A 72,089-nucleotide genomic window follows, 5' to 3' on the forward strand; every position below is an offset into this window, starting at 1 on the left:
TAGATTTAAGTATAACTGGATTCAGTTTTCTTAAGCAAAATTTTGAGTTTAAGTTTTATGGTAGAGAAAATGTGATTGAAAGGAAAAATCTTATTAAAGGTGATTAATTAGATTTTTTTTGTGAAAATTAATCATCAGTAAAATTGATAGTTACAATGTGTCAATATCATGGTGATCTAAAAAAAATATATATCTAGGCCTTGATTTTAAAGTTATACATTTATTTTATGAATTACTTTTTATAAAAAAAAAAGTGCACATTTTGTTTTGTTGGAGTTGCAAGCCAATTGGGTGTGATATTCAAATCAGTTGTTTTACCAAAAAAAAATGTTATTAATAATAATAAAAAAATTAAACTGTAAATTAAATTAAATTGACAATCTTAAAATCGTCAGAGAAAGTGTGTTAAATTTGGCTAGCGGATAGTAACGGATTCTAATGATAAATGCCATTTGTTGTTGTCTTGGGTCATAAAAAATCAAAGGAATGGCACTTGACTTTTTGTGTAGGTATTTGTAGTCGTTTGAGAGATTTCGTAAAATGTTGGGTGCTTACTTAAAAAAGGTTTTAGAAGGTTAAATAATGTTGAATTCTGCAATAAAAAATGTTGATTTCCAAATTTTTATGAAAACGTGTATTTGTTGTGAGAAATGTGAAACAAAATAGTGAACCTGATTTATCGTCGTGAAATGATCCATTTCTTTTGTCTTGCTTGAGCTTGACATTGACAGGAGTCCTCTTCTTGGCAAAAACGGATAGCGTTTATGTGAATGATATTTAACTTTCGTAACAAAATAAAGTTTTTTCTCTCTCACAATTTTGTTAAATTTAATGGAAATTGTGTTATTTCTGTTCTTTTATGTCTTTTTTTTAAAAATAATTTTTTCATGACAGATTACGAGTCTATAACATATAATACCAAACTTGTAATTTTTCATAATGAATATGTAAGCTAATTTTCTAAACAAAAGAATATAAATCTACAACTTGTAACGCTAGTCTATATACTTTTTATGAGCATAACTTCTCTCTGTGGGTACTTCTTTTGTCTCTCTTTTTCTGCTACTTTTATTTTCTTATCTCATTCTCTCACCTCCACCAACCAACCAATGATATTTTCTTTCATAGTGAATATGGTGTATTTTAAAGAATAAAGTATAGTTATACCAGCTAATTTTCTAATCACTAGTTCAGATTTTAGTTAATTCGTAGTTTGTTATAGTTGTGCATATCTTTAATGATACTTTTAATTATTTTTTAGTTAAACATCATAGTTACATTTACATTCTAAAGTAAACATCATTACACTTAAAGGAAGTTAAACCACTTTCAATTATAATCCAGATGTGCTAACTCACTTTACCTGTATAAAATTTAAACTGAAAAAAATTACAAGATTTTGTTTAAAGTTATCTAATCACAAAAAGTCAGTTGTTAAATTTAAAAGTCGCATATTTAAGAAAAAAAATATAAAATTTCTATTAGAAATCACTACCCAAAAAATTAATTTTAGGGAAGAAATTTAATACGAAATTAACACGTATAATTTTTCACTCAACAATTTATATCGATTTAGAGAGAAATTTAATGAAAAGCAAACACGTATACTTTTCTTTTTACCTTTTTCACTTGATATAATGCTCTGCCTCTATTGTGCTTTCACAATATGAACATTTAAATAAATAGTAATAAAAAATGGACAAAGGAAAAATACTATGAAACATCAATGAATCTATTTTGAGAATATAGAAGAAAGTTTGATTAATAAATCAATTTCACAAGTACGCACCATAATAATTTCACTTTTTCTGAACGTATGAACAATCGCTTAGCCATGCACGTGAATTCCCCTTCCGAAGAAAGCGAACATCTGAGTGTGTTTTCTAAACAACGTTGGTTATGTCATATGTGACCGACCAACACGCCGGTGGTAGTTAATTTCATCACTTAAACAAGAACTTGCTTTTTTAATTTCTATTTTATTCTTAAATTGATTTTTATTTTTTGGTTTATGTGTGTTTGTTGCATCACCAGGAAGCATCTTATGCCTAGTTTGCGAAGCATGAATCTTATTCCATTATGTGTTGCCAAGAAACACTTTGTTTGGTCTTTCACAGATCCTTTAGAACGTGTCTCATATAAGTTAAGGTTCCTTTGAGCACTCTTTGATTCGTATTTCAATCTTCGGGACTAGTTTGGTGGGTTGAATACAAAAAATGTCCCATTCGGGTTTGGAAGAAATGGGCAACGAGAAGAAGAAGGAAGTGATTCGGATAGAGCGTGAATCGGTTATTCCAGTTTTGAAGCCTCAGCTCATCATGGCATTGGCCAACCTTATTAGTATGTTTTTCTGAAACTTTTTTTTCTCTCATGTCCATGTTGAAAAGTCTCTATCCTCTTATCTCAATTCTTTAGGTGTAATTTATATATTTATTGAATAATTTTACTTAATGTTAATTGATTTTAAGATAAAATATGATATGATATAAAAAAAATTTCATCTTTAGTTGGTCTCAAAATGACTTTCTTTTCATTTCTCATACTAAATTTTAATGAATGATAGGTTAAAAAAAATTAGATTTTAATTTTGAAATCAGTATAATTAAATGTGATCACCTAACTTTTTTATTTTGTGTGAATTAATTTTTTTTTCTCATTCAAAATTTGTTAGATAACTTTCCTTAATGTGAATTGATTTTAAAATGAAGTCTAATGCTCTCTACTTGCGACTTATTACAAAAGTTAACAACTGTATCAAAGACATGATTGGATAACAATATAAATCTTTAGGTGGAATCTAATTAAATTCTTATTTTTGATTTGGTGCAGTTATGGTGATAAAATTTTGTAGTTTTGATACAGATGAAATAACATAGAAACAGCTTTCTCCCCACACCCACACCCTCTTCCAAAAGCTGCTATTTTCTTTGTAGACTTGAGTCGTTTGGGTATTATGTGCAGAACATAGTGCTGACCGAGTTGAATTTTTGAAGCTCTGCAAGAGAATAGAGTATACCATTCGAGCTTGGTACCTTCTACAGTTTGAGGACATGATGGTATTCTTTTTTCTTCACCATTTTGTGATACAAATAGCTTAGTGATGTGGTTAGAGCCTGATTTTTTTTTCTTTCTTTTTTTGTGCCTTAAGCAACTCTATTCTCTCTTTGATCCTGTGTCCGGGGCTCAGAAGTTGGAACAGCAGAAGTTACCTCGTGAAGAAATTGATGTTCTTGAGCAAAATTTCTTGACTTACCTATTTGAGGTATTTTGGAGACTTCATGAATTTCCACTGTTTACAGTTATATTGGAACAAAATAACCTATAACAATGATGATTTAATAGAGAAATTAAATCAACTTATATAATTTATCTTGATAATGATTGTTGTATATAAAATGTGTTACTCGATAGATTTACAACTTTATTCTGTATATCATGCTATGACAGTCAAATAGAAGCTACCAAACTTTTCTTTTAATTTAATCATTTTAAAAATCCTTCATTTCTCGCCTCTGCCTCAAAGGATGAAACTTCCTTTAAATAAAAGGTTAATTGAATAATAATTTAGCCTTGTCCAAGAATTAAAGGGTGAGGAAGTATAGGGCTTCATTGATTTTAAGTGTTCTGTTATTGGAATGAAAAGGTTAATAGGCTTACTCTTTTATGTGACACAAGTAAAGTGGTTAAACGCTTTAGTTTGTGGAGTAAACATAAAATTTATAAGAAACAACATGGCTATAATAAAATATATATAATTAATCTAAAGTTTAATTTAAAATTAAAAATTTAAATTACAAGAAAGAATTCATGTTTCAAAAATGAGCACAAGTCATAATAAAAATAATAAAATACCAAAAAAAATCTAATTATTGTAATCACTATTTGTATAAAAGTTTAAAAATCAAAAGTACAAAAATTGTACAAATACAATTAAAAACATTTGAAGTGTCCAACATGGTACATAATTGAAATGGTTATGACACTACACAGCCACTATTTAGAAGTGTCCATGTTTCTTAGCCAAGATGTAAATGGCGAATAAGATTTAGAATAACAAAATATTCAGGTACTGGTTGAAAGAAGTAGCACTATAGCACTACAACATTTTAAATATTTGTATTTGTGTTTCTAATGGTATCTGAAGATGATTTGATTCTTTATGCAGGTCATGAAAAAAAGCAACTTCAAGATTGCAACTCAAGAAGAGATTGATATTGCACTTTCTGGACAGTATATTCTAAATCTTCCCATTACAGTAAATGAATCTAAGGTTAGCAACCATGTTTCTGTCTTGTAACTCATTATATACATGCATAATATATGTGCCTTTAATGGCATAGGTCACTTTAGATGCTTGATTGTGCTGTTATCAGTTGCTGATCTCTATGTTCTGCTGAATGTAGCTTGACAAGGTTCTTTTGAAAAACTATTTTGAAGCACATCCTCAAGATAACCTTCCAGATTCTTATGATAAGGTAAGCCTTTAAATTTTAGCACTAGGGGTACTGATCCACCAAGGAACTTATGATGCTGTAGTGTTCATAATTTTAGTTTTTGTTAGGAAGTTCTTGTGTTTGTTTGGCATTTTTATTTTGTTGGATCAGAATAACTTTTAATTAACTGAAACATGCAGGATGGACCTGCATAGATTGAGACAACAATCAGAATTATTTTTTTTTAAACTCGATTTTAGTCTGTTCGTGAAGTGGCAAGCTAACACATCCTGTTATTTTAGTATATTATTTTTCGGCGTGGCATTGGAATTGATCGAACAACTGATTACTTTGTCATGGAGAAAGTGGACATGCTCATAGCACGTTTTTGGTCATATATATTAAGAATAACCAGGTAAGGAACACTCACACTGGGAATTGATTTTTTTTTTAATTGATGTTAACGAAGAATCCACTATCACAAGTCATGATTTCTGTTAATGTTTGAATGGTATATTCAGTATCATCATTCCTGTCTTCACAGAGAAAGGCCTTACCAAAGAATCTATATAATGGCTACTTACTTGTGTAACATGTTTCGTAGGCTTTTCTGCAGAAAACTTTAACCCATGGTGCTTGTAGGTTGGAAAAGTTTTTATCCAGAAGGGCAAAAAGGCGTCGTAGGAAGGATCCCAAGAATGATGATGAAATTAACTTGGAGTTGGAAGATTTTCAGGATGATGTATATGAACGGATACGTCTTGAAAAAATGCCAATAAGGTCTTGTTGAATCAGTGTGTGTGTGTGTGTGTGGTGTTGTTGTAGCTTCAGCTGCTGTTGTTATTTTCTTTTCTTTCTGGAGTGAGACTTTTCATACTTCATTTACATAAACATTCTTCCAGAAATAGCATTCACCACTCACTTTGATACATCCTGCAAGACTTTGTAATGTAAATCCTGAATGTTAGCAGTTTCCCTTTAATCAAAGATTTAAATTATCACCATTTGACTAATGTGAAATAAAGGTTAATTACTCTGGAATCATCACAATTACAGCAGTATGACCCTGGAAAAAATTTTAAAAATGAACATTTGTAAACTAGTAGTCCACCTGTAGAAAGTTTGAATATAGATTTTTGCAGATTCAGAAAATGATTCTTATTTATTAAAGCTCAATGTTCCATCTAGAAATCCAACTGCTCATTCGTCTGATAAATGCATGCTGTTTTATCTCACCAAAACTGCTGATCTCATGCATGTAAACTGTATAAATATTGAATGTTTGAATATCTTGTCGCTCATGAAATTGTTTGCTAATTTCCAGTTTCGGTAGTTTGCTGAAAAAGACCACAATCCAAGAACCTACATTTGATAGGATTATTGTTGTGTACAGGTAGTGCTCCATTGTATGGCTAATCTCTACCATGCTAATTTGTTAGAATAAAATTCTTTCATTAAAGAATAGACTGATAATTATAAATATGTTTGTTTATCTTCTAAAGAAATACTGAAAAGGTTGTTCTGAAAAAATCTCTTTGTATATAATTATCAATCTTTTCTTGTATTTGATCTCTACGCATGCTAGTTTGTTAGAATAAAATTCTTCCATTTAAGAAAAGACTGATAATTATAAACTTGTTTATCTTCTAAAGAAATACTAAAATAGCTATTCTAGCAAATCTCATATAAGTCAAGAAAAACAAGGAATTTGAGTTATCTTCAGAGGGTTTCGGTTCGTGTAAGTAATGCTTGGATTGGGATTAAATAAGTATGCTGTAGAAAATCCGTGAGTAATTGTATTCTACTGAAGTCTAAGGAAATTGTTTCCTCAGGCCAGCTAGCTCCAATTCAAAAAAAGAAAGAGGAATTTTTGTGAAGCATTTCAAGAACATTCCAATGGCTGATATGGAAATAGTTCTTGTGAGTTACCTCATTTAGGAAAGATTCCAATGTCTGTGTTATTACCTAATTACCCTTTTCCCCCGATGACCATAAGTGACTACCTGGTCACAAATTTTTACTTGACAGCCAGAAAAGAAAAATCCTGGATTGACTCCAAAGGATTGGGTCAAGTTTCTTGCATCTGCAATGGTTGGGCTGGTTAGTTTTTCAATTACACAAGTTTGAGTTTTTCTACCATAGTGTTCTTGTTCTTTGCCATCTTGTACTAATGCATTTAATATGTTTTACTTCACAGGTTGCTGTAGCTAGTTCTCTTCATGTGGATTCAGCTGATTTGAGGGTCATTGGTGCCGTTCTCTCTACAGTACTTGGATATTTGGCCAAGACATACTTCACGTAAGCATGTTAACTGCTTCTTTTCCTTGGAAATATATGCTTTGCATCTATCAGTTTGAGTGTTTCACCTGCATTGCATTAACTATTTCTACAATTTGATCCTCTTTATGATGGCATTCAAAGATGGTGGTTAACATTGAAAAGTTAGCCAGATCATGTATTTTTTGGAACTTGAAAGATTCTTGGTAATATCAGATGTCAAATTTGATAAAATGAAACCTTCAATTACTTTTTACAGAAGTTAAATTTTATCAATCAACCTTTTGAATCATGTTATATTATCCTAATGATCATGCATACTGAATTTTTTATATATTTTGCTAAGTTTGACCCTGGTATCAACAATAGAAATAGTCCCGATATGTAAGGCCCAACATTCCACAAGTTTGTGTTTAATGAATCTATGTATCCAATGTGGATACTAATATTTAACTTCTCATAGGTTCCAACAAAACTTGGTCCAATACCAAAATTTGATTACAAGGTCAATGTATGACAAACAACTGGACAGTGGAAAGGGTACACTTCTCCATTTATGTGATGATGTCATTCAACAGGAAGTAAGTACTAGCTAGCCTGATATGCCTTGTGTCATTATAATTTTTTTTTAATTATTTCCAATGAATTAGTAGTGACAATTTTTGTTAACTTATTTTGTCATTATATGAAAACAAGATAGGGCTAGCCGGTTCTAATTGAATGAACTGCAAATGAAAAGTATTTGTATATTTACAAAATGTAATTGAAAACTTAATATATGTATCAACAATTATTTAGTGTTTATTCATATGCAATGATCTATATTGTTTGAAGATCAACTGCTACACGTTTTAAGTTTTAGGCCAGATTTTGTTGTATGTAGCTATGCACCAGCCAAAACATCTAAAAGTCACATTAATCTTAAATTCTTAATGTGCAGGTTAAAGAGGTAATAATATCATTTTTCATTCTGATGGAGCAGGGAAAAGCTAATAGACAAGTATGTACATCAATATCAATTTAGCAAATATTGTTTTCTTTATAATTTTGCAATTCTAACTTATGGTTAGGAAAAGTTTGTCACATCTACTCATTCATATAAGCTATATATGGATGTGAATCAGGAACTCGATCAATGGTGCGAGGAGCTAATCAGAGAAGAGTTTGGAGAGAGCTGTAATTTTGACGTGGATGATGCAGTTAAGAAATTAGAGAAGTTCGGAATTGTCACCAAGGTGAGATTCCCTTCTAAAGTGACCACGTCTTTGGTTAAGTATATAATATGGCAACGCTTCCATGACTTGTTTGATACTTTAAGTTGTCACTAAGTTCGTAACTTTGAAGGCCTGTTTTTTTTGCCAATTGGACCAATCATTTTATTTGTTCTGTTGCCAAGTTATGTCCTTTATAGATTTTATTGTAAAATTTAATTAGAATGCATATCCACCGTCATCCACTGTTAGTATGTATAATGAATTTATTAACCTTTAAAACTTTTATTTCAAAAATCACCTAAAATGATTGTTAATTACAAGTTAACAACTAATAAGTTATTGGTCCAACTAGTATTAGCTCAGTCTCCTTAAGTAAAATCTTGAAATTAAATCTTGTGATGAAAAAAAACGTGATTGAAAAAATAAGAACTTCACTAAAGGTGATCAGTCAGATTTCTTAACAAAGATTAGTCATTGACAAAATCAATAAATACTTCATATCAATAACATAGTTTAAAAAAAAAAAACAAGAAGTTGACAAGATAGTAGTAAAACTCCTATTTATATTTGCATGTGTGCATTAAATGATAAAAAGAACTTTGGACATCTTTTTCATTGTTGAGGTAGAATCTTCAGTAAATGTGCTGATACAACATGTAGGAGAGATCATTTTCATTGTTGTTTAGCTAAGAAAACATCATGCTCTGAATATTAAGAATTTTTAGTTGACCGGAAGCTTTCCTTGGAATTCAGGATATCATTGGCCGGTATCAATGCGTTGGGCTGAAAAGGGCTAACGAGATAATAGGCACCACCACTGAAGAACTTGTCCTTAAGGCAAGACAGGGGGGAAGCACCACTCCTTGATGGTGTCACATAATCTTATCCTCATAATTTCAGACTCACTGTCTCATTTTTTAATTCTTTTTAAAAATATTTGCAATGCTTGAACAACCTTTAGTAAAACACACTTGAAATTCTAGGCCAACTTCATTCATTATTTTCATGAATATAATGTATTGACATTATCAGTAGGGAAATAAGATTTACCTCAAATCCCTAATAAGATTTGCACTCGTTCACCTTGCCCCAGGCTCACATGTTTATGCTTCACAAACGAGACCACAGCAACCATTCCAAGATCTCAGGGTCACATTTCTTAATAATATCTGAAGAGTAGTTTAAAATAGATTTGGACACAGTCTAATTGCTTTTGAACACAATCTATTTATCTATTTAAAATCCAAGAATGCAGGCTGTAATGTCATTTCAACATTTACAATCTACTACTATTTTGTCACGTACATTTGAAACACAGTTCGATTTGGATATTTAAAACAGTATTAGTACAAGATGACCCTTATTATCATGAAAACTGTAACCCTAACAATATGAAATCTAGCATAGGAGGTACTTGAAATTTTAAGTGTTAAATAACAGTTTGGATTAAATTGCATCATGACTGGAATCTACACCTTTCCAAGGATCATTGGGCAGAACAAACTCTGAAATGAGAAATCAACAAAAGAAGAGTGCATAACATGACTATAATCACTCATTGGAACTCATAAAAGCTACCATAGTAGACAGAAATTTTAAGCAAAACAAAGTAAATAGCAATTGATAACATCACATGTCTACATTAACTTTAGGAAGTACATCATGATTCCACAATAATTAATAATTAATAATTAGACCTGCAAACATTAGTTATATAATAGAGCCCTAATTTCTTTCTCAGACATCAACACCTGAACAACCAAATTTACAAAATTTCAAGGCTACTAGGTAGCACTAGGTAGCAAGGTGCTTTCTAATATGAATGAATTGAACAGTGAACACAAGGTGGCAATGCCCAAAAATTGGTCAAGATCTTATATCCTTTTAACACTGATGGCTAGCTAGCCTAAACAGGTAGTATCATCATGAACTAGCAGTGATTCTATAACATAAAATTATTAGCTGTAATGATAAAAACAGAGGACTAAGTGTGTCACAATCCCCAAGGTTTCAAATTGCAGTTACAGTCACAGTGCTAAAACCTCAGAAACCTTTATATTGTGGACAAATGTGGCTGCAATTGCATCTGTTGATTGAAATTTAAACCCTGCAGACCAAGTTTTAGAAACCGGTCTACGAGTCTCTGCAACTGCAATTTGCAGCATCAGTCACATTTATCTGTACATTTCTGCAATATCAAAGATTGCAACAAAACCGCAACTATGGCTACAACCACAATGTAAAACCTTGATGCAGAGTGCATTGGCCACGACAACTGCAATGCAGATGCGACCGTACTCACAATTTAAAACCTTGACTAGTTGTTAGTAACAAGAACTAAGCCGGATTACTGGTAATCTCTTGGAGGACTAAAAATCTAGCCTTGTTAATATTGTAAAAGCAGAGGAATATATGCTCCTCAAGATCCTCAACCTGTTCCAAAAACCCCTTATGACTCTTCCACAGCTGCTTGATAACTTCCTCCACAAGGTACCTCTCATTCCCCCTCTCCAGCCCAAGCCTCACCAGCACCTTGTCCCCCTCCACGGCGGCGCGCAGCCGTGATGCCAGCGCGTCAATCGTCGCGAGATCGTTGCTCAACACGTAAGCACATTTTGCAGCAGCATCAAGCTGCCTCAGTTCTGCAAGTTCCTTCTTCTCAAAGGCACAGACCGGCACAGCACCGGCCGCAGCCAGAGCGGCCACGGCGTGCAGGGTGACCGCAACGGTGGCGGCCACCACGGCAACCGCGACGGCGACGAGGCAGAGGGAGGAGCCGCGGACGGCGCGCCGGACGATGCGGAGTCGCGACAGCGATTTTGCGACGCGGCGGTCGAGCTGCGTTTTGAGGGCGGAGAGGTCGGAGCGGATGGCGGAGAAGGTGAGGGAATCAGGGATGGGGTTTTGGAAGGCGTGGAAGGGGTGGAAGAGGCGGAGGGCGCGAACGCAGTCGTTTTGGGTGGGGTCGGTGGGGTTTAGGGTTTGGAAGAAATCGAGGAGGGGAGCGTGGAGGTCACGCGCGCGGAGGAGGCATTGGTGGAGGTGGAGGCAGAGGTCGGAGGCGGTTTCGGTGTGGTCAAAGAACGTTGAAATGAGGCGCGTGAGGCGCGTGGGGATTAGGGTTAGGGCATCTTGGACGCGGTCGCGGTTAGGGTTAAGGTGGTGGAGTTGGGCTTCGACGTTGGAGCGAATCTCGGTGTAGGAGGTGGTGTGAACGGCGAGGTTGTACTCGCGAGAGATGCTGGGAGTGCCCTCTGAAACGCAGCGTTTGTTAGTGATAGTAAAACAGTTTGAAGAAAGAAAAAGAAGAGAAAGAATGGCTAATGCGTGTGTTGAGTTAGTTACCTTGAGAGGGGTTTGGGATTGTTGAGGAAGAGGTGGAGGATTTGAAGGAGATGCATTTCAGCATTATGGTTTTACTACTTTGCCCAGAGATTTTTGGTCTTTGAGTGTTTGCAATCTAATGTAATGTGTGTCAGTGTTGCTCACCAATTTTACAGAGTGATGGTTTTTCTTCTTCTTCTTCTTCTTCTTCTTCTGCAAGAAAGAGGAGAGAGACTAAAGGTACAAAGGAACAAGAAGTGTGGGGCTTTATAAGCTAACAGGAACTCATGAACCATGGAATTTCTGGGTTACACTTCATGCAAAGTAATTTTCTCTGGGTTACACTTTCATGCTAAGTAATTTTCTATGTATTGCTAGTTAATGTAGTAACTTTTGACATGATAAAAGTTAATTTGCATCCTGCTTTATCCTTCTTTGTGGCTGGCTGCTCTCTCTCTCTCTCTCTCTTCTGGCTTTCTCCTATCATCACTTAAAGTTTACTTTATTTTAATTTTGAAGCAACTTTAAAAAATATGCTAAAAATCTAGATAATATTTATTGAATTGTATTTACATGTGTTTTCATTAAAATATATTTTTACACGGACTTTTAATAAAGAGTTATGATATCCATACATCTCATTTTGGGATGGAAATAAGAAAAAGATAGGAAGAAAAAAAAAAAGAAGATAAAAAGAGAATAATAAATATGATAGGTGATGTCATAAAAAAAATTAAAAAAAAGTAGAAGAATGAATATCATTTTCCTTTAATAAAAGCTCAACCAATCATCATATTATCTTATTTATTGATATGGTATGCATGATAATAAAGTGATTTTTTTTATTAAATGTTTGTATAAAAACTCGTACTTATTTATGTATGATCTACACTCTTATATCTTGTTAGACAAGTAAGAAAACAACTTATTAAATGTTTTTAACATTTATTTTATTTCATTTTCATGTCAAATGGAAGAAAAATACATAAGTTATTATTGAATTGATGCGTGTAGAATTAAATATGCATTATTTATTTTATTCGTAAAACAATTATCTAAAAAGTCACATATTCTATTAATTGAATTAGACATTTGGATGCATTAATTTAACTTACGTTTTATGAATTTGAAAGCGGCAAATTTCTCTAAGTTTTTGCCATACTTGCGTAATCAAATATTTGAAATAAGAGTATTTGAGTTCGATTACTTATAAAATAATCTAAATGAATTAAAACTTCGCAAATCATTGGAAAAGCAAGTTCTTGAAAAACATTTTACTGCCACTAATTTCTGTATAGAAGACGATATTATACTTAAACCTTAATTTATGATAGTATCTTATTTAATTTAAATATAATATAAAATGAGGGAAGTTATCCTATTCCAAGACATGTTGCCTACTATTTTCGATGCTTACCTGCTGCAAACCCCATTGGGAGAGTTTGTTTGATGTTTGCCTCATTGTAGTGGCAGTTTGGTGGATCCAAAGTAGTCGATTGGACAATGATTTTTCCCATACTTATTACCACTGTTTGGGTTAATGTACTCAAATGTCAATTCAAGATTAGAATCCTTGTTTGGATTTTCACTTTTGCTTAAATTCTAGTATTTTTATTATTATTGGGATTGACTCAGAAGAATTATAAGTTGAAGTTGCACCCTCCACAACTTCCATTAATATTGTCAAGAAAAATATACCCTACCCTCTAAAGAAAGTCGTGATCAAATTGATGATTGCTTTATGCAGAAAGAAAAAATTTAAGAAACTAAAGAAAAGGGTACGTAGTTTTAATTTGAGATCATGACTAAAATACTACTACTAAATGTAGGACATTAATGAAATCGAATCATGTGGACCAGAGGAACATGAAAAAACTCATTATTTTAACCATACCAACCCAATATCAACCATCATTAACAACAAACAATGTTTTAAAAAATTTCGCATACACTTATGAAGGTAAAAACCAAAAGAAAAAAAGAATATAACTATTGTAGCGGGCCCCAACATTCTCTTGTACCAATGAGTAAAAATAACCAAGACAGATTATATAGTGCTTTAGATATGACTGACATATTCAATCAAGGCAATTAGAGTAAAATCCCGTTTGAGTTTTTAATCACTTTTAAATAGATTGTTTAGTGACACGTCTGAGTTTTAAGAACTTTAATTCCCCCTCCATTGATAGATTTATTGAAAACCAAATCTGAGGTAAAAATCTCAACTCAAGATTTATTATTAAAGATGCTTTAATTTTAGGCAAAGTATGGTTTTATTGGCAATGAATATTTTTTTTAATATCAACTACTTATCATGGTTGCTCATGATTTGATTATTTAAATAACCATAATCATAACTAATAAAATAATTTATATAAAAAAAAACTAAAAATTAACTACATTATAAATTGTTATTATAACTTAACTAGTTATAATTTGATAGAACTACATGTAACCGGTTATGAATAAACTAATTATATAAAATCTTTTTTTACTGAATAGTTATATAATCCGTAATATCCAAAATCAGTTACATAAGTTGTTTAAAATAATTATTTCTATAAGATTCATTATAGTTTTATAGTTATAATTATTTTTTAAATAAACAATAAGTTATTTGAATAATTGTAACGCCAGTTATAATTTTATAACTAGTTATGATTATTTTTTAAAACTAATTTTTATAGCAACCCTAATTGATGATCAGGTAGCTCAATCCGTATTCTCAAATCTGATGCAAACCAAATCAACTGAACAGTTGGAACTTCAAAAGGGTATGTGTAAGTTTAACAGTTTCTTCATGTAATCCACACCACACATTGGACATGTGGGATCTAAATCGATTCTCTTCCTGCAGAGTGCAGAATATTGTGGCATGCTCTCCAAATTAAATTGGTACGCTTTAGAACAGCATGAATTTTCCAATTGCTGGACCAAGAATTCCCTTGAATAGCACTAGAAGTTGTTTGGAGTGTATGATTCATTGAGATTGCCAGCCACCATCAGATGTCATCTTCCAAATCAAATGGAAGATGTTAAAGTTGATGAAGTTTTGCAGATTTTTCAACGGAAGAAAAGGGAAAATTCTTGTCCCGGAAATATAAAAAAAAAAAGTACTAAGTGTTATTATGGGGTATTAATAACATACTCTTTAAGACATTTCTTCTAACACATCTTATATTTTTTGTCTTCATAAATATAAAAATACTCGAAACTTATTTCTGCAACAAAATTTGGTACATTTTTCATCTCACAGTTGAAATTATTCATTTTTTCTCAAATAAAAAGTTGGATAAATCCAACATACAATAATGATTTTTTTTCATTGATTTTATACATAGCTGATGTAAATTTGGCTTTTTTACATCAATTATCCATATAACCGATGTAAATGTGAGATTTTTCATCTCAATTATACATTAACCAATGTAAATGTAATATTTTTAAAATCGGTTATATATACATTAACCATTCATGAACACCGTACTCCTTAGGAATTAATTACCCTTAATAATGAGATTTTTTCTTGCTGAATAAAAAAAAAAAAAATCCCTCATATTATGAGAGATTTATTTACGGTCAAGAGAGAACTTTGCAATCATGTGGACATTTTTTTTAACATATCAAATTTCTGTGACTGTCATTCCTCTTTATGCTACAATATTTGTTTTCCTTTCTATTGGGGGAGGCGTGTATATGACTGGATAGTGAGGGACTAAGGGTAAAAATATACCATTTTACTCCGGTCAAGGAAATTACTTTTTGTACCATTTTCTTTAATCATACCACCATATTTTGCATCATTTCTGAAATATATTAAACATAATTCCAAAATTAACTTTTTAAGCAATGCAAAAAAAGAATGGTGGTGTGATTAAAAAAATAATGCAAAAAGTAATTTACTACTACCAAGTGCCTAAATTACTAACAAATTACGAAATGCAATATCATAATAGCTTGAAAAGCGTACTATATTGAAACAATAAGGAATTATCCATCATGGGAGAAAATTGTTAGAATTCTTTCAGCTAAAAGCAGGTCCACCAACTTCCTAGTGGCTCTATCAGACATGGCTAGCAAATAAAGTAAAATTCATAATATACCCCAGTTAGTTGAAGCGGGTAAAAAATCTGTCAGAAAATATAGCTAGCTTTCAAAGTTTCACTTGAAATAATTTGTCAGCACAAAATGCTACAATGATGGGACCGCCCAAATCACCAAGAGCACACCCTGAAAAGAGAGAAAAAGACACGATTAAGCCTATCAAAGTGAAACAAACAAGAATCACCTTAAGGTTTTGTTTAAATTAACTTTTCAATAAATACTTATAGAAGAAGAAAATGAAAAGGTAAAATAAACTTCTTGTATGCCCAAGTTGAAGTCAGTTTTCGAAGAAGCTAAAGGAGAGAGCTGTATATTAGCTTATGTATAAGCTAATTTTAACTTATGAGAGAAGTTTATTTCATTTTACCTTTTTAGTTTATTTTCTTCAAGTGCTATGAAAAAGTTCATTCACACAATACCTTAAATCACAAAATTCAAGTAATATGCAGCAATCTTGTAATTCTCTGAATGTGTTGTTTACAATCTTACCAACCCACTGGCCGAGCGATGGACGAATAAGGGTTGCACCAATTCCTGCTCCTATGGAGGCAAAAATTAAAGATGAAGTACATCTAACTGTAGCAATGAAAACCTTCTGTCCAAGAACTCCAACTTGATTGGTTTGATCAACATCATTATCCTCATGCTGACCCTGGAACGCAGAGGAAAAGAATCGATATAAATCAATGCCTACTTGGACAAGCCATGATGCTGCAACTCCAAGCATATGTCCTATACATAACAAAAAGAAAGTCAGCATAAGATAGTTGATGAAGTCAAAAGCTCAGGGAATCTCATAGTGAACAGATATTTCATGGATTGCTTTGACCTCTGAATGTTGTTCTGCTCACACAGTAGACGTAAACCAAAGTAGGCATGCTCCTTCCAGCCTTGCGAGTTGCTGATCTAGGGATATCTGTTCGAGAAAGCCCAAAAAACCACCTACTTGTAAGATCTCTTGGAGAGCTCAGAATATAAAACAACCATCTCATAAAATTTTAATTAATTTTGCTAGTAGTAAATAATAACTACTTTATGTAAGCAAGGGCATCTAATTAATTTTTCTTAATTCAAAAACAATTTCAGAGAAAACGTACCTTTAAGAAGCTTCCATGCCATTCTTTGTGAAACATAATGCACAGCAATTCTTTCTAAAATCCTTCTAGTGGTCACAACAGTTGTCTATGATGGCATCCAAGACACATTTACATAACAAGTTTTAAACATCATAAGAATACAGAGAAACACAATGAAATATGCATGATGTTGATCCAAATATTATAGAGCATAAGTTAAGGAATCAAAGTAGTTTACTAGGTAATTTTAGTAATTACTAAATAAAAGGGAAAACCTAAAGGAAGCATAGAGCCAATGTGCTTATTACTGAATCTACAAAAACAAGGTCCGGCAGAAATATAGAGCATCAAAGGTAAAAGATTGATGTGAAGGAAGATTTCATATGAAGATGGTCAATTCTGAAAAGTTAACAAATTCCTAGCAGCATGTAGATACTTCTCTCTCAATCATCAAATATCTGGGAGATTAATTAGATTAGTAGCATGGGCTTAGATAGATTGATAAGTGCAATTTTGTGTAATATAACAAATATGACAGTAAATTATTTCATCCCTTTATCACAGTTGAAGTTTGTGTAGCTTTTGGTAAGGGTACTCTTGACAATAGTAGATGTAAAATTGTTCCTACACATAACAGATGCAATATAACAGACAGGGACCTTTGAAGCATTCAGCAATTTTGACCACATTAATCCTGTCAAAATTTTATTCCCAGAGATTGTTAGATGCTCGTTTAATTAGATTAACTGATCAGTTTCAATTTGAATGTAGCTTAGAAATAAGGACATAGCAACATGCTAGACAGGTCTGCATATAATCAACAAGATTAATAGTATTGATGGAGGGCAAAGCGTACTATAGTTAAATGTTGAGATGCTTCTTCTGTTGTTATTAATGAGCACTGTTGACACAGTGGAAGTACTATATGCAACTGCAATTCAGGTTGTTCTTATTTCTCTTATTTTCTATTTGTTCAAATTACTTTGGATGGCTAGGATTAAACAAATTCTATGGGTTAGAATTGGTTTTTACTCAAATTCTATATATTAAGAGGTTTAACAGTTATAACAACAGAACTCTGTTTTCTAAAATATTAGGAGTTTCTTGTATATTCCCTGGTTGTTACTTAGACCAAGGTTGATATGAACCATAATAGTATCTTGCATGACCAAGACCAAGGACATGAAGACCCAAAATAAAGTGAAGCTAATGAATACTGCAAATAAAGTGCAAAGTCATTGATTTTGTTACTTAAGAATATTTTGGGTTATTATTTATGTATCTAATGATGATTTGAGATTGATTTCATTAGGATTTATGATTGATTTTATTAGGACTTATTTTAATTTGATTGCAGATTTTGTTTCCTCTGTTATGATGAGGATCTTATCATTTATTAGGATTTGTTTCCTATTATTATTAGAATTCCTTTCCTATTATTTGTTTTTTCTACCATGTTTCCCTATAAATAGGAAGCTACATAATTCAGAAACATCAAGTTGAATTTGAATAAAATGTGAGTTTTCTCTAATTGTGAGAGCTTCCCTTTGTTTCCAAGGCAAAGAACTAGATATAATTTTATCAATGCAATTTGTGGCAATCCAAATCTCAAGAGTAATCACTCATCTTTTCAACTAAGTCTTGAGTGTGGTGTCAATACCCTTTCCCTATAAAAGAAATTGAAAAAGAAAAATCCCTAAACCTTAATTTTTCAAGGTGATGTCCAATTCATATCAGTCATGGCAGCAGAAAGAGATAACCAAGGTATGACAAATGTTCATGTAACTTACGCAACACGTGAAAACCTATTACTAGGAACTGGATCAGAACATCGGAAAAAAAAAATATTGAATGAAAAGTCCCCCGCCCCTGCCCCCCCCCCCAAATCAGAACTAAGGTGATTGTTGAATCAAAAAGAAGATAATAAAAAATAGAAATCTCTCTCAACTGTGGGATGGTTGAGGTTCCGGCACTCCAATCTTGAACTCTACTCTAGAATATCCTTAACCTTTCAATTCCCCTTATCCTCTCATATGTTATGTCTTTTGCTCTCCCTTCTGCAGTTAGGACTCAGAATCTCCAACTGTCAGTGGCACACAGCAGAAACTGATCCAAGTTCCATTCCCCTTCACTCACCCTATTCCTTTGGATCTATAAGCCCAAATACTCCAAAAATGGTGAAGCATTGATATCGTACACATATCTGTTACTATTGTGCATGTACAATATGCCTAATCAGTAATCACGTATCCAAGGAGTATCCTCCAATTTTACTTTTTATTTTTAAAGTTTATTGACTGATAAGTTTGGAATGGACTCCAATACTTTGAATATGACTAAATTTACATATGATTCTGACACAGCTCTAACTTTTCCTCCATATCCTCAAAGCTATAGTAAATAGTAAGAAATTTTACAGAGACAATTCTTAAATTGAATAAAACTAATGATGCCTTCTGCACATTCTGAAATGGATTGGGGTAATATATGTTACTATGGATTTTTGTTATGATCAAAGGTAATATTTTGTAAATTGAAATCATTATGCATTGATATAGTTATTGTGTATTCATGAGAAACGATCAATATCCTTTTGCCAATATTGTGCATTTATGTAAAAAAAAAAATTAATTCATGCTAATTTATCTAGGTCATATAATATCTTGATTTTGAGGGCGAGCCCTGGTGCAGCGGTAAAGTTGTGCCTTGGTGACTTGTTGGTCATGGGTTCGAATCCGGAAACAGCCTCTTTGCATATGCAAGGGTAAGGCTGCGTACAATATCCCTCCCCCATACCTTCGCATAACGAAGAGCCTCTGGGCAATGGGGTACGAAGTTTAAGTTTATATAATATCTTGATTTTATATATATTAAGTATTTGGACTTCATTGCTTCTAATATACATCTTTCTAATTGCAGGTCTACTAACACTTATGTAGAGATCAAGTTGGATCTCCTTCACAGTCAAATCAATCAAGAGGACACTCTAGAAGGTTTCTAAAGTCTAGATGATGAATGTGAAGATGAAGAAAATGTATACTCCTTTCATAAAGGAAGAAGCTGAAGCTAGAGCCCCACTAATCAAATATGCAAGGTGGAATGAAGGCAACTATTTAAAAAAAAAATTAAAACATAGTAAAATGGCAATATGGGTCCTCGAAAATGTACATTGCTTGCACTTTTAGGCTTTAGTTTTTTTGTAACTATTACAACTTTCGGTTTCTACTTTCTAGGCTATATAAAAGAAGTTTAATGCCTGGTAGCCTGTACAGGAGTTTTCAGAATTTTCTATATAACACCAATTTCTTCAATGGTATCAGGCAGTTAACCAGAATCCAGAAGGCATGACATATTTATGCATAGATCACCATGCCCAATATTTTCTCTCCCTATTTTTCTCTTGAAAGAAACAATTTTGCTTCTATGGTCATCACCCTACATTAAGTATGACCTAAGAATATGACAAGTGTTATTGTTGAGGGTAGAGAAGGTTGTAGGTTCATTAAATTCCACGTCAAAACAAAAGCTTGGTTTAATAACCAAATAGAAACAGCTGTCCTCCTCAATTAACATGTTTATATATCTGTGTCTGAAATGAAGAGGAGCTATTTATGAATTAGACATGGGGTTGAAATACAAGATACATATAGCAGCTTAACAGCATTGTCACTAATACTAAATAACATCGCTCATAGCAATTTCACAAATTGTCGATATATTGCAGGATATAGATTTTACTCAACCAACAATAGAATAAATAAGATAAAAATCTCACCTCACGCATGATATGCTTCACTGATTTTCTGAAGGGAACAACCAGATCAACATGGTGCTCCTGATCGTCTTCCAGGAAATCCTCATCATCTTCCATTTCCGCACGGGGCTCCAAAAGTGGCAAATAGAACATCAAGAACGACCTTAAGGAAGTCAATGTAAATGCCCTCAATTCAAAAGCAGAGAAGAGAGGCTTAAGTTCCACATTATACTGCTTGGTACTATATCTTAAAGCATCATATTTATAATTCCTTTCAAAAGAACTTTGTATATTAGAAATGTAGTCTTCTGGTAATGCTGCACCAGCATCACAATATGCAACTGATGACCTGAAATTAAAGTCGCGTGAGAGTTAAAAGTAAATATATGCTCATTGCACATGGTTTAACCAAAGTAGGACAGTATACTACAACTCATAACACTTCCACAAACATCACAAATGTTCATAGGTTTTCCTTCTTTCATTCCTCCAAATTGCTACAATTAGGTCAATGGTAACTCCTTCAAATATGCTACTATTTTTATATCATGATATTGAGACGGAGTATCCACCAGTTTTACTAATAACTAATCTCCGCCAGGAAACCTAACTTGTCATCTTTAGTGGAGTCTCCCTTCTTAACCACATTATTTCCATCCACAAGACTCGAACCCTAGACCTTGCTTAAGGGGACCGAGTCCAGGATCACTCAAACCAATGATATGTTAGTCAAATATGCTACTAAATCCACTCATATATACATAAAAAATAAATAACAAACTGTTTTACCACAATAAGACATTATAACGACATTTTTTAAATCTTATAATTTTTAACTATTTCAAAAATAAACGTAAGTGAATGGATTTCAATTTATACCAATGTTGGCAATGAACCAAATTATGTCCTAATAAACAGCACACACCAAATTATGTTCTAAATTTTATCAACACCCCATTTATCCCAAAAAAAAAAGCAAATTTTCGCCATCCAGATAAACTTTAAAAGTAGAGTGTATAATAATCAAAAGCCATACCAAAATCTTCAAAACCAAATCAATCATATTTTGTCAATATGTATATCCTAGCCTAGATCAAAATCCTTCAACACAACAAATCAAGCACATCCCTAAAATACTAACAACAATGCATGTATAGAAAAATGGAGGCAGAGCATACCCAAACAATGCCCTTGAGGCAAAACCAGTCCCTGCAGCAAAAGACGCTGCAGCAGCAGTTGCAGCAGAGGCAGAAAAAAAGGCACTGGAAGACTGAAAAGCATGAGAGGAGTGCAATCCAGAGCTCAAGTTTTGATTTTTCCTCCATAGATCTAAAAGTATAGCTATGCCTGCCATTGTTGGAACTTCCAATGGTTGCAAAGCCTAACCCACCCCTTTTATGCTGAGTTGACAAATTACAAGTGAAAACGGACCTAAATTTCAATAAAATAAAAATTAAAAACACTGAGAATGTAATCAATTCATACTTTCACACACGAAAAAATGAGTGAGAATGATGCTTAATCCTACTACGCAGACAAATGTGAAGAAGAATACAAAATTGGCTATGAAATCAGTATTAGAAAATCTAATTAACTTACTCATAGCTCATAAGGGTATCAAAATTACTTAAGTTAGTCACATAAAATATAGAAATATCAATACACATAATTATAAACTCACCCTCCTATTTACAAAAAAAAATGAAAATTTTAAAAGGAAAAATAAAACATCTACGGAACCCGTATATATTTCACTAAAGTGATGCAACTCAAACTCCTCTCCAGGAACTCGGGAACACCAAAAATCCAACGTACAGAGAAATCAGCAAAACCATTTAATCAAACCCCCAAAAAGAAAAGGCAAAAACAATAAGTTGCTACCCAAAAAAATATATATGAGAGAAAATCCTCCGAAAAATTCTTTTTTTTTATGAAATTTTGGTTGCATCGACAACATAAGGGGGGGAATGCTCACAGTGGCTGCCGGAGACGGCGGCGTGGTCGAGGTGGTCGCGCGGTGGCTGAGAGTGAGAGGGTGAGCTAAAAGGGGTTGGTGAGGTCTGCGAAACAAAGAGAGGAAATTAACGATCGTACGATGCACCACTAATTAGGAAATTTCGTTTAAATCGAATCAAATCAAATTGATTTTACAAATCTACTTTAAAATTAAAATTTTAATTATAATAAAAAATTATATTATATTATGTTAAAAGAAGGTATATTGATAATTGATAATAAAAAGAAATTTGTCCAAAAAATACACATCCATGTGATTAAATGAGTATATTTTTATGATATTTTTCATTCTTCTCAATATAATTTTTAAAATTTATAATATTTAAAATTTAACATTTATTTGGTATTTTGGTTTTTGGTTTTTTATTTCAACTTCTAAGATAACATAAAAATAGTAGTGTAGCCCGATCATATTGGATCAGATTTTTAAATGTTTAAAAATCTAAACAAATTAATTAGTCAAATTGAGTTGCTTTATGTTTGATATTCCAGCTAAATCAATCTAATTTTTATGATATGTATTGTTGTATGAAATATGCTAGTGTGAATGAATGATTTTTTTTACTCGAATATTCTTTTTTTTTCTATCCAATTATTCTCCCTCCTAAATTATTAATAAAATTATCTCTCATTATTATTTACCATGTAAACTGGGGTTCTGAATCCCAAATTCACACCTAATTTTTTTTTACCTTTTACATATCTCATTTAAAATTAGGATCTCAAACCCAAATTTTGAATGGTTTTTCTTTTTTTTTTCTTTTTCTAGATCCAGTTTATTCCCTATTTATTATTATCACCAACTCACCTTATTATTTTTACTTTTTGCAAATTTCCGCTTAGAATTTGGTACCCCAAATCTAAATTCTACATGATTTTAAAATGCATAAAAAAAAGTGTCCAAAACAAGAAAAAATCATCTCAACAAGAATATTTATTTTCATGCACACGAGGTTATTATTCACCTATTAAGAATTCTCCAGAGTTTCATCTTTTATAGAGTGATCGAGATAACATTGACGCCAATCAATAGCCCAAAAGACATTGATGTCATTGAGGTACTCTTCGCCAATCATGAATCATGCACAACTTCATCTTTTGTGGTAGAAAAGTAGTGACGACAATCAATGGCTCATAATGCATTGATGTGAACGAGGTTACTATTCATCTATTAGGAATCTTGTAGGATTTCATCTTTTTGTATAAATATGAGTAATGTATGGATGTAAACTTCAATATCTCATCATCTTCAAATAATTTATTTTTCTCACAAAGTCTCATTCATCATAAACAATAATTCGTGGAAATTTATTGATATTAATGACTCAAACATTCCATTCTTTGTTCGCCTTTTTAACCCAAATTTGTCATCTTTCATATCAAAAGCACTTATTTTTGGTTCCACAAGGGTTGTACAGGCTGTCATGATGAATTGACAATCTAAGGAATCATTCACAACTCAAGAATTCATAGTGTCTACCCACCAAGAAACTTAACGTAAACTTAACAGGAATCAATGGTTAAGTGTTTTAAATTTCGTTTGATCACAAGATCAATTGCCGTAAAATATTTATTATATTTGATACATCTAAACCTTCAATTGATTGTTGAATTCATATAATTACAAGATTTATAAATGTTGATGACACACATCATGGGACACCGTTAGGGTCCATTGATTATACTTTTGATCGTGTACCTTTAACAATCGTTATTGTCAAAACTTGTACACCCAATGATTTTGACAACATGAGAGTTACACTCAAGATAGTCAAGTTTAATTTGATCTCTAACGATTACATGGCTATTTTTGGGATATTCATTCATAAGAGTTTTAATTTCAGGATCATACAGAGACTATTGATGTCACTTTTGATAGAGGACTATCCAAGGAGAAAGAGTTTGGTTTGGGTGACTCAACATGGATGAACCAATCACTTAAGCAAGGAGTAAGAGACTTCTAGAAGAGCTTGATGAGAGACCAAATTCTCTCATGGAGGAAAGAGAAGAAGAAGTGAAGTTCATAAATTTTAGCCAACTTTTAGAATAAGGTTTATTTTCGTTTTTAATTGTATTTTGGACCTATCTTTGGACTTGTAATGGGATGCTACCTTCTTATTGTTATTTTTAAGTTTTTTAATTATTAGATTAGCCATTGGCCCTTGCGCCTAATTTAGGGTTATTAGTATTAGTTATAAATAGACTCATTAAACACTTTGTTGGAGTTTTTGATGAAATTCAGATTTGACATGGTTAAGTTAAGAGAGTATCTTTCTTGATTTTTGTGTGAAACCTTAAGTTTTTATCAAAGAATTATATTGTTTGTGATGAATCATTCTCAACTTATCAATCTTTCAATATTGTGGGGTTGTTCTTTTCATCTCCTTTTCTAATTTTGTTTTTTCCTTTTTATTCTCCTCTAATTTCAGAGAGTCTCAAATAGGTTCCTCAATTTGTTGATACTAAAAATTAGATTCACAAATTAGGGTTTCATCAACTTTGCAACGGACAATCATGCAAGATAAAAGATTTTGGCATTCTTCTTACTTTTGTTGTTATTTTCTTACTTTGTATGTCATATAGAGTTCATTTTTTTATTGAACTAAATTGTATACTCTACAAACAATTGTGTTTTGTCTCTTTCCTCCCCACTCTAAATGTTATCTAAATATTACACTGCACAATGTTATCAATGTAATATTTTTGCATTTTAGGTTACCGATAATTTTGATATTTATAAATTTGCATTGTATGTCCATATGTTGTTAATATGTGACACATATTTTCGAAGAAGAATTGACCTCATGTTAATAGGTATGTATTTGGCGCATGCAACATGTCATGAAGTGTGACAAATAATGCTCCAACAATATGTTTGAGCGATAGTTTTATCATTTATGTTTGTTTTATGTGGTCCTGACTATGTTTGTTTTATAAATTTCATGTGAAATCTTCTTTTTATTGTAGAACAATAAAATTTGTACTATTAAATTAATCAACATGAAAATAGTGGGAGTGAACGATTGTTCATATAAAAAAACCTCATTTTCATAAGCAAAATAATACACATGATGCATTGTTCATACAAAAATAACCTCATATTCATATTAAAAAATATTCAAAAAAGATCATCAAGAAATTATTCAAGTATGAAAATGATTTTTAATATTTTCAAACACCTTTCTCAAGCCTTTTTAAACTGAGTCAAAATGTGAAACTTATACCATTAAATTTATTTGCATGAAAATTATCAAATTTAACTATTTTTTTAACCATAAAACATCATAAATATTAAAAAAAGGCAAAAGTCACCCACGGAAAATTATTTTTACAATTAGTTAATTAGTTACGTTATGTATTAAAAATTATATTAATTATATTATTGAAATACAATAATTAAATATATTACTAATTAATTAAAAAAATTACAAAATAAAAAAAATAAACAAAAAGAATCATTTAGAAATTGAGTTTGGGGTATCAAATTCTAAACAAAGGTCTACAAAAAGTAAAAATATAAGGTATGAATTCAAGTCCAAGAGACCCCAATCCATAGTGTGAATAATAAATGGGGGTTTGCAAAAAGGAAAAAAACCAACCGAAAAGATAAACCATTCAAGGAGTTTAGGGGTCCTGAATTCTAAACTAGATTTGTAAAAAGAAAAAAAAAAGGTGTGAATTTGGGATTGAGAGGCCCGAATTCACATGGTGAATAATAATGAAGAATAGTTTTGTTAATAATTTAGAGGGAGGAATAGTTGGGTAGATAAAAAAAAAAATCAATAAATATATTGTTGTCATGTTGACTCTTTTTAAGTATGTTCCTTGTGCACATACTCCTATGATTTATTAACGTAAGCTTACCCTTTTGCGTTAGTGATTTTGGTGTCCGCATTTGTGGGAGCAAATGCTGAGATTGCATGTGTTAGCATATAAACACTTTCTTCTTAGAGTTCAAGGAGACTCTCATTGGACGAGAGAATGCATGGCGAGTTGAATGGAATTCCTAACAAGTTAAATATAAGAAAGACCTCGGTATCATGCATGTATCTCCTGGTTAGGATACCAATCTTCTCATTCACTATGGATGTGATTGTGGCTTCTGATTTTCCATGACAAAGATGTGGTGGGCGCCCTTTTAAACCATGCAAGATGATGTATTCTATAAATTAATGGATGTCTTATTATTATATATACTATAATGTACTTTCATATTTTAAGATACTTGGGTATTTATTATTTTTCATTTCAAGTATTGTAATGCAGTAGTGAGGCATCACACTATTTATTTTCATTTGCTATACTGTCATGTGGTTTATTAGTTATGCTAATTTAAATTTACCCTCAATTCATAAATATATTAATGAAAGTTTTGTTTAAAATTAAATATTCTATGGTTTACATTAATATAGTAAAAAGCTTCGATTTATATACAAGGCTTTTTGAATTAATTATATCAATTAAAAAATTGTATAGTAAATAACATTAAATTTATTAAGAATTTGTGCTATTTTTTCAAAATCTCTCTTTAAGATTCTTACGACTAATTTATCTCTTACCATTTATTCATCTTTTACCTAATTAATTAATGTGTTAGTCATCTTTTTAATGTTTATGAGAAAGAGAATCAATATTTTTATAATCTATAATGTTTATTGTTATTAAATACAAAAATTGAAAAATAATTAAAAATATCTTAATAAAAAAGTAATTAATACAAGATGAAAAGAGAGTCCCGTGAAGAGAGACAAAGTAAATTTTTCAAAAGATATGGGTTATTTTTGTATTACAGATTTAAAGTGGATTGTAATGACCAACTTTGGAGTTTCAGCATATCAAATTATGCCACTGGTGTGTTTCATTGAGTAACTATTGTCTAATTATTGTTTTATCAGTCTCAACTAGCTGCTGCAAGGCAAACACATGGGTCTCAGCCTGTTTATACTAGAAACCGGTTAAGAATACAGTAGAATCATATTTTGGAAGATGCTTATAATCAAATGAGTCACTTGTCCGAAGATGACCTTCGAGGTATTGGTAATGTCCTTTTTTAATGCCTATGCTCATGTTTATTAACCATTTCCTCCCTGGTCTTCGGAAGGGAACTTGTAAATCATACTTGAATGTAATTTTCAGATTTGTGTGGCTTTGAATTAGATGGAGGTGGAATATTCAAAGATTTCAAGGCGAACATAACACGTGGTGCCTTTCATATTGAGTATGGATTTTTTAAGGTCATATGAATATTGTCCACTAATATTGTTTATGTGTCATGTTTGTTAAGATATAAAAATTGTTAGATAAAAAATCATTTCATCTAATAGCTTAAGCTTTTGGGAGAGTAGGTTCACGTCTACATGAGGTGTTATCATAGCCTCTATGATCATGTGGTCTAAATTTTGAATTTTATTACCCTGACTCTTGTAAATAAAAGTTGAATTTGACAAAAAGGTAGGCTTGTGCATTGTATTTATCCTTGCTTCTAGTCCAATGGGTTCTCGTGTAGGACGGCCTGTTAAATATAAAACTCTTCGTGTTGTTTTGCCTGTCAAACCTTTTGGAATAAGTTCATTCATTACAGAACATGACCCTCTACTATACAGCCTATGCTTTAAGAAGAATTGATCCTTGACAATGTGTTAGTACTTTCATTTGAACACACTAGCCGAACTTGAGCAGCAAATTGAAGCCGTGAGTCAAAATATGGTTGCAGTGGGGTGGATGGTTTGGAATGTATAACTTTTAAAAGTCAAGTGTGAAAGACAACAATTCTAGTGAATAAACTGAGCAGTTGTTAGCCAAGGTTTGAATATATAACTATTAACTGCGATTATATATTCCAGATAACAACAACTAACTGTGTTTGTATTGTGTGACTGAAAATATTACATGGAAATAAATAAGCTTCTGAGTTTTCAAATGTATTGGACATTGCTTCACTTAATGCTCTTCCATTGATAGTCGTTATACTCTTCCTTTGTGATTTATTGGTTCATGGTAGTCTGAAATTGTGAACATCATTGTATCCAGGAAACAACAGATTACCTGAAAAATCCCAATCTAGGATCAGGAATGATACATGAACAATCTCCAATTTTTCCATTTTGTTCTTACTCTTTCTTGCAAAGGTATGTTTCTGTTCCGATTCCTCCCTGTCTTTCTAATAACATTGGTTACAAGTTTGTAGATCATAGCTTGCACAACTTATTCTTTTGTAAGTGATGTAACAGTATGTTTTATATTCCCTGCTACACTAGAAGCATTGTGGATCAAAATCAACCAAAGGCATCCTAGGTGCAGCATCTAAGATGGTTCTTAAGAAAAAATTGTCTTAGAATGGTCGCATTCAAACTGTCTTAGAATAATAGCTTTCAAAGACGATTTTTAACTAAAAATTGTCTTTGAATGCAACCATACTAAGACGATTTTCTCTTAAGAATTATCTTAGAATTGCTGCTATTTAAAATCAGTTATAAGAAGACTGTCCTGAAAAGTCAATATTTTTCACAACGTAGCTTTCAAAGACGGTTCACGACCATCATAGAAGACTTGATACGACCATAGTAGAAACCTCTTTTTGTGAGAGTATTCCTGAAGGTAGTAATTCAAATTAATAATTTGCTTATTAAAACATCCTTATGACTGTCCTTTAGTATGGGTAGGGATCAAATTGCCAATAAAAACAATATATCACTGATTATATATAAAAGCATTATCTAAAAGTCCAATAGCATCATGAAAACTCTAAGATAAATCAATTAAGGTAGTCAAAGAATCATATTAGAACATGATCATTCACATACTTATATCTTGGTTGTACGCAAACAGAGAGAGAGAAAACATGTTAGCCCACTGTGCGATCAAGCATAATAAATACAACAAAGTTTTGGTAAACCACCAAATTGAAATCAGAAGCAACATCTCACTCCTTGGAGGCTTTGCTGATCAAGGAATTGTAAATATGAGGAATGATATCACCTTGACAATAATCCTTTTAATCACGGTGTTCAGCTCCTATCTCCCCTGATCGATAGCCAGCTATAGATGCCTTGGTGTTGTTCTCTTCACACCAAGTACACACCAACATTAGCAATTGCTCCAACATTTTCAAATGCTCATTATAACTTTATAAGCATACAAATCAATAAAATTGAAATAAGTCGGAATACATTTTCAGTTTCACTCATTCTCTCAAATCTCAGATTTCATCATGTATAAATATTGTAAGGATGTATTCGGAAATCATTCTCATACCTCACATGAGACCCTTTTCTTTTGTCATTTTCCAAATAAAAAAAGAAAATACCAAAAAATGAAATTATTTTCTTGGTTTGAGTGTTTTCTGTTTTTATTTTTAAAGAAAATAAAAAATAAGAATAAAAATATGTTTGTTTAAAATTTAAAAAATAGAGATCAAAAATTAAAAACAATAAATGAAAATCAATGTTTTTAGTCTCTTTTTTTTTTAAATAAAAATATGATGACACCCTAAAGTAATTTCTTCTGTACATATTTTTTTAATCTTAAAAATTTGAAAATATAGGCCAATGATGGATTGAATGCATCTATGCTATAATGGGTTTACTCGATACAAGGGGTCTAAGACTTCACGGGAATGCATCCAGTAAATTCAGGATCATCAACATTTCTTAAACCTAAAATTATTTTCAAAAAATAAAAATAAAAACAGAAAATGACACTCAATCCAAGCGTCACCGTACAATTTCAAGAGTACAGGGCTTGAAAGTGAAGTTAAGGCTAATTGATGAAGAAACAGATGATCAGGTTCTGTAGTGGGAGACACTTCCTCTTTGAGCATGGATCCAGCACTAGAGAGTAGAGAAGCAATATAAGCAGGTCCTACTGCAAGTATATAATAAACACCTGATCAGCACCAGTATTTATAAACGAAACTAATTTGATGAACTTATGAAAAATTGGAGGATATTATTTTAAAACACTAGGTAGCGATGTGAACACCAAATTAAGAGAATATTGAAATCATGCCCTTATATATATATATATATATATATATATATATATATATATATATATATATATTCTTTACCCAAAAAAAGTTCAAAAATTCACAGTTGAATATCACATGGAAACAACTAATCTAATAAAAAGAAAATGATAGCAACAAACCAATTAAAAAACAAATATAAAAGATAACCACCGAATATATAAGTATGAAAAAATAAAATATCAGCACATAACCTTTTTCCTTTGCGGTGACTCCATGTAGTGTTAGGTTAATTTACTTACTGCAAAATGAAATTAAGAATTTGTGAATGGGAGAAGAAAATGAATCGTACATATTGGAGGGAAATTGGATTTGGAGCGTGCTCCATGAGGAGCTAATTGGTCTCTGTCAATCAAGTGAAATTCAACTGCTTCAATGAAAGAAAAAACACTTCAGACTTCACAGTTCTGTGTTCTTGCTCAAGTTTCCATTAAACTTTAAAGGGAACCAATCTGCAAGCAACTCATATTTACATACTTTTAATTAGCTCATCATGCTTTTGAGTCACCTATTGGTACTATACAAAGCAGTTTACATCGAAAACAAAATCAGTAATATTAATATGAAATTGCATGCATCATGCATGAATAACAATTTTATGAAGTAGTATCTCACTAGTTTATTTCCAGCATTAGCAATATCCTTTTTGACAGTGTTCTCTATCACCACACATTACTTAATTAGCATCCTAGTTTCTTTACTTCTTATACAAGCAACTATAACTAAGGTTACTTAATTATTAAAAAAATATTTTGAAAATTTTAAATACATATCAGATAGATTAATTGAGACTATAGATACTTGATGATCTAGACTAAGATACTATATAATAAAATTTTCAAAACGTGAGACGCATTACCGTCACGACAGCGTGCATGCATGGGGTGCAAATCTAGCTAGCTAGGTGTCGGTTATGGTTTATATATATATATATATATATATATATATATATATATATATTGGTTGCATGTCAGATTTAAAGGTAGAAGGAAATTTTATGTTTGCACTGTTCAAATCCAAAAAGGGTGCAAACTTTTTAATTAACTTCATTTTTTAGATAAAAATCAAAGTGATTCAATCAAGGAGATCCTCTGCAGTTGTTTTTCTACAAGAGAGGATTGCGATCCGTGGTAGACAGATGCTTGCTCAAAGCTGTTAGGCCAACATAAAAATCTAAATAAACTTTGATATCTACAGTTTTTCTTTTCATAAAAATATTAGAAGGAATATATTAATTAGAGAATTTTTAGTAACACTCTTCTTGATATGTTTCATAAGTTAAAAAAAAAACTAGTATCTTTTTTTAGTAAAGTGAGATTTTTTAATGAGTGTAACTAAAAATTATCAGAAAAAAATATTTCTTAAACTGATAACATAACTTGAATTTAAGATAAAGTTTTCATTACAAGACATAGAATAAGAACTGCAACGATGCATGGAATCCGTGCTAGAGGAAGCACGACATTCATCGCCACATATTTTATTTCTTTGAAATACACCAACCCCTCTGCAAACATTTACGCATACAAAACAAACCTTGCCATAGCTCTCATATGTGAGTGAATACACATAACCTACCACATGCCCGAGCCCAAATTAATTAGTAAACACAACTTTCCCAAATTTAAACTAGCACCACATACCAAATAGTCTAATTTAGTTGATTAAAAAAACAATACCATACTAATTTTCAACTTATTTTGAAACCTTCCATGCATGCACCTAGCCAATTAATTTCACATGTCCTTGTGGAAGACCTCCTTAAAGGCTTCAACATGAGCACTTTGCAACCTAATAGCCACTAAAACAGACCCATCCTCTTGACCTGGCATAATGAATGCCCTTCCATCCCCTTTCACAGCACCTGGGCCCATATACACAGGCCTCCCCCACCCAAAATTTGGCCCATACATTGGCATGTTTCTCATCCAGCTCCAAATGTTCAGGTTAGGGTTCCCAAGAAACAAGGACTCCACTTTCCCTTCATTATCATTTTTTCCCCTAAGCCACCCCACATCACTCTGACTCCTAATAAAACCAAACCCTGACCTTAGATACTCATCTGTTAACACTTCAATTGCTTCCCTTATCTTGTGAGCCACGTAGCTCAAGGGTTTTGACACTATGTCCCCACTTAGGCATGTCGGTGTCACTGTTGGATACGTTGCGTTTCCAAAATAGTTTAAAGGTAAAGGTGGGTTCAATCTGTTTCTTGCACCAGCAATAATGTGTACGACTGTTGGTTGATTGTGATACCCGTCACGAGCCTTCACTGCAAGAAAAAATTAAAACTATTAATAGAATAATATATGTAATTTTTAAGAAGTTTCTCACTAAAATTTGGGTTTGTTACTAAATTTAATTATTTACTAGTATTTTATCACGAGCAATGCACACGATAAATGCTTATTTTTATAAGTAGAATTTATAATAAACAAATTCTTCTATTAATAAGTCATTAGTTTGAATAGAATTAGATTTAATTTTTTTAAAGGTATTTAGTTTGAGTTTTATAAAAAAATATAAATAAAAGAAGATATCTTATTAAAAGTTGTCAACAAGATTTTTTAACAAAAATTAGTCATCTAGATTTTCTGCTTTCAGTATGATGATGAAAAAAATACATTTGAATGTAATAAATAAAATTTTTAAATATATAAATTATATTTTAAATTTTTTATACAAATTTATAGTGTGATATAAAATTATTTTTTACTATTGATAATTTCTTTAAAAAATATTAAAACTCAATTTAAAAGTATCTTATTAAAGAAAAACAGTAACATAATATAACAACAACTAAAAATATTTTAATTCAAGATAATTATCTATTCTGATTTATATATAAAAAAAACACCAATAAATTATTTGTTCAAGTGATATCAACTTAGTCTTAAGAAATATTTTAGATTTAAGTTTTATAAATAAAAATAAACATGATTGGAAGATAAGGTAGATCAGTCAAATTATATATATATATATATATATATATATATATATATATATATATATATATATATATATGATGTATTGATTTTTTGTAATACTCACCGACACATCGCCATATATGAGCCGAGATGCTCTCATATCTGCTATAAGCTCGACCCTGGTTGCCCTCATTGGCTTTCTTCTTAAGCTTCTCCACCATTTCTCTTGAGAGTTTCAACATTGCAACTGTTGTCTCCTTCTTACTCTCCTCCGTGGTGTCAGCGTGACCTAGTACAAGTGGCAATGGCTTGAATTCTTTGTGATCAAAGCATGGTTTTTTGTCCGAACTTTGAAGAACCACTTTGTTCAGAAGTGGCATGTCGTGTTCCTCCAAGGTGTCTCTTCGAGCCAACGTTGCCCACAAGTTGATGAAGTGAGTGCCGGAAATCCCATCAGTAATGATGTTTGAAATGGCAATGCCAACACAGAAGCCACCATTGGAGAATCTTGTCAACTGCACTAGAAACAATGGTGAATTCTCAATGGGTTCGGTGTAATCAACTTTGGGAATAAGTTCTTTAATGGTGTCGTTGGGTTCAAAGATAGCGTAGTCATTAAGTGCTCTTGTGGATTCAGCTTCCAACAATATCACACCCTTTGCATTGCACTCCACTTCCCATCTTCTACCTAGATGAAATTACATATATTTAAATAGTGCAATGACATGTAAAATACTCTTGTATATCAAACACTTTATTCATACTTTATCATTTTTTTTATCCTTTTCTTATTATATCATGATTTCCCACATATGTCGATTAGTTAATTTAATTAATTGAGTCACGTACCAATAAGTGTCGAAGGATAATTAACCTAAAACAATTAAACTTACTGTAAGAAATATAGAAGAAAAGCTAATCTTCAAATACTTTAAATAACTACTCTAAAATACAATTCATAAAATTAAATACTTTTCATCATATATCACAACACACCTTGTATCATGCGTAGCCGGCCAGCTAGTGGGTAATAGTGGACTAAGATCTTGGCAAGAGAGTCTCTCATTGTATCAACCATGTTCATGTTGGGGATAATTTTGTTGAGATGATTTGGCTTGTAGACGTAGATGGTGAGCGAATGAGTGGGAGCATTGATTTGCTCACTCTCAGATAACAAGAGACTACAATTTGGTGTAGCCTCACTAGGAATCACTGTGTAAGAAGATAAAATGCTTACCATTTGTTGTTCCACACTACTGTCACTCCTGCTACTCCAAACCTGCTACTCCATACCATATATAATAGCATCACTGGCCTGTACATCATTAAACAATAGCATCACGTTTAGCATTAAAATAAATAAATAAATAAATAAAAGTACGTACATATCATAGTTGACATTTTCCCCCTATATTTTTAATAAAAAATAGTTTAAAAATATCTCTATTAAACAATAGCATCACGTTTTTCTTACGTTGTTGTCAGCATTAAAATAAATAAATAAATAAAAGTACGTACATATCATAGTTGACATTTTCCCCCTATATTTTTAGTAAAAAATAGTTTAAAAATATCTCTATTTTATTTTTCACACATTTTTAGAATCAGTTAATTAAAAGAAACAACTTTTTAATTTTAATTAGATAAGTTGGACTGTTGGAAAAGCTTAATGAAATGGAAATTGCAAATTATCACTTTGGAAAGTGCAAATCACTTCCTTACCCTGTTAAGTAGGTACATTTTGGCCATGTATTTTGTTGTGTCATTTGCCAAACAATCCATTTTGAATACGTTTTTGACGTGCTCCGACACCTAGTTTTTAAAATAACCTGGTGACTGATCCGGTCATGGCACTTGGTAAGTAGTTAAATCGGTGGATCACTAATTGACCCGGATGATCCAATTTGTAATAAAAAATTTAAATTTTTTTATACCTATTTTAAAAATATTTAAAAATAAAATCATAAATTAATATAATTTCATAACATAGATAATTAGATACCAAAATATTAAAAAAAAACATCATTGTCCAAGTTCAAACAAACAAGTAACAAATATCACAAACATAAATAAATAACTAAATAAGTTCAAGTTTAACATATGTTTCTAAACAAATTCAACTTTTTTTTCTATGGTCAAAGGGCATAAACTAAGTTATTTCCATTTTTTGGAACTCCTTCATTAAAGATCTCTGAAGAATCTCTCATTGTAACTTCATGCTCAACATTGCTTTTCATTTAAAATGGAGAGATCGAGGCATCACGAGATTGCGAGAGGAAGGAGACCCAAGAGAGGCCAAGACTCAAGAGAGTTTCTTAAATGGCTTGAAACAACATGATTTCGAGCTGCAAGGAGGAAAAAAAAGGATAAGTGACCTAGATCAACGGGTCATTGGTTTGACCGCAAATTTGATTGGATCGCTCTGAATCGAAAGCACAATCGATCGAATGTATGACTCAACCTAATCCGACCTCCAGGTCACAGTCTGATAACTGCTAAATAATTGTATTTTGATAATAGAAAATAAGACAAAATTGTCTTTAAAAATAATTATTTAGCAGTTATTTGCGCTTAAATATTAAAGAATTGATGTTTTGTTGAATTTTGACTGCAGATATAAAAACTGGAGGTGTAACAAGCAAAAAGACCAGAAAAATTGAAGAAAATAAGAAAATCTGAAGCAGGCCCAGCTTAATACGCGCGCTGAGCGCGCGTCACGCGCTAAGCCTGCAACACGCGCGCTAAGCTTGCGATCCAACAAAAGAACGCGCTAAGCCTGCAACACGCGCGCTAAGCCCGCGATCCAACAAAAGCACGGGCTAAGCCTGCAACATGCGCGCTAAGCGCGCGATCTACACGCGCTGAGTGAGGGGTTGTCGCGCTGAGCGTGTCTACGAAGGCTCAAAGCCCACTTCAACAGCTATAAATAAAGAGTCAGAGCAGATTTAAAAATTGGAGGTGTAACAAGCAAAAAGGCCAGAAAAATTGAAGAAAAAAAGAAAATCTGAAGCAGGCCCAACCCAATACGCGCGCTGAGCGCGCGTCACGCGCTAAGCTCTGAATCGAAAGCATAATCGATCGAATGTATGACTCGACCTAATCCGACCTCCGGGTCACAGTCCGACCAATCGGGTCGATCCGAGTTTTAAAACATTGCTCCAATGTGTAAACTAGATGTATGTAAGACATGTAATCATGGTGAACAATCTTACAAGTAACAATGACATGTGAAGAAAACATGTCTAATTTTTTAAAATTTTCACAATCACACCACAATTGATTCAATCTAATTGTGAAATTTTCATTAGGTCATCCTTCTCCTAGGTTAATTGACTCATCCACTAAGAATCATGTTCATCTACTAAGAATCATATATTGCATCGATTGAACTCAAGAATATGGCACTACTAAAAAAAAGTAATTTTTCATGATGTGCTTTCTAAGATGGTTCCCAAAAACTGTATTAATATATAAGATGGTGAAAATTTTGTACATAAAAGAATATATACGACAATGGTTTTATAAACCGTCTTAGGAAATGAGTGTTCAAAGATGATTTTGTTAAAATCGTCTCAAAAATCAAGTATTCAAAGACGTTTTTCTTTGAAATTAGTGTCATTCTTGCACCACATATTTAAAAAGACCTTGGGTTTCGCACCAAACAACCCTTCCCTCCCCTTCTCCTCCAAACCTTAACCTCCTTCATCGTCGTTGTTGCCTTCTTCTTCATGCACTTCCACCCCCCCCCGTCATCACCACCTAGCTTACTCCTCGTCACCGAGTCTGACACTACCTTCATCGAGGAGGAAGCAGAGAGGCTTCTCGAAGAGCGTCTCAACACCAACCCACGTGACACCAACGCGCTCCACGCGCAAATGCAGTTGACTCTGATGGATGAAGTCTCGGCGGAAGGAGGACTCATAGGCCAATGTGCACATAGTGGAGATCTTCGCCTTGCACTGGAACATGTGGCGGGCAGAGGAGAAGTGCCTCTTGCACTATGCCGCAACGAGACGAGATTGTCAGGTTCGTGTCGTGGAGGATCGAGGATGAAGGATTGGGTGGGAGGGAGAGGGAGGTGTACGGTAAGAAGAATGAAGAGTGGTTTGATGAAGTGGTGGGGTCCATTGCTTGGAGCTTGGAAAAAGAGGTCGAGGTGATCTTTGAAGAACATAATAGTTAGCATTTTGGGAACAATAATGGCTTTGGTTCAGAGTTTATGGCCTTTGCATCTAAGTTCTAGGCTGAGAAAGCCTTCTCTGAGCCTAGTTGGTGAAGGTTAATTTGAATGCCTTGTAAGTTGTAAGGTTGTGGTAGTGTTGTACATCATAATTGTTGCATAGGAATGGTGGGTCACTTTGCAACCTCTGAAACAGATTACAAAATACCTTCCATTTTTAGTCTACCTATGTTCTAGCTATGAAATGAAAATACTAACATATTATATTAAGAGTCACTCTATTCCATGATCAGCCGTTTAGGATTTCAATCTATAGCATGTGTTTAAAATTTTTCAAGCATAACTACTTTCTAGTTTCTAGGGATATTAACTACTTAATTGTTGTAAGTATACTAACCAATCATTATAATCATATTATATTATTCAAGATGCAAAGAGATTGACTTGATGTCTAACACTTGGTACCAAAAGCAAATGCAAATTGAGGTACGTGCTTGCTTTTTTAACCATTATTACAAGGGGATATGAATGGAAAAGGATAAAAGAACTATACTTTGTTGTCATCTTATAAGAATCCATGAAAAAAGATTCTCTTAAAGAAAATGAAAATTTGAATGTGTTCTATCAAAATGACGTAAACCGTTGGTGAAAAGTGTCTTTGGTTACATTATTTATATAATTTATTATTTGTTCGGCAAAAAGAGGTGTGTGGGATAGGGGTAAGAATAGATCAGGCCGGCCTATAGGAGCCTACGACCTAGCCTACATAAAGTCTGGCCTAGTCAGACTTTTTTAAAAGCTTATTAAATTAAATAGACCAAACTTAGGCTTATTAAAAAGCTTTATAAGCCTGATAGGCCGATCTATATATATGTATATATACTTATATTATTTTTTTAGGTACCAATATATATGTGTCATTGCATTGAACAGAACACATGGTATAATTAATATTTTTTAAAACTAGCAAACTTTGATTACACACTACTCCATAACGTTCATTCATATAATCAAGTAAGACTTTAATTACAATTTAAGTGGTGTGAGTAATGTGTTGTCGTTTCATTCTTTTTACTAGTTTTAAGATATTCAGTTCATTCCCTTTATATTCCTTAATATTTTTATTGGCTTATTTTCGTATTCCTCTTGACATCTCCTTTTCCTATTACGTTAGAAGTAAAATAGAGAACACAACTAACAAAAATTGCATAATAAACAAAAATCGTATCCTTTTCACTTCAAGCTTTGTTAGAGGTAAAACTTCACAACCTTAGCCATTTTTTCTTTCATCTTCTTATTCCTTTAACAAGTTTTATTATGAGTCTTGATTTAGGCATGTTCACGTTTATTTTATTTTTGTTACTTGGTGATGTATGATTTCTATCAATACTTTTTTGCATGTCATTATAAGTATTATATTTAGATAGCTTTTTCGTTACAAAGGCAATGTAGTTTTGGGACATCAATCTTATGGTTCCTCTTGTTGTTGTGTCATGTTTTAATTCATATTTTTTCTAGCAGATGTCTTCTCCCTTGGAAATTAGTGAACCAATAGCATCCACTCATACAGATGATAATGAGGTGAAGGCAAGTTCCTGCAGATTCAACTCAAGTAGAAGCTAACAATCAAGAAAATGGACATGAAGAACCCGTTGTCGGGAGAAAGAGGAAAAAAAACTTCAATTGTTTGAAATAATTTTGATGAAATGAAAATTTGATGTAAAGAAAATTTTTAAAAATCCTATCAGCCTAAACTTTTGAAGAGGTCAGATGGATCTAAAATAAAAATCTTTGATAATCTATAGGCCAGATTATGCCTAAAAAATTCGTAGGCCTATTTTCACGCATAGTGTGAGATAAGATAATTAAAATGATATAGACAAAAAAATTCTAGAAAGTAATATAAAATGCATGAAATATATAATTAAAAAAAAAGGAGTCGCTGGCTTAGAAATCAGAGACAAAATCTGCATGCAGCAAGCACCATAACTAGGACATTATCATCATCTACAAACGTCAATGGTTCGGTTCTGATCCATGTGGTGTAGGTCTTTTTTCTTTATTGCAAAATGCAGTGTTCCACGTGACCGATGAAGCTGGCAAGAAGCTCACAGACGAAACCCTCATGCTCCACATCCAACAGGTCATTGTGTCTCTTTCTAGAAGTTAGAAAATAATGACGTCATACTTCAAACTATCTTGTTAGAGAAATTAGAAAACGAAATGCATCGAGACATGCACTTCATGTTTTATTTTCTAAATGCCAAAGTATTTTGGTCCTTTATATGATTTTTTTAGTTTACTTTTTTTTATGTTTAACAAGTTTTACTTTTTCTTAAAGTGCTTATCTTAGATTGAAATAATTTTTTTATTAGTTCTTTTGCACAGAAAATGTTAATTTTGATCTACTATATCAAACACATTTAAAGCATAACATGTTTCACATTTATCATATTTCACTAATTTTTACTGCTATAACAAAGGTGCTTATTCATGTCTTCTTTGGTCCTCTTTGGATATTGAGAAGTTGAGTATCATTTATTAGTTAGGTTTTCTATTTAACTGAGAGGTTTCAGTTGACAGTCTTTTTGTTAAATGTAACTAAAATTTAATAGTTTATTAGTTAGGTTTTCTATTTGAGAGGTTTCAGTTGACAATCTTTTTTTTAAATGTAACTAGAATTTAATAGCCTGTATTTAATTTATTATAATTAGAATTTTTCATGTAGATTTTTTTTATTATTGTGTAGGACCTCTAAAGTTACTGTTGTTTTTTTAAAAGGACTTAATTATGATATTCTTTCATACTCATAATCATTATTATAAGTTTTTTTTTAAAAAAAAAGATATTTTAAGATGATTTTCTGAAAAATTATCTTAAAATCCTTAATTTTTTAATTTTTTAATTATAAGCATGGTTTCCGTGATATAACTAAAATATTTCAACAATTTTTTAATAGTAAGCATTTAAACCAAATCCTTTCTTTATTAAAAAACAAATGCCTTTAAGTTGTAATATATGTGCTATATTATAACTTCGTGCACATTCAAGTATTTATTCTTTAAGTAACTGCTTATTTTCATAATTTTAAAAACAAAACACAAATATTACACAAGTTACTAGTCCGTTATTTAAAGTTTACATCAAATTTAATAAAAAGAATATAATATGACTAGTGTTGAAAATAATAAAGAATATATAATAAAGAAGTCAAAAGTTTAAAATACTTTAAACTTAACAGGATTTGGCTTCTCTAAAATAAGTAATATCGATCATTAATAAATAAAAATCAATATGATATTTCAAATTCATGGTTTATTATAAACATGTACATATTATCAATAATTGATTTTCTTATAGACTGAAATAGAAAATCTTATTTGAAGCATTTCTTATATGTTTTGATTATTTGTTGCAGGATGTCAAGTGCCAGGGTTGCTTCAACATGTAAGTAGGATCTTTCTTTTATTTGTTTTAATTTGAAATTTGATTATAATGATAATTATGTAAGTGATGTGAATTTGGTTATGTGCCTTTTTCTTTCAATTTGGATGCAGAACAACTGTGCATGTTTAGCCACTCTCAGACAATAGTAGTATGTGGTAACTGCCAGACTGTGTTGTGCCAACCGACTGGTAGACGGGCGAGGTTAACCGAAGGGTGCTCTTTTAGGAAAAAGGGAGATTGAATGGTGTAGTAGTAACCTTACTTCTCTATGTCCATGATTGAAGAGTTTTGGTTGTTAGGTTTTTGATAAGGAATTAATTTTAGTTATCACATTAATTAATTTTGTTAAATTGTAACACTTTAGTGAAATGGATGATATGGTTTTGTTGGATAATGAATTTTGCAGGAATTTTCTTTACTAGAGTGGATATGGGTTAATTTGGTTATTTTATTTTTACAATACTTGTTCTCGTGATTTTATGTGAGTACATTCTGCAAAATATGCTGTCATTCTACATTCTTCGCGGTTCTGTTCTGTGTCTGCAATCTTTTAGTCATAGTCTTGGCAAGCAGCAATTATAATTGGGAACTGCGGTGTATTTAGTTGTCTTGGTTTTTGAAAGAAATTTTTCTGCTTGTTATGTAGTAGATCCATGGCTATTGATTCTATTAAACACACATGCAGTTGCTGAGTAGTAGTTTTCTTTGTTTCAGTGACTGTTTATTTATGTGTCTTTTCATTCTGTTGGAATGAAATTTCCTGAGTAGTTTTGAGAATTGCTTGGGTTAACTCCTTGGATTCCTTCACTAATGGTTTCTTTGAGAGTTGGTAAAACTATGCACTGTAATTGGAACGAGAATGTTCAATATATATATATATATATATATATATATATATATATATATATATATATATATATACCTTCTATCACTAGTTAAATTTTTTTTGTTAAATCTGCTATGTCATATAGTTTACTTTACTAATGCCAATTAATATTAATTTACTAATGTTTCATATAGTTGTAGCTAGGAATTGAAGCCCAAAAGTTAATTAAATGTGTATATGTTTATTTTCTTTAGATTCCTCATGTTTTGATTGATGGTAGAATAGAGATGAATGAATTAGATGAAAAAGTTGATCCATTTTACTGGTTTGAATATTTCCGTTAATAAAAAATAATAATTTTAATAACTAATATTTATTAATAAAAAATGTAAAATTTTGAAAATGAATTTTTTAATAAAAAAATCCTTTCATAAAATCTGTAAAAAAGTTATATTTTAAAAAGTTAATTAAATATGTATATGCTTATTTTCTTTGGATTCCTCGTGTTTTGATTGATGGCAGATGGTAGAGTAGAGATGAATGAATTAGATGGAAAAGTTGATCCATTGTACATTTCCTAAGAATAAGAATTTATCAAAATGGAAGGGGATGGACCCTAATCTATCCCATTTAATTATGAAAAATGTTAAACTGCTCGAAAGATAGTTGCACGAAATCAGATAACTAAAGTCTGATTGATTACTTATTATCATATAAACCATCCATGTATTGGGTTAAGGATTCTGATTTGTCAAATGCCTTGAAGTATCTTCAATGACCTTGTAAGCAAATTTTAATTTCAGATTTTAATAAGATTTATTATTGGAGAATGTTTGCTTTGGGGTGGAGATTCAATTCTCTTAAAAATCTACATCCATTTAAAAAATTAATTTTTTTATTTTTTTTCATAAAATTAATTTGCATTCAATTGTTGTGGGATTTAAAAAATAATTTAAGATTTCAAGAGATCTATTATTATAATATAAAATAAAATATAGAGTGATGTAATACTACATGATTAAAAAAGATGATTAAGATTTTAACATATAACATCTATCCATTTAATTTAATTATTCTCCCACAATTTGGGATGAAGGGGTGGATTAAAACTTTTAAAATAAGAAATTTCTTATTTTGACTAGCTAAAATTTCTTAAATACTTGTTTATTTTTTTTGGTGCCAAATAAATACTTGTTAAGCAATCACTAGCGTGCCTGGATGATATGGAATCCAATCTATCATAATATCCTAAATTTCAGTTGTTTTTGTGATTTTGTAATGAAAATATATTATTGCATAGTTCAATGTCAAAGTAATCAAATTCAAGATAATTTTCATATTTTTTTATCCTTATTTCAACTTTAGTTTTGATGCTAATTTTTAGAAAGTTTGTTAATAAAAAAATTTAAAATAAAATTAAATGATCATACTTGATTGATTAAACCAAAACAAATCGATTGTGATTAAATGAAGTTTAAGAACAAAAATACATAAACCTAACTCAACCCCATAATTGAATAATAAGTTTAGTCAAATCCAACCAAATTCCATAAAATAAACACCAAGTAATTTTAGATATAAAAGAAACTCATATTTTCACTCTTTAAGCCATGTCTTTTAGTTTATAATACATAAATATATGTTAAGATTTACAGTAATATTAAAATTTATTTTATAAAAAACCTTCAATTTGATGCAATATATTAGGATTTAAATTTTAATTAAATTAAATTAAATATTAAAATTGAAAGGAATAAACAATAAAAATAAAATAAAATATTCAAGGTATAAGATTAAAATAAGTCATGTAACTTTACTTAAAAAACCTTTATTCAAGACGATGATTCAAGTTTTTAAAATTGGAATAAACTTGTAAAAACCAGAAATTATTTTTTGTTATAAATTTTTTTTTTAAGAATGAAAACAATGCAATTATATATATATATATATATATATATATATATATATATATATATAAAAAACCCAATCGAAACCATAAATTTGATACAAGATAGAAGAATGTAAAAAATGTATATATATAAGTTAAGATAGTCTGAATGGAAAAACTATATTCACACTATCTTAACCGATCAACAATATTGAAAAAATGAAATTGGTTTTTTCTTCTTAGTATATGATCTGAACGAGTCGCACATACACCCTGGTACACTTCCTCGGCGCTGAGGGCATCCCCGAAGAGCTCGGGATTTTGTGACGTTTCGGATTGGCTATCTTGTGTTTTTATTAAGTTGTTTCATAATTGGCATAGTAAGTTATAATATATATATAATGAGTTGGTTTAGATCTATCCTAACCGTGAATTACTTAGATTCTATATTACTTATATTCTATTAATAGATTAACTAATAGAGATATTATATTAAAATGAAAGTAAGAAGATTCAAAAATGAAATTTGAAATCCTGTATTTATATATATATATATATATATATATATTTATTGTTGAAATTGGATTTAGTGGTAAAAGTAGACCACCAAACCTTGTCGTTTGCCCTGGGCCGGCCCAGATAACAAATATGTTAAGCCCTACCTTTTATTTATTTTGTTGGTGATAAAGAGAGCTTTATAAACCTACTGATTCTCCTCTTCATTTCTTCCCTCGCCGCTTTGTGCTGCTGCTGCTGCAAAACCTAGGGTTGAGCCTTTTGCTCAGGTTTTCAGCGCTTCTTTCTTACAATGGTGACTCTCATCTCTCTCTTTCTCTCTCTCTCGCTCTCTCTTAATTCTCGCATTAGATCTGCAATTGTTTCTCCAATTTTCCATTCTTCTAGTCATGTGTGCAATTTTCCATCTTGAAATGGCAAAAAAAAAAAAAAAAACAAACGATAGAGGGAAGGATCGTATTTTTTTTATTATCAATTTTAGTTTTTTAGACGACCGTCCTCTGTTATTATAGTTTAGAAGATGGAACAATGTGATATCATTTATTTGAATTAAGATTTTCTGAATGAAAAACGTTTTCTTTTTTCGGTGAGTAGGTTCTACAGAACGATATTGATTTGCTGAATCCTCCAGCTGAGTTGGAGAAGAGAAAGCACAAGCTCAAGCGTCTTGTGCAGTCACCAAACTCTTTCTTCATGGTATAAAATCTGCCTATTATTTGAAATAGAATATCATATCAGTACCCTACTATTGCTATATATTTTTTATATATAAAGCTTCTATTTGAAGCTTTTCTCAAGTTTTGATTATTTGTTGTAGGATGTTAAGTGCCAGGGCTGCTTCAACATGTAAGTAGAAGCTTTGTTTTATTCTTTATATATATATATATATATATATATATATATATATAATTGATTGTAATTATAATTGATTGTAATTATAATGATGTTTAAATAAGTGATGTGAATTTGGTTGTGTAATTTTTAATTTGAATGCAGAACAACTGTGTTTAGCCACTCTCAGACTGTTGTGGTTTGCGGAAACTGCCAGACTGTGTTGTGCCAACCAACAGGCGGACGGGCAAGGTTAACCGAAGGGTGCTCTTTTAGGAAGAAGGGAGATTGAATGGTTTGTTAACCAGACTTTTCTTTGTCAATGATTGAAAATTTTCGGTTGTTAGGTTTTTGAAATGGAATCCATTTCCGTTATGGTATATTAATTTTGTTAAATTGTAAGACAATATCTCTCTCAGCCTTCCACAAGACATAGTAGCCAATGTTGAATTTTTCTTTATTAAAGTGGATGTGGTTTTGTTCGACAACATTTACTAAAATCAATATGGTTTAGTTTGATGGTTATTTTTACAATAACATGTTTTGTATGCTCTGATGACGTGTTAGTGTCAATAATGTACATATGAATTTTGATACCAGCAATATACATTGCATAAAATAGGCCATCATTCTACGTGCTTTGTGGTTCTGTTTGCTATCTTTGATGCCATCATCTTATGTAGCAGCAATTATAATTGGGAATTGTTTGTTTGGTGTGTTAGGCTGCCTTTATTTTCCCAGGAACCTGTCTGCTTGTTGTGTAGATCCTGTGCCTATTGATTCTGTTCAACGTACAAGTAGTTGCTGAATACTAGTTTTCTTTGTCTCAGTAGCAGTTTATTTTATTGGTATTCTTTCATTCTGTTGGAATATAGTTTTCTTACTGGTCTCCTTGGATCACTTAAATATTGATTGTCTTTGGATTTTTCATGTTTCTGTAAACTTGGTTTTGCTTTTTAGTGCGCCTAAGGCCGGGCGCTTCCCTCTTTAGTGAGGGGTGGCGTGGTATTCCACGAGAGAGGGTATTCTGTGGCGCACTCTTTTTAAGGTGCGTAGGCGCAAATCAACTTATTGAGGGGCTCCTTGGCTGCTTTCCTGCTTTAGTTTTAGCAGTTTAAGCAAGAGGGTTTTCCCTACATCATTGCAAAGTTGCTGCATGTTTCTGCCCACAAGGCTTCTTAATTATAGCTTAGGTGGTGAGGGTGAATGATTGATTATTTACCATGACACAAATTCATGTCATTAGTGTTTTGATTTTGCACTTAAATCACTTTTTTAAAAAATAGAAACACTGATCCCATATTTTTGTTTGATCTTGCTATGTTTTTCTGTATTGTTTTAAATTTGCTAATTTGATTTTTTTTGTATTTGTTAATGTTTCTCTTGGTTAGCAGAGAACACTTATCTGTTAGGCAATTACCAAATTAATATATTTTGTTTGGTATTTTTCACATAAACGTCAAGTTCCTTGTGTATAATGAATAGTTGTTTTGTTATCTCTGTTAATGTTAATATTTTTACAAATCAAAATATGGCTGAAGGCACCAAATAGGTGTTTTCATGAATTGCATTTAAATGCATTTTAATTAAGATCAAGTGGTAGTTTGCCATTGACCACTTAACAGAAAAATGTTTCAAAATGAAGTTGTCTACGATTTCTTGCAATTGGCACAGAAAATGGGCTGCATATGTTACTAAAACACAAGTACAGTGTGATTGGAACGATAATGAGCGATGAGTTAAAAATGTTTTAAGTTATTTGGAGCTGTTGGTATATTATGTCTAGTATTATTTAGTTTCATTGTTTGTATTTACTAGAACCTGTTTGTCTATATAACCAGATAGACGAAAAATTACGAGGCTTGGAAACTCAGCGTCAGCGATAAATTGACCATTTAAATCCATTTTTTGTTTGTCATGGGGTATTTGATAAGGACAAGAAAGCTATCGAATACGTTGTTATTTCTATGCGTAGTTCACTATGGTTTTAAATATCTAAACAAGGAAATGTTATTGATTAAAATGGTAAAGAGACTATTAAATAATGTATTGATTTTACATCTAGCTGAAAAACTAAGAACTTGGCACGGTAAGGTCTGTTCAATTGAATTCAACAAACTCAATTTAAATTAATTGGGTATCAAATGTGAATTTTAGCCGATCGCTTGTACTCAATTTAAGGCAGTTGGTTAAAATTCACGCCACATTTTGTTGAATTCTATAACCTTGATACTTAAATTGAATTACAAATGTGGCGTGATACACTTTTAAACACATTACTTAGGTTGAACTTTGAAGATTCCATAACTTTAAACTTAGACCTATGAAGCCTTATTTTGAAGCAATTTTCATGTGTACCCAAAACAATGTTCCAAGATTTTATAATTTTGTATGAAATCACATTTTTCTCTATTGTAGGGTTGTAGGATTGGAAGTAGAACTGAGTTTTAAGTTGCCGATTGGAGTTCCCTTCTTATGAAAAAGCTTCTCGGCTGTAAAGGAAAATGTAGGAATAGGTAGCTATGAGACACTCCCACTCTTAACTGATGGAGAATTTTGGTAGATGTAGATGTAGATTTTTTTTTAATAAGTAAGCAACAACTTGTTTTTTGGGTATGATTCTGATACAGAGGCCTAAATGAAATCATGCATTAGTAGAGTGGAGGGACAAGAAAGAATAACGTGTAATTGCTTCTCTGCAGCTTTGGTTAGAAAGATAAAATCTAATACCTAAGTAAAATTTCGGCACAAGGTTTGAATTGAAAATATATGTTTAAAAGAGTTTTTTTTTCTTTGATTGTTTCTCATTTCTTAGGATAAAGTCGCTTATATAGTATACATGGAGAGTTGGTTTAATAGTAAAGCGAAATGAACAAGGAGATGGAGAAGAATTTTTTTTATGTGGGAGGAGCAAATCTTTACTGAATTTTTTAATTTACTCTCATAAATTCCTCTTAGATGAATGAGTATGGAAGTTGGACAGTTCTCGTTTTTATTTATAGTAAAATCTGTATATTCTTTGCTTGTGGGAATTTTCCAAAAGTTTTGAAGATGCATAACTCCATTGAAGTTTGTTTTTTTTTTTTTTGGAGTTTAATGCTGGATAGATTAACAACTAGGATGAGATTATGTAACTCTAGACCATGAGGACACAAATTATTTGTCTCATGCTCAAAACCATCTAAGGTGTGGTCAATTGTATTGTATATGCTTGGATTTCTTTTGATGTTGGCTTTCTGTCTACATGTACTACTCATTACCTTCAACATAGAAGGATGGTGAAAGGAAAAACCATTGAAAGGGTTTGGATGTTACTCTGGCATGTGGTGGTTTGGACATTATGACTGAAGAGAAATAATATTAAGTGTATAAGAGGCTCACTTTGACTTCTTACTATTGATTCTGTCAAATATGTCTCATGGGTGTGGTTAAAACCACAATCAAGGAATGTGATGTGAATCTTATGTTGTCGGATTGATAGGCTAACCCTTAGGCCTTTCACCTGCGTAGCTAAAGTGGAGGATGTGACTTTGTATATTTTTTATTTTTAAATTTTGTGGGATGCTAACATGTTTCGCATGCTAAGTACAGTAATTATATCATAGGTTCCTTACTTTGTGGTGCATGGATCATGGATGAACACTCCTTGTGCATTATCTATTTATATCCCTGTTCATAAAATTATTTTCTTAAAAAAAAAACAGGATAAATAGAAATAAAATTTTATTTGCATATTTTTTCTCACTTATTCAAACATAGAGAACACAAAAAGCTTTAGGTGACGGACTGACGAACCACAACACAATGCAAGGCTATCGCTTCCTATACCTCTATGTTGCTTCCTGCACCCCCTTTTTGGTTTTCGGAATAACCAAACCAGAATGTAAAATTGCATTCCCGAATGTGCCCCTTTTGTGACTTCTGGAATTATCAATCCAAAAGCTTTAAAAAAAAAACATTGCATAAGAGGTACACGAAGCAACTTAAAGGTGCAGGAAGCAACCATCGAAATTGAGTCTTGACTCTAGACACAAAGCCTGTGGCCAGCCCAACCTGTCAAGTGATTTGAGCCTAAATTTCAAATGGTCCGGAAGTGGTTTGCATGCAGTGCCTGCAAAAGGCTGAAACCTTGTGTGGCCATTGTCTTTTACTTTTCTTTGTTAGGTGCCTGACAAAAACCAAATAATTGAGGTCTTTTATTTTGTAGAGTATCCACTGATGATTAATTTTTTTTCATAAAATCTAACTAATTTTAGTAGGACTTCTTTCATTATTATTTCTTTTTTAGTAAATACTTATTTTCATCCATCAATTTGTTAGACGTTGACAGTTAGGTCCCTAAAAGATGAAAAATTAAAATTATCCTTGAATTTGCAAAAAGTGCAAAAAATTAATTATATAATTAGTTTTCTCTTGTTTCATCCACAAACTCAAAGTTTATGGTTGCCTGATATTGCACACCATCATTTAGCTATTGCATTAACTCAAATAGTTGTGCTTACATGGTGCTTTCAATGATGATGTGACAAGTAACAGTTGACACATGTTATCTATGTGGTTGTCACATGTTATCTATGTGGTTGTCACGTGTCAAAAAGTTGACATTTTGATTTGGTCATTGAACTTAACAACTTATTGTCATTTTAATCCTTAAACTTAATGGCTTACTGATATTTTGGTCCTTAAACTTAACACTTACCTCATTTCAGCCCTAAAAGTATTTTTAAATTTTCAATTAAGTATATTATTGTATGAAAATATTAGCATAACAGTATCATATTCCTTCATCTCTATTCTTTATATAATTCCTTCATTTAAATTATACTATAAATATGAAACTAACTTATGAGTGATTACATCACAATAATAAATGTAAAATTTAGAAGATTACTAACAAGATTCTACAAGGTTCCAAACCAGATATTCTAATCAAAATAAGTTATTATCTTATATAATAATAATATTTTTGTAGAATGTTAGATTAATTAATTATTTTATTTTATGAAATAATATTAATGATGAAAAGACAATTAAAAAAACTTGACTCATTATAACAGTTGAGTATAAGAGGACATTGAAAAATAAAAATGTTAACTATTTTCTTATATATCCTTTTACAATTTTCACATCGTTGTTCAACGATTGAGTATTAGAGAACATGATTAATTATAAGTTAAAAATATACGATCTACAAAATTGAGCATAAAATATATTTCGCCCAATATATTCTTAATGGAGAAGGTAATTGTTGTCTATCATGTTAGAGTATATATTATATACGATCAATAAAATTGAGTATCAAATATAATTTACCTATTATATTAGTCATGTTGGAATATACAAAATAAAAGAAAATAAATAAAAGGTGAAAAAGAAAAGAAAATCTAATTTCATCTTAAATTTTGGTCAAATAAAATGATCTATTTTGTATCTCTTAATTTCCTCTTGAATTAAATAAATATACTGACTTTTAAAAATAAATTATTTGTTAGTATTTATATATTTAAATAATACACATTTTCAATAGAGAAAATAGTTGTTGTCTGTCATGTTGAAGTATATATTATATACAACCAACAAAATTGAGTATAAAATATAGTTTATTCATTATATTAGTCATATTAGAATTTATATAAAAAAAAGGTGAAAAAATAAAAATCTAATTTTGTCTTAAATTTTGGTCAAATAAAATGATCTATTTTATATCTCTTCACCTTTTAATTTCCTCCTTAGTTAAATAAATATATTGAGTTTTAAAAGTAAATCATTTGTTAGCATTCATATATTTAAATAATACACATTTTTATTTTGATTATTATGAAAAACTAATTTAATTTTCTTATGTTGATTTATTTTTAATTTAGTTATATTTTTGTTTGTCACTTATAAAGTTATAATATTAAATTTTAGAATTTTATCTTAATAAAATATAGTAAATAAATTAATAATGATTTCAAATATAAAATATAAAATATCTTATTTCTATATTTGGGATAATTATTTTTCATTACCATAAATAATTATTATCATTATGTTAACAATTTATATATAGTACGATAATTAATAAAAAATTTAAAAGTATTTTCGAGGTCCAAAATTATTTAAATTTAAAGACTAAAATGTCGTTAGTAGTGATTAAGTTTAAGAACTAAAATAACAAGTTGTTAAATTTAGAAACTAAATAAAAAATTAATTTTTTGATATGTGACAATCATGTGTATGATATGTGATAATAATTAATTATTACATCATCATTAAAAGTGTCATGTAGACATGTTTATTTTAGGTAACAGAAAAAATTAGCTATAAAATTATTTTTTCATACTTTTTTCAAATTCAAAGACAATTTTAATTTTTTATTTTTAAGGACCTATTATTAGTGTCTAATAAATTAAAAAATGAAAGTGAATATTTATTTTTTATTTATAAGTCTTGAGTTTGAAATATTATTAAAAGGAACCAATTGGATTGCACTCAGACTAAGAGTTTCTTAAAGAATAATATTTCCCAAAAAAACATGATCTTACCATAGGCTAATAAATTATGTTAGTTAAATATAAATAAACAAAGAGCAAGCACATGCATGGATGGGTGTTTGGAACAACCACAACCACCGTTAACACAGAACCTCAACTTCCAACTTTCTTCCCCAACTAAAGTTCCCATATCTGACCATATCATATCCTATAATGGTCAAACACTGAAGGCATATAAATAGTCAACTACTTGATTCTCATCACTTGAGTCCCATAATTTATTGCTACATTAAATACAGAACATGTAATGTATGTCCATATTTAATTATATGGAAATTACGGTGGAATATATATACATTGGCATATTAAATTGAGTTTCATGTAAGAGAGGAGGAGATCCTAGCATGTGATCAAAGCTATTAATTTATGCACGTCTGAACAAGAAAATAGAAACAATGTCGTCTGAACAAGAAATTAAAAAATAAACAATGTCGGCATGCATGCACGTCGGCTACGCTGTTAAATCATAATGTCATTATCACATTTATTATGTAAGGTTTATTATATTTGCCTCCTCCCAACCTTCACTGTTCTTGTAGTTGTTGATTCAGCTCATGATCATAGAATATGATAAAACCCAAAGAACCAAAAAATGAATCAAATTTCTATAAATTATTTGAATATTCAAATATAAAAATTCAGAAGATAAAATACTGATTCTAAATTTTAATAATATATATGCTCTGAAAGCCCGTATACTTGTATGGTTAAGTGAGTTTTAGCGATAGAGGAAGAATAAAATAAAATAAAACAAAATAATTCATTTAAAATACATGCATAATTATATTTATTGTCAACTGTCTCTGCCAAACAGCCCAACACATGTATTAGGTAACACTTTCTATAGAGGATACGTCAGTGCTTCCTCCATCTTCTATTGATTATCTTTAAGTATTATATTTATAGAACTTAATTTTAACTTGTAAAAGAAGTACTTAATTTTAAGAAAATAATTATACTTATCATTTAATGATATATTTTTAGGAATTATAAATTTATACGGGTTTTGCTTGAGTTAAAAATTGGTGTTGAATACTTCAAATCTGCAATCATAATATTTTTTTTATATAATAATGGTCACTGAATAAAATAATTTTTCTATAATAAATATTTTTCTGAATTAAGTTTAAATTTTGTTGACATACAATTTAAGATTTAAGAATAAGAAGAAAATATGATAACTATTTGCCTTCAAACACATTTTTTTTATATTTAAAGTTACGTTGGTTTGAATAATTTGTTTTTTGACAAAGAATAATTTTTCTTATTATAAAACATATTTGTATGTACTACTATTATATATTTGTCATACTATGAAAATCACATAACGTGTATAGATAAATGTAATTTATTTTATTAATTAATCGTTTCCTATTTATATTACGTGATTGTCATAGTATGACAAATATATAATATTAGTATATACAAATAATTTTTATAAGCTAAAATTTAAAAGTTCGATTTCTTTTTCCTTTAGATTAGACTACTATTTCTCTCCTTAAAAAATTAACGTAATATCATTTTGTTCTTCTAAATGTTTTTAATAGCAAGTAAGCCTTCCAAATATTAAGAAGACATAAAATAATTAATACTTATTGTGAACTATAATAACTTAATATAATAACCGTTTTAATGTCATGTAATGTACTTGTTTGATATTGCAAATTAATATTTTATGGACCAATTGTTAACGCGCGATCGACTAAACGAGTAGTTTAGTATTTTTTTACTAATCATTTTATGGATCAATTATTAACGACTAAATCTATTAAATATATTGAGGGAAACTTCGTTTACATGAAGATAAGAGGAAAAAAATATTAACCATAAATTTTATAATAAATAGTTAAGATGTCATTAGGATTTATATATCTGAGCAAATTTTTTGCTCATTTTAGCTGTGATTTGAGTTCAGGCTATATATAAATTCTATTGTAATTCTCAAGATTAGTAGTGTTTTTTTAATCTTACAAGAGGATGTACCTTCCTCTAATTTGAACTTTTACCTAAAAAATGTGTAGTTAAGATGAAAATATAATAGTCATCACTTTTTTAAGAAGAGAAAAAATATCTCTTTGTTCTTTTAACTATGCTTTTTTGTTTTATTTTAATTTTTAATCTCTTTATGTAGTTTCAATTTGATTCTTTTATTCAAATTAACTGTAAACATCACCGCAATTGACAAAAGTCACAATTTTTTATACTTAACACAATAAAAAAAATCATATGAAAAAATGATATAAAATAATAAAATTATTTACTAACTTGTTAGAAAAAGTTATTTTATTTTGATAATCTTTTTTATATTTTAAAAAATGAACGACTCATGAACCGACTCCCTTGACTTATGAATAGAATCATCATATTGGTTGGCTCAGCTTGAACCGATGGGTCAAATGATGAAAATGGACTAGCTCAACTTAGTATGAATTTCTTGTAGGCCATATTTTTCTTGGCTTGGCTTGAACCCAATTGGTCCATTTACTTTTTTCTTCTTCTTAACTTTATACTATTTTTAAGAGAAAAAAAATAATAATGTGAGGCCAAATAAGTTCAATAGTGTTTTGACCTGGAAAAAAATTTACACATCCAACTTTATTTATTTATTTATTTGCTCAGGTCAAATTGATTTAATTCTTTTTAGGTTATTATTTTTATGATTCAACTTGACTTGGCCTGAATAACCATCAAGTTGTCTCAATCTGATAATTCTACTTATGATCCATCAAAAATTAGACTGGATTAACAAAAATTCTTTCAAATTTATGTCAATAATGTTTTTTATTGTTCATATAAAAATCATTAAACACCTCTTTCATATTTTAAAAAGTCCAATGGAAAGCATAAGATTGGACTTCCTAAAATATAAAAGAAGTATTGCTTGATTTTTATGGGAGTAAAGGAAACTTTAGCCTCATGTCAAAAGAGGACAAGTAACGTAATAGCAAAAGCAACACACTGGGTTACTTGATTGCTTGAACTTGATACACATCGATCCATTCTCTCTGGACGTAAAACCATAAATTGACTCAACCAAAAAATATACTAGCTAGTGATGAAAATGTCTAATAGAAACCTGGGGATCACACAATTACCACTTCTTGTTTTAACTAAAACTTGGCCTTTAATTTCTTTGAAGGAATAAAAAGCTTGTTAACAGTAGGCGGGGCCATATTTAAGGAACAAAATCAGAAAGGTTTCTAACAATCATGATCATTCTATTCAATTTGTGTTCTTATTCCTTTTTTTTTACTTTTTATTTAACACATCCCATTCATAAACTATGCATAAAAATATATGCCATTCATAAGTTTGGTTATTTTAAAACACCTTAAATTAAGTATCTGTCATTTGGTCAAAAAAAGTATCTATCATTATTTTTTCAAATATAAAAACAAAACATGGACGTATATTTTAAACATTTTACAACAAAATGCAATTGAATATTGAAAAAAAGAAAACATTTGTAAGAAAGTTGATGACAAGGATTTGACCATAAAGAAATCCAATTTCACAATTATTAATTATTATTATTATTATTATTTTTTCTAACAAAGATATGAAAGCAATGATATCACAAATATGAAAGCATTTAGTTTAATCAAAAGTCAACGCAACAAAATTCAACCGTATCGCTCTGAATTTGGAAGACTGGAAATTTGGTTGCTATATAAACAAATGCAACTTTGAATTCAGGAAAGTCTATGACCCCTTTGAAGCTCTGTCTCCGTCTTTCTTTCTGTTTTTTTTCCCTTCGCTTCTTTCTTCTAAACATAAATTAGAAGATTCCAAATCTATGATGAAACCATTAGCATGATCGAGTTTCCATGCAATTTTATTAAACATAAACTCAGAATACCTTCGTTTAGGCACTTATTTAACCCAAAACAATATATATTTTAGATATCACCATTTCTTCTTGTGGTAATTTCTCTCTTGTCACCTATTAAGAAGCTGATTTTTTTTGGGTCTTTTGCCTCTTGAAGTTTCTCACTGTGGCATTAATAAACCAAGGAAAAACGTTATACCCGGGTATGTATGTTTGCATGGTTGTGAATTATATATGATAGATCCACTGCACTCTTCAAATTAATTAATGTTTTATTTTAATTTGTGACATTTCATCTATCTTGGTCTTGATTAATTGATTCTAACTCTTCTTTTCTCTGTGTTGTTCTAGAATCATGTCGTGTGTGGCAGCACGTACTGGGCGACAACGACAGCGTTATGAAGACAATATGCGACTCGTTTCTGGGTAAGTCTTTCTTCTTAGTTCTTAGTTTTCAGTTCTTGACACAATATCATGTCCATGTCCAACTTTTGACACTCATGCTATGTGATCATGAGAAATTTATTTATGGTCTCGGCAAATATTTACTGAATCTTACTCAAGTTCTTCGATTTACATCATAAAAGAATTAATAAAACTTTATTACATGTAATGTAAAGATTGAGGCATTGACGCAGCTATAAGCATATGGTGGTCTTTAATTATGTAATGATTTCTCCTTATCATATGTCCCAAAAAAAACATTGCATTGATTTTTAAAAAGTAAACAATTTATGTCCTAAGAATATAAAGAATTTTTATAAGTTTGTGAGTATTTGGTTCCACATTAAATTATCCATAATCATGTTGTTGAAATATTAGTTTACTTGATTTTAGGTAATTTTTTTATATGTTTAGTTCTATGTTGAAGAATTAATTCTATGGCTAAAATTAATTATGAATTGAAATAATTTTAGATAACTTTGTATAGATTTTTCATACTGAGGCTTACAAAAAAAAGGTACTTTTACAATAAAAACATCCAATTGCACGAAACACGCCATTTTAAAATCAATTGAGTAAATTATACTAATAGCCTTAGAAGCTTTTTCAGATTGCCTATAATCTCTGTTTTTTTAGTGTTACAACAAACTCATTAATTGGGTTTATTGGGATGCACGGTATAATATTTCTCAAATAATTAGGGGTAATGTAATAATATATAAGGAGTGCTAATATAATATTTTTTAAACAAAATAGCATGTGGAATCTAAAAAAAACTCAAGGGGTTTCAGTTTGATTTACTCAAATCAATTTTACAAAATTAACTTCAAATGAAACCAATTTTGTCAACACTTATTTAAAATAAACTTCATTTAATTCTGATTTATGATAAATTTGTGGATTTTTATAAGATTAAAATATATTTTTTATGCACATAAAATAAAAAATGTACATTTTTTTTGTCTTATAAAATTTTCATTTTCATAAAATTGAAATGTATTATTCTTTTGATCCGATTTGAATATATCTAAATTTATAATTATAATTTTTTTTACATCGGATGTAAAAAAGCTATACATACATATTCAAATATTCAAATCTTACTTGGGGAATAACACATTTTAATTTGGTGAGAATGAAATTTTTTGTAGAGACAAAAAATATACATTTTTAAATTTATGAGTATAAAAAATATATTTTAACCTTTTTATAATAATTATCTTAAAATTCATACCGACCATGCTTCTCAATATAAAAAATTTACACTCTTACAATTTATAAAAATTAACCTCATTTTTTATTTTAGTTAGTTTGTATGACTTCTTAGTAATTTATTTATCAAAATAATATGGTTATAGTACACATCCTTTTAATCCTTACATTATTTTGTAAAATATAGATATTAGAAATGAATAGCTTTTTATAAAAAATTAGAACAAAAAATCATCATATTTTAAGAAAAAAAGTTCAATCCTTAATTATTCAACGTGGTTTCCAGTTTATCTGAGCAAGTTAATGAAATTCAAATTAAGAATATATATATATATATATATATATATATATATATATATATATATATATATATAATGAACTATGATCATGAAAGGAGAAGGGCAACTTAAAAAACTGGTGTTATTATATAATGGTCTTATCTTGTTGACATTAAAATATTCAACTACATTTTATAGTGGGCCTTATCATTGAGTTTGACCCGAACATAAAAAATCAAATTGCGCGATCAATTTTGGCTGTTACATAAAATGATAAAATTAGAAAAATGTCTACTATATTATGGATTCTCATTTTACTCATTCAATATATCTCCCGGTGAAACTTCCACCTGTAGGTAAGGTCACATGAAAATGTTATTGTAAGCTTTTAATGAGTCTTAAGGTGAAACCTTGGAAATAATGAGACAAACTGCCCTCACGTTAAACTTAAAGCATTAGTTACAAAACAAAATGATTAGTAAAATAAATTAAAAAAAGTTTAAATACTGCTCTGGTTTAACAAATCTTTCCTTTCCATTTTTATTCATCTTACATGGATTTGTTTTGCCAGTAAATAAGTTAAATTTAAAAGTGGTAAGATCAGATGAGATAGTAAAAGACCAACTTCTTACCTAATGACAAAAACTAAAATTTTATGAATTGAGAACCATGTATAATGTATTGAACACAGTGTAGGATCTATTAGCTTAAATGTCCAATATTACAATTCATATACCCCTAAGAAAATCTGTATAATTTAATTTAGTGTTTTTTAGTCATGGTAAGTTTCTTTGTACAGTTTTTGTGTTGCATGATTTTTAGTCATGGTAAGTTTCTTTGTACAACTACAAACACATTTTCGGATTTTCCAATTCCATGCATGTGTAATGTATTATTTTTTTTTCTTTTTGTTTAGTTTTCAGTTACGAGTTTGAAATAAAACTTTAATCACGGCATAATTTGATTGAAAAATAGCATAACTAAATCGCAATCAAGTACCTTCTAGTATAGGGATTTATCCAAGAGTAACCTATAGGAAACCTTTGTTGAAAAAGCAATAAAAACAGAGTGATTTTTTAAAGGAGTTAAAATCTAAGTTACAAGAGACCCCCACTAAGGTTAATCTCTCTGTTCAAAGAACAGATAAATCATACTGCTGACAGATGGGTATTCAGAAAGAGCTCACAACAGTTCTATTTGGAAGTATCAATTTTCAAATAGAAATAGATTTTTAACACAAGTAATTGAAGTCCTTTCAAGCATATATAATTTTCTAGGAAAGTGGTCAAAGGACTAATATTGGATGAGACTTGCAACACAATCTTTGTTAACAATTGTAACTAAAATTTCATAGTGATGCATTGTAACAGATGTATTCCCTATAGATGGAAAAAGGGAAAAGTAGATCAAATGGGAGATGCAGAGGAGATAATAGAAGTGCTTATGATTTCTTCACCAAAACGTGATGACCTTGTGTTTCCAAAGGTATTGTCTGAACCAATTCACTTCATCAGCATGAACCCTTTGTATTGTATTGCAAAGTATCATTTTGTTCTCTTTCCAGGGTGGATGGGAGGATGATGAGACTGTTACAGAAGCTGCTTGCCGTGAAGCGCTAGAGGAAGCAGGAGTCAAAGGGATTGTAAGGGTAGGCTATGATATTCATCATTGAATGTTTAAGCATCATTTTGAAAGATAGAACCAAAGAAATATTAGTATATGAGTTTAATGATCATGAATTGGTTTTACACTATCAACCAATCACAAATCATTGTCCCCTTATTTCATAGTTATATATTGATGTACATTATTTCATAGTCCATAATCGTGATATTATTCAAGCACTTTTGGAAAAACATGCTAATAAACCTCCCCCTTATATTTGAGGCCCCATTATTAAGTTTTCTATATGCATTTGAATAACTTCAATTTTGAAATGATATCCAATTATTCATATAGGATTGATAGTGTTAACAAATTCTCAAAATATACCATTCTGGCAGCAAACTCTTTGAAGTGGTTTGACATGAGAAGCAAATAATCCACATCTATTGGAATTCCATTGCGTATGGGAAAAAAAAATTGGAATTTAGTTTTGAACTGGACTCAATAGAAACTCCATTATGATAGAAATTAGTGTACAACAAGTTTATTCCCCTAAAGCCTGCTGCAATGCCAAAATGCATTATCTGTTGATATAACTAAGTGAAAATTGTGATAACAACGTATTACCACTACCTCATTTTATCATGTCAATAAAAAATAACTTACAAAAATGATGATTCTGCCATTTTCCCATCCTCTATAGTGATTAAGACAATGCTATTTCTTATTCATATGATCTATATGGTATTAAAGTTGAGAAATCTTCACTAGCTAAATGGTGGACATTAATTTTCAGGAAATTCCCTTGGGAAGATGGGAGTTCAGAAGCAAAAGCAGTAATGATTCATGTAGCCAGGAAGGATGGTGTAGAGGGTACATGTTTGCCTTGGAGGTCACTGAAGAACTTGAGACTTGGCCAGAGCAGAAAGACCATAATCGCCAATGGGTAAGTGTTCTGAATAAATTCTTAGATGAATTACATTAATCACAAATTCAATACATTATAGAAGTACCAAGTACAAGATATAAATATGTGCAATGCACCATGTACTTGAATGTTGGCATTTTACATGAAACATAATATTTTTTCTTCTTTGATTTGAGGTGAATATTTTTTATTCTTAGGTAAACATAAAAGAGGCATTCAGACTAAGCCGATATGACTGGATGTGCAAGGCATTGGAGGTGTTTTTAAGAGTTATGGCAGAGGAAAGAAAGCTAAAGAAGGAGGAAAATAATGTTGATTCTTCTTCAAGTTCAGTGCTAGATGTGTCAGAAAATCAAAATATGTCATCCAAATACTATAAAAGAACAACTACCACACAACACCATAGTATGTCATCAAGAACCAATATCCTGGCCCATGCTTCCCAGGAGATAGCTATCCATTTTGGTTATTGACACTACTCTTGCAGTGTGCTTCTTTATGTGGCACAGTAACTTCCATTTTGAAAAAAAATATATATTTGTAATCACACTGTCACAGTTGGTTTGCTTGAACACTTGCAAACTTAATTTAGGGTAATTTTAATTATGAAAAAGTGATTTTGGCTCAAAATTGATCTCGAACTAAATTGACTTATGTTAAAAGTAAGCTTGCAATAAAATTTGGCATTTATTTTTTGATCAAGCACAGAAGTTACATTTTTAAGAATATATAACTACGTTTGGTTGTTTTTAACCAAATGATAGGAAAAACTGCAAAGTATACCATTGTTGTCAAGTGGTAGTCATAGGGTGGTTTGGTGGTTGGGGGGAGAGGCATAAGGGTTGAATGGATAAGAAGGTGATGTGTTTGAATTTCCCTACTAATGTAACATAGTAATTGCTAACATGTGCAGATAAAAGAAATACGATTGTTTTGTAATTATCAATTAACCGTGATTTTATTAGATAAAAGGAGAGAGAGAATTATTTGATTGGGAAGATAGAATAACGAGAATTAAGAGCAAAGAATAAGAATGCAAAAATAATATTGGAACAGGTCAATGTAAAGAAAGGTTTTGCGGATTTGGTTCACTAAATGATGATTTATGAATTAAACCTCTGTTACTTATAATGCTTCAATTGATTCCAGTTTTGAAGGTGAATTAACCAAGGAAACAACAATTCCCTTTTAAAACACAAAGGTACATCTAATTTAATTGGATTGATCACTACTTTTGTGGTAAATATGTTGAATTCATTTGTTAATTTATTAGATCTACTTAAGCACTTTGTTAATTCATTTGATCATCAAATAATTAAACTTATTTTTGTAATTTAAAGTCCAAGTCCTTTCTCTATAGTTCTAATGAGTCGGTGCATTACTCAGGCCTTATCTGAAACGCCTACCGTCATTCAAAGAATTGATTCCTTGTGGTTCTAGTAATAGTAATTAGGTTCACTTCTTAGTTCTTACCTAAAACGCCTAAGGTCATTAAAAAAATCAATTTTGTGACACCTTCTACTTTAACGTACATATAAAATAAAAAATATATATATAAAAATACATAATTTAATTAAATTAATTTTATTCAAATCACGTAAATAAATTTACGTGGGTAAAATTGTCATATTCGCTTCACTATTACCAAATAAAACTTATTAAAAATATCTTGGACTCAAAACGAGGTCGTTCAAGTTTACGAAAGAACTCAATTAAGCAGCAAAATAAAATAAAGTAAAATAACATGTTCAAAACATCATGCAATTGAAACAAAAACTCATGTCCTAATGTCACATTCTAGCAGAGAATTGTGTCTTAATGTCCTCTAGCATAAGATTCTTTAAAGTCATCCACCTAATAATCTGCTCCCACGAACATAAGGTTCGAGATCATCACAAGATCCAAACACAAATAACACACAGAGAGTGAGTTATCATATTCCTAAACAGGTAGAGATAAATGAAGACACATATATAAGTATTTGTGTAACTTCACTTGTTCCAAGGATTTAATCACAAAATTATATTCTACACATTCACATTAATCACATATTCAAAACAACACATCTCAAGTACAATACAACATCTCACGCTCACATAATTCACTACACACCATCACGTAACAAATCATAATGATCATTACAAAGACGTTATGCAACAAATAAACTAAGACTCAATCCTATATGTAATGTGATACCATGTTTGTGAAAAACTTCGTCGGGTGCCTAGGAGTACATGACAAGACATACCACACATTGGTAAGTCAGGTCACTAGGTAAAATCATAGGAAGACTAGCTAGGGTCACGCTGTTTTTCAAGAATGCTCCAACCATGTGGGATTGATACAAACTTAAAGGAACACTCAAACCGAGTGTATTTACCCCCAAAGCCTAGACTCTTAAGAGTCTGTCAAGACTTCTCCCTCTGGATTCAGGTCCAACCCAGAAAACATTTTAACATGCAAACTCTATCTATAAACTATACAAAACATACAACTCCTCAATTGTTCTGAAAATAATTTTAACTCGTCACTTGTCAAAGTGATTCAAGTCGTCGGGTTTTCATAGTGAATCCTATCACAATATTTGTTACGCATTAACTCGTTGCCTTTAAAAGGTTTTACAGTCGTGTGATTGTACAGTTCATAGCTCACAATTCAATGCACACGACATCTCAATACACGTGTGATATCACAATTTAACACATACTCAACTTGTCATTTACATAGTTCATCACATTTTCATAATCTCAAGACATTACATTATCACGCCTCATGCATCGCATACATATCACACTGTAATAATATTAATATGTTATGTTCATATGATTAATCATCTCATTAAAACAAACATTTAAAGTCATATATGTACCACTAAAGTTTGAACTATGCAATACACACAACTACTCAATTATTTTCAAAATCATTTTAACTCGGTGTGCCTCAAAGTGATTCAACTTGTCAGATTCTCACAGTAAATCCTATCATAATACTCATTGCACATTAACTCGTTGTCCTTAAAGGGTCTTACAATTGTGTGATTGTACAATTCATAACTCACAACTCAATGCCATCACTTTACACTTCACAATAACATGTATAATCACATTGATGAACGTATTAATCTCACACTTGTTCACAACACATGTCTCATCACACCTTCTCATTAACACATTATCACATCATGGGGAACAAAATCCCTCAATCAATTTCAAGAAAACATGCAAGAATAAAAATTCTCAAATTTTTAGGTTTCTAACATTCAAAGTCAAACACTCAATTAAACCATCCAATTCACATCAGGGCATCAATTGACTGGTCAAACATGAGTAATTTGTAATTGTCATTGTACAGGAAAAATTAAAACGCATAAAACACCTCAAAATTAACCCCAATTTGATACTCTAAGGATCCCTACACATGTTCACTCTAACTCCAATTGCGATAAACTTATCTCTTACCTCTAAGAGGGCTCACGTGTGTAGTTCGGTAGTGATAGCGATATCTCTGGTGGCTCTGCTAGGGCTTTCAAGTATTAGAGATAAAGAGAAGAGATTAGAGTCTTAATTTCACTATCTCCGTGTGAAGGATATTTCTCTTTCTACAGATATTATTTCTCAAATCCTAATGGTGGAAATATGCAGAAATGAGTTTCGAAGGTGCTGTCCAAATTTCAGGACGATTGAACGGTTAACGAATCCGATATCGTAGTTTTATTGGAACAAGTTTGAATATATACGAAAAAAAGAGTTTTGGTATAAGAAGAACAGAGACAAATTTAGGAGAAAAAAAAGAACATAGAGACACATCGTAATTATAAAAACTAACCTAGTATATTTCTATTTATAATTAGGGTACTTTGAACATATTATTTATTATATTTTTTTTATTTTATTATTTTATAAAAAGAAACTTTATTTTACACTTTTATTTAATAAATAATTAACTAAAACATCGCTTTATTTTTTTTAAATATTATTTTACTCTATTTATTTTTTAATATTATGAAATCTTTATTTTAATTTCTAAAAATTCTATTAATTTTTGGTCCACATGATTAATCATTAAAACTCAGTTTCAATCCCATATCTCACCCCAAAATATTTACTTAATTCAATTAATTATAAAAATTCCAAATACATACTTAATATATATATATATATATATATATATATATATATATATATATATATATATATATATAAAAAATGTATTTTGGGGTGTTACAAACTTTTCTCCTCGATGATCAACTGATGCCTCCCATATGGTTCGATTGCTTTTTCCCCTTCTAAGAGAGTTTAAAGCTAAGTATAATGGGTCCAAGCCTAGCTCAAAACAATGTTGAAAAAAAAAATCACAACCATTTTAACTGTCACTGTTTGCTCATTGTGATTCGTCTTTCTACGGAGTACGTATTTGGTATAAGTCCTTTCAAATACTGATTTGCTTGTAGAATTTGTATAGTTTTGGATCCATCACTCGTCTCTAATTAAGCTACCATATCTGAAATTAAGGTGCATTGTTATTGTCATGTAGGGTATGCATGCCTTTAAGAGCACATTTTATATGCATTAATTAAGTTTGTGACGTTGTTGTGGAGTAAATGTTTACATGTTTGATGCCATGTTTATAGAATTAATTTGGATTTAAAATTAATTTTGAGTTGAAATAATTTGAGTAGCTTTAATGTTGATATAAAATTTTATATTAAGTTCTCTTATAATTTATTTTTATTATAAAAATATTCAAAGATAAATCACTTTAATTCAAAATAATTATAATAAATATCAATTTTATAAATGCTCACTCAAACAAATCAATTCGATCCTATATTTTCTAAATTAAGAAAAGAATAATTTTTTTAGATAATATAATTTTTATCCTACTTTATCAATTTTATTCTATTTTTTAGATTCAAATCAATTTGTCCATATTGTATGTTTTACTTAGGTTCCAAGCAAGAATAGTGACACTAAACACGGTTCCTTGTGTTCATTTCTACCAAATCTTTAGGGAAATTGTTGCAAGCTTGAGACAACTTACAACCTGATAGCGAAGTCAGCCTTCTAATTAATGAACAACCAGAATTAATCTAGAATGAACAATATATGTGACGACGATTATCTACAATTGTCATAACTTGTGTATAACAAGTGATTAAAAATCGAGAAAAAAGAAGAAAGAATCAGATCAGAGGTTCAACAGTTCTAACATATTACGTTTTACATTATGAACTGGTAAAATGACCGTCTATTTTATTTTTATTGGATATATCAAATACACAAGTTGCAAGCAGAGAGTATGGCATGGTAATTACCTTTCAAAAAAAGCAATAAATATTATATAGTTAATGATGATGCTCATAAGAGGAAACAACATTCCCATAGGATTCACATATTCCAGTAACACCTGGAAGAATAGTGACTAGTGAGAGCTATGCTTGGTCACTTGTTTTGATATAATAGTTTAATTTATATATATATATATATATATATATATATATATATATATATATATATATATATATATATATAGAGAGAGAGAGAGAGAGAGAGAGAGAGAGAGAGAGAGAGAGAGAGAGAAGAGGGTCCCCTCCCTCGAGATGATCACTTAATTAAGTTGAGCACATCAAAATTAACTGTTTCAACACCTTTATCAATTATCATCACTTAAATTAAATCTCTCTAATTCATGTTTTACTGTTGCTGATTTGATAAAGCAAATTTTTAAAAATTTATATTTCAAGTATCAATCAATGGGTATTCGTTGAACCACAAAATGGTACCCACCACTACCCACTATAGCCGCACATGAAGAAAAGGCAACTCCACGAGCATAGATTCATGTTCTAAGAGATGTGTGTCTCCCAGAAAAACAAAACCGTGAGCATTCCCTCTTAGTATGTAACCACTCAAAGACAAAAGAGAATGAATAGGATTGTCCATATTGTGTGTTTTACTTAGGTTACAAGGAAGAATATTATAACTACCTCGATACTGGCATTTGGCAAATTAGGTCCATGCTTTTTCGGTATATTAAGCTCTATTCATCACTTTAATTTGTTTACATTAATCTATGAATTGAACTATTGAACACAATTTTTTTTTTTACATTGCTTATGCTTATCTGGCTGTGTTCTTATACCTTCGTATTTTTTTTAAAAAAAAACTTTTAGCTAGCCACGGTATTTAGTGCTTAGTGCGCCTAATATTGTAAAATAGAAAAATGATCAAAAGTATAATATATAACTCAAACCTTTTTAGTTTGCACATTGTATCTATATAAAATAAGAATAATTAGTGTATGCTGAAAAAAAAAAGAATAAGTAGTGTATGACTTGACCATATAATTTTTTTACATAATTATCTAATCACAAATAATTATATATAACAAGTTATAACTTATAATTTTTTTTTATCGATGATCACTTTTTATTTAGTTGACATTATAATTTTTTATACTACCAGTATATAAAAATTAAACTTATGAAGTTATGTGTATAAATGTGTGTAAAAATATTACTCAATTGTTTTTTTTTTTTTGGTTAATCATAACCTAGACATTAAGGCTGACTAAAAGCTATGGAAAATTAAAACAATTTTTTTTAACTTAAATAATAATTGAAATATATATTACAACGAGACAAAATGTGTAATAATCCAATTACTTGTTATGTTTGATTGATTTAGAAACACAATAGAATTAATTTAAACTAATGCGTTTTGGTTCTGTAACAAATTAATGGTATAGAATGAAGAAAATGAACAAAATAAAACCATTCTATCAATCTACTTCTGGTTATTCTATTTTGTTGTGTACATGCATGCATTGACATTTTTTTTTTTAGCGAAACAAGCCGCAGAAGGAAAAGATATCTTACCCTGACATCCCTTAGGCCCAACCTGAGAGACTCCATTGGACTAAAATAACATTGAAAAAGGAAAAAAAATAAGTACAAAAGCATGGGAGAACATGAACCAAACCAATCAACAAAACAATTACAATCTGAACCTATAAGCAGACATATGAAATCTATTTTAGTTAAAATCATGAAGTGAAGCTTGGAAGACAGTCCCACCAAGTATAACCCTAAATAAGAGTAGCATGGAAGACTAGTCAATTTACAAAAGTATTTCTCTCGAAACATGTGACCAACCAAAAAAACTAATATGCTTAGTAAAATAAACAACACCATCTATTTTTTAAGAAATTAACTTACCACCAATTTAAGAAACTTTTTAAAATATCTTGTAGATGAATTTAATTTTATAGGAATAAATATGTTTCTTTCCTTGAAAATACCATGATTTTTTGTTTTTGTTTCTATAAAAAATTATTTATTTATAATCCTTACATGAAATAATTTATTAAGCACACCCCTTATATAGGTTTAGTTCATTTCTCATTCTTATTTGTATGTTGACCCAAAGTTGATTATAAGTAATTAACTATCGTATGAATCTAGTAAAATAAGGTATTTTAAACTAATATTTTAAAAATTATTGACTGACTTTCTTATTTTGTGGAGGTGTGACTAAGATGCTTTAGGACACGCAAAACTACAAGCCATTGAAAAAAACAAAAGTTCACCTTGTTGCATACGGATACCTAAAATAACGAGTTGAACATAATCAGACCCAATTAATCCAAATCCCCATGTAAGTATCACTTATCCTTTTTTTCATCAACTTGGTTACGCAAAAAGTACAATAGATTATCATAACTTGTCTCCTCTACAGGTCTGTGTAGATTCTTTGACCTATATGTATCTTGGACAAATCAGAATTTCATAGGCATATGGGAGTCACCTTGGATATCCTTTAACTTCCACAGTATCCAATATACCTCTAAGATTTTGTAAAGTTATACAATTTTTTTAAAATTTATAACAATCTTTTTTATTGAAAAATATGATGTAATATTTTTTAAATCATTAATTAAGGAGGGTTAGTATAATCTATAATAATATCGCTAAATGTGTAATTTCACCAGATTTCATAAAAATTCAGTATTTTTTTTTCTTGGATGACAATTCAGACTATGTTAATATGTAACTAGCAATTATGATCACATTACCTGTAGTGATCAACAAAGCCCGCATCACAAGTAATTTCACCTCCTCCAAAATGAACTCTCCAATTTCTGAGTTGCTGATTTTGAAGAAGTTGGGCATCAATGGGCATTTGAGGAAAGCTATTAGAATCAAGATGGTAACTTGATAGGACCTTTGTAACTCTTTAGATGGGGAGAAGAGAAATTATATGTGACGGGCTTGGTATATTGAGGACCATAGTCTTATTATAGTGTGTTAACCTAATAGGGTTGTCATTATCCCCTAATGGGCCAATACTGATATCTGTTCATTTAAGTCCATATCATTTGATTTGGTTGTCTAACGGGCTCACTTAATTTGATCACATAAAATAAAATTCACTAATGATAAATAAATAATATAATTGTCTTATAATATTAGCCCACATTAATTATTGGAATAGAAAATTCCAACAATCTCCCACTTGGGCTACATATTGTAACAATTTTATCAAAAATCCTTAAGCGTGCATCTGTATGCTATTTACCTTTAGACTTTCACCTTAACAACCTGGTCCATCTCATGCATCAATAATGAAATCATTGCGTCTTAGTGACTACAACAAATGTTACTAGACCCCAATCACTACCACATTAGTACACTCAATGACATAGGTCAATATGGATAAACAACATGAAAATTACATGCAATGCGATCTCAGTCATGCCTATTTCTAATTGGTCCAAACTTTATTCTTTATAGAGATCAATCCAAACGCAACATAAATATTGCAAACAAAACAAGCTTATAATGAAATCATTAATTTCAACTTTATTTCTGCAGAAAATTCAAACAACAAAATATTTGTAAACCATAAGATATAGAACATAAGTAAGACTCCCACTCAACTAAGGTACTATCAGAAATTACACCCATATGAACATTGTGCTCATGAAAAACTTAAGTGTCATACCTCTAGTAAGTTGATCAACTAGCATGAAATGAGTCCTTATATGTTCTATACAAATCTATATTTTCTGAATTCTTTATTTAACAACCAAATACTTTATGTCAACAAACTTTTACTTAGTTGAATCCTTAATAAGACCACTAAAATATTGTCCCAATAAACATCCGATGACTACTTAAGGTTGGCGACAACAGGCAAACTAGTTATAATAATTTAGCAATCATAAATTCTAGTATGATGTCTCACAACAAAATATTAATCTCTAAACTTTTAGACTTTCGATATGAAAACATGTAGTTTCATGTTCTCTTCAATTAACGCATAATGCACTTTACTACTTTCTAGTGTTGCATACCAAGATTACTCATATATCACCTTAGGACTCCCACAAAAAAAATTATTTTTGGACAATAAAAAAATAAACTTAAGTATACATGATAAATTGTAATATAAATGCTTTGCAACAATAAGTTGTATGATGATAGTAGGATGTCATCAACATATAATATCAAAATAATAAATTTACTCTCATTAAACCTTTAGCACACATAATCATAAACCAAATTTACCTCAACATCATAAGAGACAATCTTGATGAATTTTGTAATACCATAGATGAGAGACTTGTTTAAAAGCATAAATAGATTTCTTTAATTTGCACACCATAGACTTTAGATCATCTTAAACAAGATTTTCTGGTTGTATCATATAAATTGTTTCATCAATGTTTCCATTTAGAAATGTAATCTTTACATCCATCTATGCAAAACAATTATCAAAATGATCTCTAGTGTCATTGAAGTCCCAAGAAAGTCTCTCTAAGAAATCCAAGAGAAAGTCTCTTTGTGATCCTTGTCTTATTTCTTATAAAACTTTTGGCCACAAGACAATCTTTATATATCTCAAAATTATCCATTGAATCCCTTTCAACTATAGATATTTATCTACAAGTTATGAGTTTCACACTTTCAAGCAATTTGACGATATCCCAAATGTCATGTTCAACCATTGGTTTTATTACATCATTTATGGCATCAATCCACTTGAGAGTTAGAGCACAACATGACTTGACTAAGGTCAATTAGACCTTCTCAGTCAACCTAATGTTATATTCATGTTCTTAAAGAAATATGGCATAATCATATCAAATTACATTTTTTCTTTCTCTAGTGGATTTTCTTAATGACACTGCTATGACTGAACATTCCTAAATGTGTATATGCCTAATGTTGGAATTTCCCCAAACTCATATCTATAGGATAGTGACTACTTTAATTGGTACCCTAAAAGGATATAAATTACACTGCTTAATTTCTTTCCCCAAAGTGACTTTGGTATAGAAGAATTAAACATCTTACCATATCTGTACAAGTCTGGTTTCATCATTCTGCAACTTTATTCATGCTAGGTTTGCCTAACATTACATGTTGTAAATTTTTTTTTACAATTATTGAAGAAAAACACATGGGGGACTCCAAACATTGTACCTTATGTCATATATACCATAGTAATCCCCACGGTCACATTTGACAACCTTAATTTTCTTTCTTTTTGTTAGTTGAAATTCAACTTCATCTTTAAAAGACTGAATGTCTAGAGGCCAAAACTTCTCATAATTTTAATAAAGAGAAATCCTCTATAAACATAATAAAATATATTTGTTCATTCCATGAATCCATAAGGAATATAACACAAATATATGCATGTATTAGTTTTGAGACATCCTTATTTCTTTCAGCACCTGAATTCCATTTTGTTTATTTATTTTCCCTTTATATACTCAATATAGACTATAAGGTCCAACCAATATAAAAGATTCAGAATTTCCTATACACACAAGCATCCAAATTATCTATTAAGAGATATGACTTAAGCGCTTATGTTATAAAATAATGAAATTCTCATTTAATTTTAAGTTTTGTACCACCCGAAAAATGTTTGCAATAGGAAAACTCAAATATCCATAAAAGAACTCATAACTTGCAACATTTGAATCACACAAGAGACTAACTTTATTATTTCTAATTGAAAAAAAATAACTATATTTGTCCAAATTAGAAATAAAATTTGGTTTGATAAATAGCTCAATATATGTCTCAATCAAATTCAAATGAAATTGAGTCTTTTAAATCAACATAAAAGTTCTCATAGCTTCAACTATAACTTTATGTCATTGCCCACATAGAGGAATCTTTTATTATCACTTGGCGGATATCTCCATAGGTAGCATCGTATAGACATGCTTTTGTGAGTAGTAGAACCAAAATCTAACCATTAACATCCTTCGGTACAAAACTAAATTAACTTTAAAACAAACAAAAATGATAAATTTATGATTTTCACACACTAAATAGTGTAAATAGGACCTTTTTTTATATATATGCTTCATCCTACAAAAGCAAAAAGAAATTTTTTTATCTTGTTTTTTTGTTTCTTCTCTAGAAAAAAAAATTATGCAATATCTTAAACTCTCAACTGACTTCCTTCAAACTCTAAATTTTATATATGCAACTTTGGAATTTAAATAATATGAGTAATTTAAATCATAGTAATAACAACAACAACAACAATTAAAGAAGAGAACAATAAACATACAATGCTCAGATAATTTTTATGGTAAATTTCAAGACCCAAACAAGATACCTAACGCACCATTAATCCTTAATCTTTGGATTGAAAAAGACTAACTGCAAGTGGTACTCTCAACACATTGATCAAACATTGATGATAAGTCTTGTCAAACAAAGATTGTCTTTGAACACTCCATTGCTCACATGAAAAACTTATATGATGATTATTCCGGTCAAATAATGATTGTCTTTGAACATTTCATTATTCACATGAAAAATCACACTATTTATAATCGTCACAAGTTTATCATCACAAGCATGCAATTATTCTGCCAAATTATGTCTTCCTTTGGGCCGAGCACAATTTGCATGAATAATTTCATGCAACATTCATATAAATTTAATCAAATCAACTTACGTGACAGATGTTACTTTGCCAACATGTTGTTTCAATCAATTTAACCAAAAAATACAAGACAATTTAATATAATAAATGTGAGGTCTTCAAATTACATAACTTTCACATATAATTCAGTTATATAAAAATATATATAACAGAACATGCAAATATTTTGCAGAACATACCTATCACAAGATATTCAGCACAACATTAATTCATAGTCTTTGGACAGAGAAATTAATTTGTAATTGGTACTCTCAACGCAATGATCAAATATTGACAATAATTTCTGTCAAATCATAGTCTTTCTTTGGACCGACTATAATTTACATGAAAATACCTTATAATGATCACACATTTATCATCACAGGTACAAAATTATTTGGTCAAATTGTGTCTTCCTTTGGGTTAAGCACAATTCGCATAAATAATTTTATACTAATATCTAT

The 72,089-nt window shown here is 30.6% G+C and overlaps 6 protein-coding genes across 10 annotated transcripts; 3 read left to right on the plus strand and 3 right to left on the minus strand.

The window, feature by feature from the left end:
- Positions 1–1,692: 1,692 nt before the first annotated feature.
- On the plus strand, positions 1,693–9,203 carry LOC114391279. 5 transcript variants are annotated; one of them, XM_028352363.1, is made up of 16 exons: positions 1,693–1,930; positions 2,035–2,340; positions 2,994–3,028; positions 3,149–3,262; positions 4,166–4,270; positions 4,404–4,475; positions 4,736–4,848; positions 5,076–5,213; positions 5,758–5,826; positions 6,266–6,353; positions 6,462–6,533; positions 6,631–6,731; positions 7,174–7,291; positions 7,651–7,710; positions 7,835–7,945; positions 8,678–9,203. In XM_028352363.1, exons 2-16 carry the CDS (start codon positions 2,217–2,219, stop codon positions 8,789–8,791), a joined length of 1,434 nt encoding a protein of 477 aa, XP_028208164.1. In that variant the 5' UTR covers positions 1,693–1,930; positions 2,035–2,216; the 3' UTR covers positions 8,792–9,203. The 5 variants fall into 5 exon arrangements, with proteins under 5 accessions (XP_028208164.1, XP_028208162.1, XP_028208163.1 ...); XM_028352361.1 differs by having other exon boundaries at positions 1,695–1,930; positions 2,962–3,056; XM_028352362.1 differs by having other exon boundaries at positions 1,695–1,927; positions 2,962–3,056.
- A 314-nt stretch (positions 9,204–9,517) lies between these two features.
- LOC114391280 (UPF0496 protein At3g19330-like) lies at positions 9,518–11,660 on the minus strand. Its single transcript, XM_028352367.1, has 2 exons — positions 11,270–11,660; positions 9,518–11,178 (listed from the first exon to the last, which is right to left on the minus strand). Exons 1-2 carry the CDS (start codon positions 11,331–11,333, stop codon positions 10,262–10,264), a joined length of 981 nt encoding a protein of 326 aa, XP_028208168.1. The 5' UTR covers positions 11,334–11,660; the 3' UTR covers positions 9,518–10,261.
- Positions 11,661–15,185: 3,525 nt separating this feature from the next.
- LOC114390986 lies at positions 15,186–22,305 on the minus strand. Its single transcript, XM_028351960.1, has 7 exons — positions 22,158–22,305; positions 21,361–21,613; positions 20,204–20,531; positions 16,450–16,534; positions 16,182–16,268; positions 15,842–16,084; positions 15,186–15,478 (listed from the first exon to the last, which is right to left on the minus strand). Exons 2-7 carry the CDS (start codon positions 21,534–21,536, stop codon positions 15,402–15,404), a joined length of 996 nt encoding a protein of 331 aa, XP_028207761.1. The 5' UTR covers positions 21,537–21,613; positions 22,158–22,305; the 3' UTR covers positions 15,186–15,401.
- Positions 22,306–31,638: 9,333 nt separating this feature from the next.
- On the minus strand, positions 31,639–34,404 carry LOC114389049 (spermidine hydroxycinnamoyl transferase-like). Its single transcript, XM_028349641.1, has 3 exons — positions 34,148–34,404; positions 33,276–33,839; positions 31,639–32,496 (listed from the first exon to the last, which is right to left on the minus strand). The coding sequence occupies exons 1-3, from the start codon at positions 34,389–34,391 to the stop codon at positions 31,961–31,963; spliced, it is 1,344 nt and encodes a 447-aa protein (XP_028205442.1). The 5' UTR covers positions 34,392–34,404; the 3' UTR covers positions 31,639–31,960.
- Positions 34,405–44,155: 9,751 nt separating this feature from the next.
- On the plus strand, positions 44,156–45,392 carry LOC114389142 (40S ribosomal protein S27-2). The gene is made up of 4 exons (XM_028349753.1): positions 44,156–44,303; positions 44,603–44,704; positions 44,826–44,854; positions 45,005–45,392. The coding sequence occupies exons 1-4, from the start codon at positions 44,301–44,303 to the stop codon at positions 45,129–45,131; spliced, it is 261 nt and encodes an 86-aa protein (XP_028205554.1). The 5' UTR covers positions 44,156–44,300; the 3' UTR covers positions 45,132–45,392.
- Positions 45,393–55,078: 9,686 nt separating this feature from the next.
- Positions 55,079–60,373, plus strand: LOC114390068 (nudix hydrolase 12, mitochondrial-like). The gene is made up of 6 exons (XM_028350752.1): positions 55,079–55,407; positions 55,556–55,630; positions 58,509–58,623; positions 58,703–58,786; positions 59,540–59,689; positions 59,869–60,373. The coding sequence occupies exons 2-6, from the start codon at positions 55,560–55,562 to the stop codon at positions 60,142–60,144; spliced, it is 696 nt and encodes a 231-aa protein (XP_028206553.1). The 5' UTR covers positions 55,079–55,407; positions 55,556–55,559; the 3' UTR covers positions 60,145–60,373.
- Positions 60,374–72,089: the final 11,716 nt, after the last annotated feature.

Source organism: Glycine soja, chromosome 16 (assembly GCF_004193775.1).
Source record: "Glycine soja cultivar W05 chromosome 16, ASM419377v2, whole genome shotgun sequence".
Lineage (NCBI taxonomy): Eukaryota > Viridiplantae > Streptophyta > Magnoliopsida > Fabales > Fabaceae > Glycine > Glycine soja.

Bases quoted from the DNA above. Each gene is read 5' to 3' on its own strand.
- LOC114391279 (XM_028352361.1), top strand. From the start codon at position 2,217: ATGTCCCATTCGGGTTTGGAAGAAATGGGCAACGAGAAGAAGAAGGAA. The intron at 3,263-4,165 runs GTATTTTGGAGA...TTCTTTATGCAG, and splicing joins TCTTGACTTACCTATTTGAG to GTCATGAAAAAAAGCAACTT. The intron at 7,711-7,834 runs GTATGTACATCA...GATGTGAATCAG, and splicing joins AGGGAAAAGCTAATAGACAA to GAACTCGATCAATGGTGCGA.
- LOC114391280 (XM_028352367.1), bottom strand. From the start codon at position 11,333: ATGCTGAAATGCATCTCCTTCAAATCCTCCACCTCTTCCTCAACAATC. The intron at 11,179-11,269 runs GTAACTAACTCA...GCTGCGTTTCAG, and splicing joins AATCCCAAACCCCTCTCAAG to AGGGCACTCCCAGCATCTCT.
- LOC114390986 (XM_028351960.1), bottom strand. From the start codon at position 21,536: ATGGCAGGCATAGCTATACTTTTAGATCTATGGAGGAAAAATCAAAAC. The intron at 16,535-20,203 runs GTGAGATTTTTA...ATGCCATCATAG, and splicing joins TGAAGCATATCATGCGTGAG to ACAACTGTTGTGACCACTAG. The intron at 15,479-15,841 runs GTAAGATTGTAA...CTCTCTTTTCAG, and splicing joins ATCGCTCGGCCAGTGGGTTG to GGTGTGCTCTTGGTGATTTG.
- LOC114389049 (XM_028349641.1), bottom strand. From the start codon at position 34,391: ATGGTAAGCATTTTATCTTCTTACACAGTGATTCCTAGTGAGGCTACA. The intron at 33,840-34,147 runs GTGTGTTGTGAT...AATTTCATCTAG, and splicing joins CCGGCTACGCATGATACAAG to GTAGAAGATGGGAAGTGGAG. The intron at 32,497-33,275 runs GTGAGTATTACA...TTTTTCTTGCAG, and splicing joins TCATATATGGCGATGTGTCG to TGAAGGCTCGTGACGGGTAT.
- LOC114389142 (XM_028349753.1), top strand. The intron at 44,705-44,825 runs GTATAAAATCTG...TATTTGTTGTAG, and splicing joins CACCAAACTCTTTCTTCATG to GATGTTAAGTGCCAGGGCTG. The intron at 44,855-45,004 runs GTAAGTAGAAGC...ATTTGAATGCAG, and splicing joins TGCCAGGGCTGCTTCAACAT to AACAACTGTGTTTAGCCACT.
- LOC114390068 (XM_028350752.1), top strand. From the start codon at position 55,560: ATGTCGTGTGTGGCAGCACGTACTGGGCGACAACGACAGCGTTATGAA. The intron at 58,624-58,702 runs GTATTGTCTGAA...TTCTCTTTCCAG, and splicing joins ATGACCTTGTGTTTCCAAAG to GGTGGATGGGAGGATGATGA. The intron at 58,787-59,539 runs GTAGGCTATGAT...ATTAATTTTCAG, and splicing joins GAGTCAAAGGGATTGTAAGG to GAAATTCCCTTGGGAAGATG.